The sequence below is a fragment of the Siniperca chuatsi genome, linkage group LG17 (assembly GCF_020085105.1).
Source record: "Siniperca chuatsi isolate FFG_IHB_CAS linkage group LG17, ASM2008510v1, whole genome shotgun sequence".
Taxonomy (NCBI): Eukaryota; Metazoa; Chordata; class Actinopteri; order Centrarchiformes; family Sinipercidae; genus Siniperca; species Siniperca chuatsi.
In genome coordinates this window covers 7,547,361-7,617,418 of record NC_058058.1, presented here as the reverse complement: position 1 = coordinate 7,617,418, position 70,058 = coordinate 7,547,361, and the positions used below count along the sequence as shown (strand labels likewise).

Below are 70,058 nucleotides of genomic sequence, written 5' to 3'. Positions count from 1 at the left end.
ATATGTGCGTCAGCCCACACCGGTGCTTTGAGCTAATGTCCAATTAGAGAAGCAGAAGACACTCAGATCAACCGACCTTCATGAGCGTTATCAAATTATTTGGTAACATATGCACTTTAAGATAAAATAATAAGATGAAACTGTGATAACAGAATACAGTAAAATAAATGATTCAATTGTTTTTGGGCCTCAACTAAACAAAATTAGAGACTGCAGATGCAACGCTCATAGCACATCTGTTTACAGCTATTCATATTAACTGAAAATAAAGGACTTTATACATTGTACAGCAATTGTAAGTGACAGCATTGATAAGAATCCCCCATAATACACATGTGGCCTTGCAGGCAATAAGATAAGGGCATTTAAATCTGCACTTGAAATTACTCAAATGTAGAGCTTACTAATCATTATTTTCATCATCGATTATTCTGCTGTTATTTTCTCATTAGAGACTCGATTTGTCCATGTCAGAAAATTGTGAAAAACGTCCAATATAATTTGCCAGAGCCGAAAGTGGCATCTTTAAATGTCTTGTTCTATCCGACCACCAGCCCAAAACCCAAAGATATTCATTTGACTATCGAATATGACAAAGAAAAGCAGCAAATCTTCACATTTGAGACTCTGGAACCAGAGAATGTTGAAACGATTAATCGATTATTGAAATTGTTGCTGAGTAGTTTACTGTCGATCGACTAACCAATTAATAGTCTGATTGTTTCAGTTCTACTAAAATGTAAATCAAAGTGAAAGAGGTAAAACTTAACATGAGCCCTGCATGAAAAAAACACAGCCTTCTCATTCATTTGAATGAAGCCAGTTCACAAAAAAATGTAACCAGGCTCAACTTTTGCTGCAACACAACGTCATCCAGCAAGGCGCTGCGTTGGCCAATCACATACATGCAAGTGCACATTCCTGGTAGATTACTTTGGAACTCGCAATCGTCGTTTTGTTGTTGTCAGTTAATTTTCAGTCGCTCGATTAATCGACTACTCTCGGTTCAGTCAGCATTAGGGTTGGGCAATATGACGGTATATATACCGTGCGACGGTAGAAATGTGTTAGACCGTTAGAGATTTGGCAATACCGTTTCCACCGCCGGAGCTATCCCTTAGTGTCTCTGCTATATATTTGGGGCAGGCTATGCAGCAAATCAGGGCTGGATTCTCTCGTGATCTCGCGAATCCAGCTGCCTCGCAAGGTAACATGATTTGGGCAGCTGGACTGCCTAGCACATTCTCACGTGACGTGAGAGCGACAGTTGGTGGCGGTAATGCACAACCACCACAGAAGAAGAGAGTGACAAGAAAACATGGAGGAGGAGAGTGAAATTGTAAATACAGAGCAGGAGGAGTTGTTTTTGTTTGTATGGAAATTCCAAATAAAAGAAGAAAATAATAAATTGTGATGAAGTACGGTACGGTATAGTTATTTTAAACTGTATCATGATATGTACTGTTACCGTGATGTAAAATTATATATACCGTGATAGAAGATTTTGGCCTACCCCTAGCATTGAAAGTGATGGCTTCCAGGTCACGTCAAGTCTGTTGAGGACACTGGCTGTTATGACATCAGATCTGTGATGAGCTCCCTGTATATATCAGGACATCTCCTCTCTTCTTATCAGCTGCATGACTTTGTACTGTTCCTTCCTGCAGTAGCATTAACCCAGATACAGACCAGCGTAGTCGCTTCTTATGCAACCCCGTCATCTGAGTGGGGCAGCATCACCCATGCAGAGCCAGAAAGGAATGAAAAGAATGAAAAGACTAAACCACTGGAGGTTACGTAGAAGTAAAAGCCATCACATTCATTGACTGTGGCTCCTCGGGGCAACTGACGGCAGCGTCTGAGGTCGAGTGCTCGGGCAGCCATGCAGCAACTCAGCTGAAAGAAACTAAAGAGCTTTCATCTTTCACAAGGATTTGAGTTTCTCTGCTGCGCCGGCCTGGTGGTTTATGTAAGAGAAAGACCAGCAATCTAGCCGAAAGACGTCAATCGTCTTTGGCAGATGAGTTACTTAAACAGAAGACAGAGGGGCAAATTAAAGAACAAAAAGTAATCAGGAGACTCAGACAAAGTCCGACTTAATAGGTTAAGATGGTTGAACTGTATCATCAATCTGTTTGGTCATGTAACCACTTCCATTTTTAGTATTTTGTTATTATTTCCAACTTGGATTGTTGCTATATTTTGTCTCCACTTCCTAACAAAACATTATATCACAAATAATTGTTTTAGTTTTCCTTTATTTTAGTGTTAAAACAAGTTAATGGTTAAGTTACACTTTTACATATTTCAGTGAGTCAAATCTTGTCGGGACCAGCTGTTCATAGCATCAGCAAATTAAAAAGCCTGTTGTTGTTTGTTTTTTTGCACGTATGGTAAGTTCTTGAACCAAACAGCTTCACAGGGTTATGTAAGCTCTTCCATGACTGTAGCTGAAACTTTACTGAACTCAGCAGCAGCAGCATTTCTTCCACTGAGACAGCGGATTCTCGTTTCCGAGTCCAATCAGCAGAGTTAATTGTAAACACAGAGCAAGTGTGCAGGAGGCATTAAACTAAACTTTGGAAACAAGTTATTTATTAATATGCAAGGAGAAAGGAAATCATAGTAATGCAGATATTTCCAGATAAATCACCCGGCCCTCCAGCCCTTCATGACCAGCCAATGAATTTTAAAAAGTAATCAGTCTTGCTCCCTTTCCCCTCCCACTGCCGCTCCACATTAACATTATTAATCTCTAGTTACATATCTCTGGGTCACATATCTGTCACAGCTGGCTGATCCAGACCTGCTGGGAGAGTGCCCCGCTTGGGCTGCACAATTTGGGTATACCCATTACTTTATACCTCTGCTCCACTACATTTCAGAGGGAGATATAGTGGGCGACTGTGGCTTGGTGGTAGAGCGGGTCAATTGCAATAAATTGTAGACATTTTCACTATTTTCTGACATTATATATACAAAATGCTTAATTGAAAATAAAAAATCATCAGTTGGCGCCCTAGTTTGAACTTAGCACAGAGGGGATGATTGGAGGTGTGATCTTCTTGGCCATCGGGTCCGCCCAGGTGATTGGAGAGAAAAAGGAATGGTGCTTGAGTGAAAATAACTGGAAGATTAATCGATAATGAAAACAATCGGTGCTTGCAAACCTGACAAACAACAACACATCTGTCATTTGATTCAAGTTTACAAATCTACTTTCAAGCATATGCATTTTTCCCCCACTAAACGTCTGTGGCGTTTACAGTGAATCACAGTCCTCTCAACAGTCAGCGTGTCCCACAGCAGCTTGTCCTGTTGTGCTCAGTCATCAAGCGTTGATTAGCAAAATAGTTAACATACCTGCTCACTGAGTGTCAGTTTCACTCAAATACTAGAGCTACACAATGTACTGTGAATACCTCGTGTAAAAGGATTTAAAATCTAAAGTAACCTCTGGTATAAAGGCGGGTCATACCATGTTGAATGCTGATCAGCAGCTTTTGTCAGCTACAAAAGAGGTTGTGCATTCAGGACTTTGATATTCAGGTTTTCAAAGAAACATGAGAACTAACAGAACTACAAAGAGCTCAACCATCTGTGTTTTTTCACTAAAATACAGAGATAAAATGGATTATCCCTCCGGGTTTCATCAAAATTGGCCCAATGGTGTGTCAGAATTGTGCAAAGTGTCAGGTTATTAATGAAAGTTTACTTGAGTCATCAACTAAAAAAGTTATAAGTTATAAGTTTATTATTGTTATATTTTAGTGTTTTGATAATGATATTTATTATTGGGTGAGTTTTTACTCATGTGATTTGGGTTTTAAAGATTTTACGGTTTAATTTTAAGTTGCATATTTTTGTCGGCCTTTGTTTTTAATGTGTTGTGTTCTCACTTCAACATGTTATCCCCTGAATTCAATGCATTTTGTACAAAGAGGCTGAAATTTTGACCTTTACTTATGGTAGCACTGGGATTGCTATACTGGTGTAGCATAATTTTTGTCAGTCTGACTTATTTATAATAGTTATATATAAGAGTTATGGATTGAGATTTTGTCATTTAAATAAAGTGTCACAATTATGCAAATAAGCGTAATTTGTGAAACCATGATACACAGCACCAAATGCATCACTCCTCCAAACTTCATCATAATCAGACAAGTAGTTTAATCACTTTTATGTACACAGTGTTTTATGTGAACTTATGTTGCAGGGTTTAGCAGGTGTTTTATATATTTATATCATATGTCAAATGTATCTTATGTTCAATTTTGTACAGGACAAAAATGTAAAGTAGGTGAAGACTCACATTACCTCTCCTATTCGTATATATTCAAATGAACCATGTCAGCAACCTACAAACAGCTCTGTGTATGTTCCTGCTGCTGAGAATCCACAGCGAGTCACGCTCTGAACTCTGCTGTTTTGCATACCGCGGCTGGTTTACCTGGTTTGTTTATTGATACTACATCCAGCAACTGCAGCCGCGGGTTATTTTAACACTCACGTCACATCTGACTTTTTCCAACCTCATTTCCCTGAAAAGCCACGAATGCTTGGAACTCATTGTATATTTCCTGAAAAGAGTTTTCCCTTTAGGTACTGAGCGTCTTGTGACCCTCTGATAGGCATTTTAAATGAGAAATGTACATTTATTGTGACGTTTCCTGGATGACTTTGCCCAGGAGGCCTTTATATCTTGTCATGGGATTTAAATGATGATAGATGGCAAACAAAAGGCCCATTCTGCCGCCTTGTACACTGTGTTAGCAGCAAGAATATGCAACTCCTCTGCCATCTCAACTGTGGATTAGTAATGTGATTGCACATGTGGTCTTTGTAGCACCACATGAGACGGTTTCACGTGCGCTCAGAAGACGAACTGAGAGTGTTTGTGTTTTTAAGATAGCAGGAAAGGAGGAGGTCAGAGACACTGATACGGTCAGTGTCAGATCTAGGCCGCTGAGCAGTTTTCCCCTCGTGAATAATGAACGACTGCTTCTTCTGGTTTATCTTGAGGGGTTTGTTGTCACACTACGCCAGTTTTCATTTACACACATCCTGTAGTACAAGACTTATTTCCATTGTGATCCTTGATGAAGACAAGAAACATGAACATGAAGATGTGAAGTAGTGTTAGCTTGCCGGCGGAAATGCTTCAGCTACTATTACAAGAGTTTATACAGGAGTATGCAGTACGGTATATGGATGACGACTGTTTTGACCTTATGTGGTCCACACATTTTTTCGTTTGTTCAATTTCCGGTTTTGTCTTTAACCTTCCAGATGCTATTAGCGGCTATAGTAAACTCAAGTTTAAAAGTTGCGGTCCTGATCGGTGGTGGAATGTAACTAAGTACATTTACTAAGTACTGTACTTAAATGCAATTTAGGGGTACTTGTACTTTACTTGAGTGTTTTTATTTTATGCTACTTTTACTCCACTACATTTCAGAGGTAAATGTACTTTTTACTCCACTACATGTATTTAACAGCTTTAGTTATTAGTTACTTTATTAACACTTTAAATTAACAAACTAAATGATAAGCTTATAAAATACAATACATTGTTATACATTAACACAGTGGTTCCTAATCACATTAAAATCATTTCCCCTCTAAACTCTTCAAAGGGTTTAATTTAATTAAATGCCTGACACTCTAAGAGGTAAAACTCTCAAATATTTCACAAAAAAGCAAAGATTTTGGAAAAATCCCCCCAAAATAAAACAAATTTGTGTAGCAGAACTTTTTTTTTTCCTCTTTTCTACCTCGTTAATAATCTCAACAACCCTCAGATTTACCTTGTGACCCTTTGGAGGGGGCCCGACCCCTGGCTTGGGAACCACTGGATGAAACCACCTAATAGTATATAAAGTTATTACAGCTACAGCAGTAAAATTCTGCTCAAGTATTGATGCGTCAATATTAACAATCAAATTTTTTGGATTTTGAATTTGAATGCAGGACTTTTACATTGTTGTATTGGTACTTTTACTTGAGTAACAGATCTTAATACTTCTTTCACCAATGACCATACATTTCTCAAAGCTGGGAACACACGTCCACATTCATGAGGAGGTCATATGACCTGACAATCAGAATCAGAATCAGAAATACTTCTTGTTACACAATAATAAGCACATGTCATGGAAAAGTGTAACTGACCAGATGAGTCTCCTCTGTCACTGATTTGGATGAAATATTGTATTAGTACACATTTTGAACATCCACACTTATGCAACGTCTGTTATGATATCATATTGTTATAAATCAGATAAATCTGAGGGGTCATTAGATGATTAAAGGTTTAATAAAGAGAATACAAATATTTATGTTACAGAAACTTATGTTTTTTGGTCTGACTTTTCTCTCATTTTTGCATTTCTTGTGAAATACTGGATGCTTTTACCTCTTTAGGCCCCTAAAAAGTCCTTCAAATGAAACAATACAAGAAGGAAAAACTGCTCACAACTCATGTCCACACTAAGGCCATAACATGTGACGAGACATGTGACTTCATTTCAAGAAGCAGTGTCTTTGTCTTTGCAGTTTTTCTCTTTTTTCTTTAGTAATTAAAGTTATCCAGTAATTTTAGACTAACCAGTCTTTAATTACAGCACTACATAGCCAGAAAAAGTGGTTCCATCCACTAGGATTTAGCTAAAATCTCCTCAAACAGAGCTAAATTCTCTCAATGCAATGGGTGGCCTTGTTATTTTATGACATAGGTTAGCTTAAGCTAAGTAGCAGTGTGTTTAGCTACCATATAAAACTTAATATTTATTTTTACATTCCATTTTAATGATTTAACAGATGGGATTATGTATTTACTTATATTCAGTTATACAGTTTTTGTCCTGCCTGATAACAACAATTTGTCAGTTTTGGGTCTCCACATTAATCACTTTGATTAAAAAGACACAGGCTCCACTTCACTTGCATGCACTTTAAAAGAACACGATGGAGGTGATTAATTCATAAACTCTCGAAACATCAAAGCAAATGATGCACTTGTTTATGTAACCCTTTAAAAATGTCAAGTACTCTCAAATCTTTGATCAGTTCATGCAGGCTTGACTGCTTTTATGAGAGCGCAGATAATGTAAGACAGAGCAGATTCATAAAGGTAGGGATACTCTGATGGCTGAAATTATTTATTAGTTGAGCGAAACCTTAAAGGAATAGTTTGTCATTTTGGGAAATCCTTATTCGCTTTCTTGCCGAGAGTTAGATGAGAAGATTGATACCACTTTCTGTTTGCTAAATGTGAAGCCACAGCCAGCGGCCGGTTAGCTTAGCTTAGCATGAAGACTGGAAACAGGGGGAAACAGCTAGCCTTTGCTCTGTCCAGAGGTGACAGAATCTGCCTTCCAGCACCTCTAAAGCTCAATAATTAGAACAAGTTGTGGTTATGTGCCAGACTGTTTCCCAAAATGTTGAACTAATCCTTTAATGAGCAGAGCCGTTTTTAAATGATGGATTTTTGACAGATATTATCTGTATTAAACATTACATGAAAGTGAACAAATTGCAGTTTTTCAAATGGGGCAGTGTTTGTTTGAACTGTTGTGTCTTTGTGCCTGTATTTACAATTACATCAGTGCTGACTGGCTTCAGTGAGAACAAACCACTGTAGTCACAACAAACTAATTCCAGTCACTGCTCTCATTATACAACCTTAAATTATCACTCTGGGGGCCATGTGCAGCATAATCATTCAGCTTTTTTGCTGTTTGTGCTGTTAGAACAGTGGCTGAATGACATCTTTTGTTTGAAACTGTTGCTGTAAAGCAGCAGGTGGAGCCTCTCTTTTGTCCTTGATGGTAATTAAAAAAAACAATAGTTTTGAAGCTATTTCCTTTTTTTCATCAAATTTACATTTTAAGGTAAATAAGAGAAACAACTGTGATACAGATTTTTGTCACCACCAAGCCCTAAAGCCATGGTTCCCAACCTGGGGGTTCGTCCTAAGATAAATCTGAGGGGTCATTAGATGATTAAAGGTTTAATAAAGAGAATAGAGAGTAATTTATGTTACAGAAACTTATGTTTTTTGGTCTGACTTTTCTCTCATTTTTGCATTTCTTATGAAATACTGGATGCTTTTACCTCTTTAGGCCCCTAAAAAGTCCTTCAAATGAAACAATACAAGAAGGAAAAACTGCTCACAACTCATGTCCACACTAAGGCCATAACATGTGACGAGACATGTGACTTCATTTCAAGAAGCAGTGTCTTTGTCTTTGCAGTTTTTCTCTTTTTTCTTTAGTAATTAAAGTTATCCAGTAATTTTAGACTAACCAGTCTTTAATTACAGCACTACATAGCCAGAAAAAGTGGTTCCATCCACTAGGATTTAGCTAAAATCTCCTCAAACAGAGCTAAATTCTCTCTGAGCAATGGGTGGCCTTGTTATTTTACTGATTCCTGTTTTCTCCGCTTGTCTTTGCATGCAATGTATGGATTTAACGTGTGTTTGGGTACGGTGCTAAACAGCCAAAAACAGGCGGTCCTCCCACAGCGGCTGCACCTGCAGGTCAGAGCCCATCTCCCCCGCAAGCTTCTTTCTTTGGCGCCTCTCCTCTCTGGATGTTACATAACAAACTCCTCCACTGGACAAGAGAGAAGAGAGCAGTCAAAATACATGAGCTTCAAACCTTTTCCAGAGGAAACCTAAACATTGACTTAGGCTACATCCTCTCACAGGTTTGTGCAGAAATGAAAAGATGTCCTGAATTATGAATTAATTATTAAAGGGAACATAAATAATAAAAAGATAATTTTCATTTTCTGTGATTTTATAGTGAAATTTAATGCAGTATGAATTACAAATGATTATCCCGACTTTAAGCCCCTCCTGCTAAAATCAGCCAATAATGGACTGTACAAACATATTAGTTTGAATTAATTGATAAGTCAATCTGCAGCAGTTAATCGTCATTTTTTTAAGCAAAAATGCCATAAAATTCACTGGTTCCAGCTTCTCAAACATGAATATTTAAATCTTTGGGTTCTTGACTGTTGGTCGCACAAAATGTGACATTTGAACATGTCAGCTTGGGCTTTAGGCAATTGTGATGGCCGTTTTTTGACATTTTAGGGATCAAGCAAATGATTGATCAGTTAATCAGAAATAATCGTTTGATGGAGCCTGAACCTTAAAACATTTTGAGTGCCGACCCAAATGTGTCTGTAGCATTGAGTATTAGTATTGAGTGCTTTGTCAGGTTTTGTTTATATATTCTTTGATCAGATATTTCAGATGTTTATACCATTTTATACTATTTTATTTCCGCCAAGTTCTTGTATGGCTACTTGTGTTAAAACTAGGGCTTCAACTAACGACTATTTTCATCATGGAATAATCTGCCGATTATTTTCACAATTAATCATTTGTTTTGTCTATAAAATGTCAGAAAATAACGAAAAATGCCAGCTTCCCAGAGTCCAACATGACGTTTTCAAATGTCTTGTTTTGCCCTTTAACAGTCTAAAACCCATAGATATTCAGTTTACAATGATATAAAACAGAGAAAAACATCAAAACCTCACATTGCAGAAGCAAGTGTCTTGCTTGAAATGAAATGATCAAATGTTAACAGTTCAAATAAATAAACCCCGGTCTCATCTAATAATAACTCAAAGGACATTCCCCAAAATGCCCAGTGAAAATAGTGAAAGTGAAAATAAAGTAAGCCTCGCCCTGACTGAGGGAAAGATTGCACTTCATTACTTCCTCTAGCTCTGTATTATTGGACATCAGTTTGTAATAAGTGTGTTTGTACCCACAGACACACAGCTACATTATGTAAATGTTCCGGTCATGTTCTTTGGGACATGTGCACTGATTCGTCATCACCACTTCAGGCCTGCACCTGCTCCCTGTTTCTCATCTCCAGAGCTTTTCCAACAAACTCTGTCATGGCAGACAAGCTCATTAATATTAAACTCGCAGCTCCAGGCTGACGTAATCCTCCTCCTCTAAACTCTCACCAGCTCTCTGACGCCCAGCGGCCGTGATGTCATGTAATGCCCAGTGGACATAACTGTACATCTGGATTAAAACGCTCTGCATGTTGACGCAGCACTTCTTTGTTTGACATTCAATACTTATCATCAACCGGTAAATCCACTTTGTACTTTACACTTATTTTAATTTTATACTTATATCCACTTTGTACTTAATTTATCTTGCCTGTATTATAGTGTATTATATTTTTTTGCCTAGTACTTCTCTTCCTGTGTGCACTGACGTGACAGTAAGCTGCTGTAGCGAAAGAGTTTCCCCTCGGGGATCAATAAAGTATTTCTGATTCTGATTCTGATTCATCTCAAGCTGTGAAACAAACATTTCAAGGGCCAACATTGCTTCTTGGCTGCATCGCCGCATTGTTTCTACTTCCTGTTGGCGGGGAGTGTGTGGTGCATCCATCAAATTAAAGGCTGAAGAACTAGTTCACCAGTTCAGCACGGTTATGTAAACACATTAAAGCCTGCAGCCCAGCATTAAAGGTGGGGTATGCGATTCTCCTCACGGTCTGCTAGCTTTCCGTTCAGTGTGTGCACTGAAAAAAAAACTCTGGTGTTTACGCACAGCCCTGGCTCTGTAAATGGGAAATAAACAAAGTGTCTCGGACCGAGCCACACAACACTATTCCAGCCATGATTTGTGTGTCAGGTAACATTCAATTACTTTCAGCTTACTTTCTAGTTTGCCAAGACATGCTGCTGTTGTGATGTTAGCTATAGTAGCAGGAGAGTTGTGAGTATCGCTGTCTGGAGCTGCTGTGCTGCTCTGGGAAACCGTCTCGTCCTCTCTCGCTGTTAGCTTCGCAGCAGCGACTGTAGCGACCTGGCTAAGCTAACCCGCAACCTAGCTAACATTAGTTACATTACTTGCTGTGTCGTTATTCGCTCTATATCATGGTATTTGTCATGTTATTGGATTTCTCCAGAATCGCATACCCCACCTTTAACTTAACAAATGGATCCCTCCTCTGCAGTGCTCATTGGCTTCATTATAGATATTACTGTTATTATTAATTAGAGCTGCAACAATTTGTTGATTTTAACCAGAAAATGAATCTGCAACTATTTTGATAATTGATTGTTTTAGTTATTTTTCAAGCAAAAATGCCACACATTCACTGGTTCCAGCTTCTCAAAAGTGAAGATTTGCTGCTTTTCTTTGTCATATATGACAGGTAACGGCCGAATGAAACAAGTAATTTGAATACATCTCCTTTAACTGTGGGAAGTTATAACATTTTTCACTATTGTCTGACATTTTATAGACAAAACGATTAATCGAGAAAATAAATATGCAATAATATATATGCAAAGAACCAGTTACATGAATAATAGATGTGGGATCTAGAAATAACCCTTTAGTTTTAGCCACATCAAGATCCATTGTGGAATATAGAAAGCATAACCACAACCTATTTCAATTAGTGTAATTTCGGGGGTTGATTCCTGATTTTAGAACCTTGTTATATATTATATATAACATTACTGTATGTTTCACAACCGCTAACGCTGTGTCAGCCACTGCCAGTTACAAGCTAACAAGGTAATAAACAACATAAACAAATGAAAGATGCTAACTACACTTACCATTATCATAGCAGAGTATTTTCATGTACTTAAAAATGTGTCTAGAGGGGAACTTTAAGATCCTTCTGTTATCGATTGACGTTGGGAGCTGAGAGGTAGATATTTAAACTCATCCTGCTCACTGATCTGCAACACTGCACACATGCACACGTACATGCATACTCACAGAGTTATAAATTCATGATTGCACGCAAACACACACATGCAGCCCCTCTTATGCACTTATACAGTAAGCTATCATCAAGGAATTGGCAGATAATGACATTTTTAGCGGAGAGATTATAAGACAGGGTAACAGGAAGCGGTGACATTAATGAGCTGACCTTTTAGTGTGATGTAATGTGTGTCATTACCGCTTTTTCTGACCTGTAAAAAAAAAGCAGGGGACTTCTGAGAATTATATGCAAGTGAGCGGGGATGCGTGGACTATTTTTACACGTTATATTTTCCATCCTGCTCTGTCCTTGGGGGTAGACTGGCCAGATGCCCTACTATAGTCCAAGCAAAGTGCGGTGTCCTCATTACTGACAGAAATGAAGCTGTCATATTTTCAATAGTGCAGCGGGACAGTCGGCCTAAACTTTCCTTCTTCTCGTCCTTCAGTACATTAAGTGTCACTTCATTTAGGGTCCAAAGTGTGTCAGTTTCTTTGCTATAGCCCTGATCTCACTTGTTTAGACTTAGCCTAGTTGTACCTTGTTTTACTGAGGGATTTGTGAATGCACTTATCTTGTCTCTCAACTGGCTGTGAGGGTCTATTTGTGTGTGAAGCAGCTGGAAGTGACATGAGGAGGAAACATAAAGCATCTCATGTCTGCTGGTAAATATACCCACCTCCTTCCACCCTGCTAAATTACCAGCACGCGTCTCTCACATGCATACCAAGTATACAAGTATAGATCGAAAAGAACCACAAAATAGAGTCTGACATACCTACTGGTAATTTTCAGAAAATTCTGTTTGATTTAAATTATTTGGCATCATTTCTTATTTCGTATTTTGTAAATTTAGCGACAGGAAACAACAAAAATTAACACGTAAAGATTCACCAATAGCTTTTAAACATTTGCATCTCCTCTCTGTCGATGCCAAATGTGACTCAACATTTCACATTTAGGATCACACCATTCTTAAGACGACTAAAGTGGCCCAGCCTGTTTCTATTTATATGGCAGCAAGTGATAAGCTCTTGCATGTCTAGATAGCATCCCTTTAAATCCACCCTCACCTAGTGTTTGACCCTCAAACAGAAACTGACATCAGGTTTCTCTTTGACATCCCTGAAAGTGTACAAATTCTGTTTTCTAAGGCTCTTCATACAGCTCTACAGAAAGACAGTTCTCGCATTAGATTCAATTTTTATGGGAACCAGCGTCCTTGACTTTTACAGTGAAAGAGCTGAGCCAACACACACACCTGACAGATCTTTCTCCGACATGACCTGCTGCTAATCAGGTTAAAGATAGCAACTGGTGAGCCGGCCCTGTTCCCAGAGTGACCTACTGTACAGACAGAGTGATCTCAATCCCTTGCCTCCCTCTGGCCTCCTCGCAGGTTATTTGTCCCATCCACTGGGTTGACTTAGCGCCCGTGAATTGGCTGAACGATGCTGAAGCAGGAAAGTGGTGGACAAACACAGGTGCAGATTTGTAGGAGACAGCAGGATGGGATGAGCACAGGCTTTTTCGACAAGAAGATCGATACCACTCTCATATCTATCCATTAAATATGAGGCTACAGCTAGCAGCCAGTTACCTTAGCATAAAGACTGGAAAAAAGGAGAAACAGCTAGCTTTGTCCAAAGGTAACAAAATCCGTCTACCAACACCATCAAAGCTCACTAATAGAGCCCAGTCGATGAATGAGCCAGGACAATATCAGCTCATTGTAGATATATCAGTATAAGAAACTGAAGCACCAGTTTCCAGTCTTCATGCAGTCTGCCGGCTTCAGCTTCATATTTAAGAGATAGACATGAAAGTGGTATCAATCTTCTCATCTAACTCTCAGCAAGAAAGCAAATAAGTTCCATTTCCCCAAATGTCGAACTATTCATTTAATCAACTAATGGTGATGGCATTATTCCAAATTATTAAGTCATTTTCTTTCTCTTTCTCTTTCTCGTGCAGAGAAATGTACAGGTGTACAGGTGTACAGGTTGCTTAAATCTTACCTATAGCAGCCAACTTTTATTCACATAGTCCATCACAGTTAACTTGGGTGAAGTTAAGGTGAGTCAAACAATAAGAAAAATGTGCTTTTAGTGTTTAGTGTGTCCGACAGGAAAAGTCCAGTAAACAAGAAAGACAGGAAACGGTTGATTCCCTCATTTCTGTGTCAACTTAACTCCTCAACAATGAAGCCAAAGATTGTCAATGACAAACAATCACATCTTAATCAACTTATCTGCCTGTTTCTGCTTCACTTCATTCTACACTAACTCATATCCGTTGTACACTTCCGTGCTCACATTCTGCTTTAATTTAAATCACATGCAAATCTGTCCAGTCAAAGTGGTTTGTCACATATTATTCCTGTGCTTTGGCCTCATCATGAAACACTCGGGCTGTATTTCTATTTTTAAAAAAACATCCCTGCAGTCTTTACTCAAGTTACATGGTATCAATCTGTATTTATTTTCACTTTCCCTGTGAACTATGTCGTGCAGTGTTTTTCAAGGTGATGAGCAGACTGAAAAAATATGTTTGTTGGCAGAGTTGCTTCATTTCAACACAGGGCTGGAGATATAAGATGACTCAGTGATAAAAGTTTTAAAGAAGAAGCCTAGTTCTCAGTTAATTTAAATTAGTACATCTATAAACTCTCCTTGACCTCTTGAGGTTTTGAAATTTAAATAATGCTTGTTAGTCGGCAGTGGGAGAAGTTTCTGTCTTCTGTGAAGTTGGAGTTAAGCAGCAGGGCAGAGATCTGTGCGTCAGAGTCTTTTGATTCAATATCAATAAAGGCAGAATGAACGGGCTGTAAAATGTCTCACATTGTAAATATGCATGTTGTCTCTTCAGTGATAACTTAGAGAACCGTCTTTTATCAGCAATGCAGATATGTTTTCACACAAAATATCATCATCTGTGAGAACTTTATGTCAGAGTCAGGATAGTAAATTGAGGCTGAACAGTGCTGTTTATCACTGCATATATTCTTATTTGCAAGTCTTTTGGGACATGAGTCGAGTCTCATGTTATTGAGGGTGTGTCCAAGTCAATTTGCATGTTTTGTAGCATTGAACATGCTCTAAGACATTTTGTTTGGGAAGAATGCACTTACAATTTCATTTAACTCATTTTTTTCTATGGAGGCTGAATGCCCTTTGGAAAAAAAGAGCTGCCAAATGAACAGAATGTGAAAAATGTCTTCATAGGCAAACTGCAATTCAAGTTGAAAGTCTTCCAGGTGTCTGAATGCTGACCATAAATAAAATGGCATTTTCCTTTCAAAATCATGTTAAAAGTGTTTTTTACATAACTAAAACCAAGTCCCTTTAATGCATGGGCCTAATGTTCATGGTTTGTGGCCATGCAAGGCCTGCCTGTTGCTGTCGTTTTTGTTGTTGTTGTTTTTATTGTTGCAGGATTTTACCAGCTCAATATTTAAGATTTGAATGTTTTTGATATCAAGTCCCAAGTCAAGTCAAGTCTTTAGGGAGTCAAGTAGGCCTGACTTGACTCTACCCCTATTTGTATCTGGATAGCTTGCCTGGATAATAACGCATGTTAGTGCCAGGTGCAAATGCACGCATTGTGATCAGCCAGGTGTAAATACAATCTGCACAGTGTGACCACATTCTTAAAATAAAAATCTGCCCAGCGAGTTTCTACTAGCTCAAGCAAGTTTGTTGACATGTCTGCCAGCCTTGCCTAACTAATCAACATATTGAAATCCTATCACAATGCAGGCAGAATCAAGAATCCTTATTAAAACCAGGTGTTAAAGCAAAAGCCAATGGATTGAATGTCTTTATCCAGATAATGTATCCAGATATAGATCACATGTTAATAAGTCTCAGGTCTACAGCTGTGGTGCGAACTGATATCAACCTTTAAAGGGTAACCACAGCTCTCCTTCCCTCTCCCAAAGGGCTTTGTAGAGGCAGGTGACCAACTAAAGCAGATACCTAAATGAATGAGTGAAACAACAACTAGAGAAGCAAAGTGTTGTTTTCTGCGAGGTAAAATTACTGTTTTTCTCAATGGAGTCTGGGGGGCTGTAGCTACCATTTGTTATGGTCTGAGATGCTGGTTCTTTAGTGCGACATTTAGTGGCAGTGAATGTCGCTTACAGCAGTGGTTCCCAACCTTTTTTGTCAAACATACCCCCTACAGCCCTATCAGATGGGCCAACATACCCCTTTGATAGATGGGATGACTTTATGATACTGTTCAATGGTATTTTTCAGTAGTTTTGGCCAAGTTTGCAATTGTACTACTGCCATTTGGAGTGATAGAAACTAGTTGTTTCAACCATTTATAGTACTTTTTACTTTTTAACTAGTCTTTCTGCAGTCTTAATCAACTTACAATTGACTCAGGTTGAGGCATGTCTTGTGCAGACTACTATAGTTGGTAAGTTATTGTGACAATAACTACAAAGATCACCATCACACAAATCTGTAATCTTACCTGTGTGCTGATTTTTCTCCTAAACAAAAATATATGGATATATATAATCAAATTAGCTGAGCTGCACAATTTTTCTGCAGAAGTACCCCTTGGGGGAATCACTGGCTTACAGGACTAAAGGTAGGAAATAGCTGAATCATAGCATAAATGTCATTCAATTTAAAATTATATAAAATCATTTAATTAACAGTTTGATATTTGAATGGTTTCTGTAGCTAAATGGATGCAGGAGTAGCAGAAATGGAGTTTATTGAAGAGAGAGAGACAGATAGAAGGACAGAGAGACAGAAAGAGGTAGGTGCGTGTGTGTGTGTGTGTGTGTGTGTGTGTGTTTGTGTGTGTCAAACTGCACTAATTAGCTCATGTCAATCAGCTGTGACTACCCTGAGATCCAAGGTTGCCATGGTGATGCTGACTGCTGTGTGTGACTTCTGGCTGAATTAGTTCATTTCATAGATATTTTAGCTGAGGCGCACCTCTTATTTTACTGCTTCTAGCTCAAAGACCGTAACTCCTGTCGCCAAAGTTAAAATACCGTAAGAGAGAGGAGAACTTGCTGCAGAGGCTGTGTGATATTTGTGTGTGTAGTGTGAAAAATGTGGGAATGAAAGCAGGTTAGAAATGTCCCTTTTTCTGCCTCCATCCAAAAAATTCTGGTCTCAGTTAATATGCAAGTTTGTACGGCAGTTGGCTGGCACTGCTGTCACTTTGAAGCTGACTGTGGCAAATGAGTGAGTTTGTTTGACTCCATAGTTACATGTTTGCAGCCAGCACAATTTTTCCTAGGTTTTGATGTATAAATTATGCATGAAGAGTGAAAATTGTGGGAATGACAGCAAGTTGAAGGGAAGAGTTTTTAAAACTTTTACAGATCCTCTGCCCTCTGACAGTTGGGTCCCTCACTCCGCCCCATACACACTCATTGTAAACTCAGAAAAGGACTGAAAATTTCATGAACTTTGAACTGTGATTGTGTAAAAAGTATGAAAGATATGAAAAAGATCAATTAATGTGAGAAAGTCCCAAGGATTGTGAACGTTTTAAAGTGTGAATGGAGTTTCTACGTGAATGTATGTATTTGTGGGAAGAGCTTGAAGATGAGTTTGAAGGCTGTTATCACTAACTGCCATTGTAACTTTACTTCAAATAAAGTTGAATATCTTTATAAGTTTTAATAGGATTTGAAAAGTTGAATAATACCCAGAATGTACAGAAGATGTGGAACATTTTGATGTTTGAATGGAGTTTCTAGCTGAAAGTATGAATGAGTGGATAAGTATTGAAAAAGCTTGAAAAAGTGTGAAAATGTGGACATTTTGAACATCCCATCTGAATGGGGAAAATTTCCTGGAAAACCTTGAATATTTTGGAAAGTTATCAAAAATCTGAATAAAAGCTCACCATTCCTAATTGAGCTGAATATTTGAATGAATGTGTTATGATGTTGAAAAATAGGAGTTAAGTGTTAAAAAATGCGTCGGAAAAATAATAACAACAATAATAATAAATATTTTTTGTAGAAGAACATAGCCAATAAAACAGAAGTGGTTTAATGATTATGAAAATGCCAGCTGAACACCTATGGCAGATTTTGGATCGACATGATAGACAGTGGTCTCCACCGTCAAGGAGCATTGATTTCAAGGAGCACTGAAGCAGTTCTGGAGGGTCGTGGTGGAACAACATCTTACTAAGATACTTAATATTGATTTTTCCTTTAATTTCTCACCCATCTGTATGTACTACTGCATTGTACTTTACACTTTGCCCGTATAAGTTGTATAACCTTCTGTGCTGCTGAAGGTTCGCCTTGAAACAGAGCCTGAATTAAACTTAACAGGATTAATTTGTCAAATTCAAGGTAAAAAACTATTTCTAACAGCTGAATCGGTGCAAACAAAGACATCTTTAATACAGTGACTAACCGGATAACTTTACCCCCTTAACTCCTCAGAGACAGTAAATGAAGGAGGTAGAGGAGGCTGATGTGCAGTGAACACATCACTTGTGCAATAGTGGCCAATTAAAAGCAGATTTAAGAACCTCTGTCTGTTTTCTGTATTCCTCAGGTGGTTCACGTATCATAGAGACTGGTTTCCCCACTGGCAGGACTCCCACGCTCACGGGAGCTGTAACCAAACACCTGCTTTTGTTTAGTTTGATGCTCTCCAGGTAGATAAAAGAACAGATGAGGGTGGAGGTGGTAGGGTGGAGGTGGTGGGGTGGGGTGGGGGGGTGGGGGTTGTATAGAGGAGGAGAAGCAGGTGCGTCACAGATCTCTGGTTTCAGCTATTTGTTCTCAGCGCAGGCAGGGCGATAAGAGGAAGAAACGACAGAGGGAAGTGCAGCGGGGAAAGTTATTTGCCAGTGAATTGAAGAGTTTTCCGACCAGAGCTGCAGTGAGAACCATTGAAAAGAAGACGGAGAAGGAGAGGGAGGCATATTTACAGGAGGACTACATCTTTCTCATGCACTCAGTCACCTGGACGCTCTGCAGCAGACAAACGTTCATTCATCAGAGACCCAGTGCCTGATAGCAAACATAATCAAACACTTCAGAGGACATGAAGAGCGGCAAGAAATCCTTCATAGGTAGGTGCTCCTTTAATTCACTGTGTTATGAGATTGTCTGGGGGAATAATGTGCAGCCTCTCAGCAGCACAGCAGAGGAGGATGCACCTTGAGATGCGCAACATATCCTCTTTTGTGGGTTAACATTTTTGTCTAGATCCAAAACCTCAATCATCTAAATATTGTCCCTTTTATTGCCTTTTTATGACTATTTATTAACTATTCGATCCCCTCCTCCTTTTTGCATTCCCTCTGCTTGCTTTGACGTCATTGCCACTGCTTAGACTGCTTTTTGGCTCCACAAACAACCAGATGCCAAATTCAAAGGCATCATCTAGCACTCCTCTGTCTGTTCTTGCAATATCTGGTTAATTTTGTAATGTCCAATGCAGTGACTCTCACCTCCTCCCTGCAGCTCCCTTGCTTGTCATCTCATTAGTCACCTGAGAGGATAAAAGCTACTGCCGGACCGGCACAGATGAGGATGGAAAGGCAATGAAAAAATTGAAAAGCACATTTGCCCTTTTCTAATAGCTCCTAAACCTTAAAGGAATTGTTTGACATATTGGGAAATATGCTTATTTGGTTTCTTGCCAAGAGTTAGATGAGAAGATCGATACCACTCATGTCTGTACGGTCAATATGAAGCTAGAGCTAGCGGGCGGTTAGCTTAGCATAGCATAAAGACTGAAAACAGGGAAACAGCTAGCCTCGCTCTGTCCAAAGGTAACAAAACACCAGCACCTCTAAAGCTCACTAGTGAACAGGTTATATCTCATTTGTTTAATCCGTTCAAAAACTGACGTATAAAAACGGCAAGTTGTGGTCATGATGACAAGACTCCAGGAAGAAATAGTTTAGCACATCCCCCCCCCCTAAAACCGAACCTTCTTGTTTTTACACTTTGGTTTTTTACACGGATTAAACAAACATGATATATTGTGTTAATTAGTGAGCTTTAGAGGTGCTGGTAGGCGGATTGTGTTACCTTTTGTGCTAACTGGCTGCTGGCGAGAGTGGTATCGATCTTCTCATCTAACTCTCAGCAAGAAAGCAAATAAGTATATTTCCCAAAATATCAAACTATTCCTTTAAGACTGTCACTAAAGCTGGATGTCTCCTTTGTATTTTTGTTGGTGTTTCAGGATGTTAGCCATAGTCAAATGTACATATTTGGCCTCCACTCTGTAGCCCTGCAAAGCCATCCCATAAACTTAACTTCACTCATTGAAGTTTGGAAAAGCAGGTATTTGTTTGGATGAGGGGCATCCAGGCATGATTGGATAAGACTTTAACCAACTGACAGATTACTGGAAACTGCTCTCCCTTACATTTTCCTGCACCTGACTGAATAAATGCACCACTCACTAAGCTTTCATTGCTTGATTCAAATTGGAAAAACAGGCTGGCTGATCTCATGAGGTTTACGCTGGATTTGCGATGCTATCAACACTCAGCAGACCACAAACTGGATCAAAATAATAACTTAGTGGTGGCTGTGCAAGTGTGTTCACTTTATTTATGCCACTCTGTGTGCTTTAGGGCAATATTGATGGTCAGCAAGCAGGGTCACGCCATAGACTAGAGTTTAAATGTTTTTTCCACGTGTCCAGCCACTTGTCGCTTCATATTTCATATTATCACAATGAACAGAGAAACAGGAACTGCATTCAATAACGGAAATCACCTCTGTCCACTGATTCATGATGTTTGGCCTACACATTAGTTAGTGAATGAGAGTCTGGTGCTCTGAATGAAAATGGCTTTTTTTGTCTGATTCCTCTCTACTGAACTCTTTTAGTTTCAGTAATGCAGAGGAAACCTGCTGTATAGAGACACATACAGCACCAGATATAACAGAAATATGATGTTAGACTGGAGGAAATTCCAGAGTGCATCGGAGCAATGCTCAGCTTGCCATCATGATAGTAATTATAGCAGTAATAGCAGTCACATTAATATAATTAATAGAGGCTTTGCGGCTCCAAATAGGCAGGATCATCCCACTTGCTTGGCAGCAAATGAAAGTAATGCATCATTTGTAATAATTTGGCAGCAGTGTGTGTCTGAGTCATCACATGAGAGAGCAAACATTTCTTTCCTCCTTTTTTATCTGATGAAGCAGCGAATGAGCAGCCATCTAATCCCCATGGAGAATGGGAAAAATAAAAAAACACATCTCATCTCCTGCCTGGGAAATCAGGAGGGAAACAAAGATGGTTGTAATTCTAACTCTGGTTTCATGAGCCAAAATCTGCCCCCCCCCCTGAGGCTGCACTGCGACGTGGGCGGACTGGACCGTCACCTCCGGTCTGCAACTCTGTGGTTCTCCGTATGAGTGCCGAGAGTGTGTGAGAGAATGATGCAGATTGCAAGTTCAAACAGAAAAGAGGTGAAAGATGTGATTTTTTAGCACAGATCTGTTCTCAAGTGAGAGCAGAGGCTGATGAAGTTGGCACGACTGTGTGGGTGTGAAACTCAAAAGGCCGTTATCGCTCCTGAGAGCTGGTCAACAAGACCCACATTGTAATTAGAGATCCTCCATCCTCATTAGCCAGCAGCCTTCCTGCCAGCCCTACGGTTGGTCACTGAGGACCTGTTTGTCTGTATGACTCATTCATACACCTTCTGCTGCCTCCTACCCAATACACTGGCAGCAAGCAGCAAGGCAGGTAGAAGTCTAGTTTCTCATATATTACCATTACATTCGAGTCACAGAGTTAAGCATCCGATTTTCTGACAAATAAATACCCGGCAGTCTTTGAAAAACCCACAACTGTCCTGAAGGTATTTCCAGAATCCTTAAAGACTTCTGGGTCCGCTGTGCAAGTTGCACCTCTTTTTCTTAATACAAACAAAGATGGTAGCTAGAAATGACATATCTCCATGCTCAAGTTGCACACAAACCATAATTTAAATAATGTATTATCAGTTGTATTTATATATACAACACGGCCATACTTTGTTTTACAAAAAGAGCAAGGACATTTCCTGCTACCTGGATTAATGAAATACAGTCGCAACTTGAGAAGCGGGTTAAAAATATTTTAATCATGCAACAGAAGAATTTTTATAATAACAATGTATCAAATGACAATGTGAAAACAATGTGAAAAGAGTTGCTCATAGTGATGAACCTACAGAGAGTTGTCACCTGTATCTGCAGCTCCTCTCTGCTTTACGGAGCTTTAAAGTGAGTTTCAGCTCTGTTTTGTTTCACTCTCATAGTGTCGTTTTCGGCCACAGCAGGCAGCTGTTTTCAGCTAAAAGCTCTAAAAACCAACTGTTCACTACCTGCTCAGCACCAAACAGCAGACAGACATACTTAGCGACTAGCTGGTGAACATAGTGGAGCATTTAGCAGCTAAAGATCCCAGATATTTCTCTCAGGAGTTGGTGGAGACCAAAAAGAAAAAGGCTAAAAGAAAAATGAATATTGGACTTTTATTCTCTAAGTGGACAGAAACGCGACTCTAAATTAATGATAATGTTGCTCTGTATCTGCTGGATGTGTAAATAAGCAACTGTTTGCTAACATATTAACTTAAAAGGTGATGATGTGTTTTGGCTGCCCTGAAGTGGCAAAAAAAAACCCACTATTATTGCAGGTTTAAGGATCCCGGAAGTACTTTAAGAACAGCAGTAAGTGTTGTTAAACAACCTTCTGTGTTTTTCAAAGATTGCCAGGTATTTATTTTTCAGAAAATCGGAAGCTTAGTTCTGTGTATCAAATGTAACATGAGAGGCACAAACAGGGGTTAATTTTCAATGCAGCTCACGCACCAACCAGCAGCCGCAGAAAGAGCCTATAGTCATGTGGCACCACACTGAGTTTGGGGACTCATGATCGATGGCACACCGTGAGAGTTGAAAGGGCTTTTACCGGATCTGCTGGCAGGTGACTCACACGACTGCTTGTCAGCGAGCGGAAGTGATGCATGTCTGCTCAACATCAATCACAAGATTGGACAGAGCTACGGAAAGCGGGGCAGCTTTTGAGAAGGTGCTAAATAAAACCTGATTAATCTGGCACTGGAGGGACATTTACAGAGAGTGAAAGTGAAAGAGATACCATATCTGATGCATGTTCAATTCATTTGTAGTGATGCGTCTGAAACCTTCTACAGGACAGACAATCTTTATCTATCACAACAGGAAACGCTTTGATCAGACTGACGTGAATGTGAGATTCCTTTTCACACTTTGTGATCTATGTGTCAGTTTTCTTACGTAGAAAAAACTCATTTAGAAAAAGGGGAAATACCACTTCAACCAGCTGCGCTTTGCTCTACAGCACTTGACTTTTTGTTCTATCACAACAGAGACAATGCAAATCAAAGACAGAAGTGTCAGAGGAATAACACTGTTATGGGAACTGCCCGAGTCATGTTTATCTTTCTACATGTTACCAGAGATGATAATACGATACACTTGAATAATTAGAGAAAGGCTACATGGGGTGAGGGAAAAGCCTCACACAAAGCCTGGGAGAGGTGTCGCTGTCACGCAATCGGATCTGGTGTGTTTCTGTGTGTAAACAGAGCTGAAGCAGAGCTGCGAGTGTTTGCTCATGTAGCCTTCCAGGGTACGACCTGATACGCTGCTGGCTGGCTCTGCACCAGCTAGTTTCTGTTTGGGCCTACGCCACAGATGAGGCACTTAACTTCCTCTTTCGCCTGTGAAGTCTCACTTCCATTAAAATGTGCATGACTGTCACATGTCAAACTCCTGGGTGTTCTCCACTGACTCAGAGCTCGGCTGAATGAATCTCTAAGGACTGAAGCAGATGTTTTTAACAACAGTGGTGGAACAATACTCAGATCCTTCACTTCAGTAAAAGTAGTTGAGCTGCAGCGATCAGTCCATTAACTGAAAATTAATCAGAAACTTTTGATGATCGAATAATCCTTTTAGTCATTTTTTTTTTTAAACATTTAACATTTGCTGGTTCCAGCTTCTCAAATGTGAGGATTTGATGGTTTTCTTTGTCATATGTGATGATAAATTACATATCTTTGGGTTTTGGACTGTTGGTTCGGGCACAACATGACATTTGAATGTGACTCAACATTTCAACATGACTTGGGCCGTGGGAAACTATAAAGGGAATTTACCCCTATTTTCTGACAATTTATAGACAAAACGGCACAATACTCGGCAGATTAATCTGGAATGAAAATAATCGTTAGTTGCAGCCCCACAAGCTGCAATACCACAGTGTGAAAATACTCCATTGCAAGCAAAAGTCCTGATTTGAAATTAATTAAGCAAACGTATTTAAGTATTATCAGCAATCAAGTAAAAGTACTCATAATGCAGAAAACAACCCCTGTGAGTGTTTATAGGTTATATTTTATATGTGATCAAACGACACTTTAGTCAACAGACACCAAATAACCTTAAAAATCACTAACGCTCAGTGGAAAATTCGCTATGCGGCTCCACTCTCGTCCTCAGGCAGTATAGCTATCTGCATTATGGCACAGTTATGCAACTTAGAGGGTTAGTGGACCACATCTGTGACAGATGGACTGATCACTGCTTCGGCTAAAACGATCATGATGTCATGTGTAATTTCTCTGAATTTATATAATTCTGATGTGCCAAGTCACCTTTATAACCTTGATCTCTTTAGCCATGTAAATCCGCTCATTATTCACACATGGAGATTTCTGGAAACTGCATGGATTTAAAGAGCGGATTGTCTATGCAGAATTGTTATTCTTCTTTTTTTACTATTGTGCATTTTATAGCCTTTATGTGGATTGCCAGGGGCATGAACTGCAGCTGTTGCAGGCAGAAGCTGAAATGCAGCAATTGTGACATACATTTCTCCACATCCTTTCAAAATAAAAGGACTGCAGGAAGGCTAGAGAGAAGCCAAATTCAGCCCCATTTTTTTTTTTGGGGGGGGGGGGTATCAGCTCTGTTCCTGTGATTGTTTTTCCCTCTCTTAATAACTGACTTTAATCCCTTTTGATTACAGTCAGTTGGAGCTTTTCCATTGAGAGAAAATGATGAAGAGGAGGGGGAGGACTCACCTCCTCCTCCGCCTCCTCCTCTGCGGTGAGCGCTCCTCGTCATCCCCCGCCTCCTGCAGGCAGAATATGGCTGCAGCGGAATCCCGTGACGTCAACCAGCAGTTGCCGTGGTTACGCGGGTGACGGAAAAATGGGTGTGGCCTCCCGAGGAACCACGTGCTCCCCACATATATATGAGCCGGGCTGGCTCGCGCAGTGGGAAACTGCAGTTCAGAGCGCGATCGGCTGAGCTCTGCGCGCTTTAAACGGGACACGACGCGGCGATAACTGGCTGTTAGAGGAGCACAGAGGAACTATTACTGTGTTTTTTTTTCCTTCGTGTTTGCATTGGATATTTATTTAGCCGCTCAACATGGCTGTGACTGAAGCTGGATGTGATCTAACTTACTGCAAAATGAGGGGGATTGTTGCCGTTCTCACCGGTGAGCGACAAAACCCAAACAATCATCATAATTCATAGGCTATTCATCACTAAAGCTGCGTATGTATTGATTAGTGAAGCAAACTAAACGTCGTTGTTGATAAGTAAGCCAAACAGTCGTCAAGAGATGAATTAAACCTAACCGCAAAGTGCTTTTTTTCGTTCTACTTTTATAGACATTTTGTAGAAATATCACATAAATCGCTTGGAATTAAGTGTTGCTGACAAGAAATCCGCCTAAAAACTGGTTATTTGCGGTGTAGTAAGAATAATGTAAAATGCTTTGCTGGCCACCACTGTTGGCATCTGAAAGAGTGACCCAAGTGGTTGCATAACCTATAAGCCCGCAGCATTAGAGGTCTATACAACACGCAAATCTACCCTACAACAGGATATGTGGAACTCAGAAACAGCGGATTACAGCTCTAAAACGCAGATATTTTCTTCTCTAATGTGCATCATGTGTGGAGGATGATACTGTAGGTGTGATGCTTTCTCAAACACCGACATCAATTCTTTCCCTCTCTTTCTCTCTCCATTCGCAGCTTTCATCAAGGAGAGAAAAATGGGGCTGAATGACTTCATCCAGAAGCTGGTGTCTACCCCACATATCTGCCAACAGTGAGTATTTCCATTAAAAAGATATTCCACAAGGGGAAAAATGCTAGATTTGGATGGAAACTTTAAAATGGAGGCACAAGGAGCATCTCTGGGCATCCGTTACTTCCTGGCTCTATAGTGTTTATTTCTGGTCATTAGCCCTTTCATGATCAGCGTGCATTGGTCAATCCAATCGGCCACCTGAGTTTGGCAGGACAATCTGTGAAAAGCATAATCTGCCTCCAAGAGGCCAGGGTATGAATAGTCCTTTCATGACAAGCCGGTTAACAACCTCTCCACTGCCTAATCACCTTTCCAGCAAATCCCCTCTGTCCCCTAGACGAGGATAAACCCGGTAATTCAGTTATTGCATGATACATGGCTCGGCCCTTCACGGCGTCCTGAACACCCAGGCCAGCCCTTCAGGTCGGGATCTGGTGCTGTCAGGGAAAAAAAAAAAAAAAAAAAACTGCGCGCTGCATCTGTCCCCTCCAGATGCTCCACCTGAGCTGGACCGCTGAGTCCTGCAGAGCCGTCTGAACCCTCTTGTTGTGGGTCAGCGGCTTAAGCTTTTTCTCAGACAGGTCGGGCTGTTACACGCCGATGACCGTGTCCTAAACTTGACCTGTCTGGATGTTTCAGATGGTCATTCACACCCCAGCAGGGAGCGTTCATTCAGCTTTTCAAACTGCTTTAGATCCTGTGATTTCAACGCAATTCAGTTGTAGTCATTCATATTGAATCATTAAATCTTAAAAAAACAAAACATAAACACTAAGACGTATTGTAAAATGGTAATATCTGATATCAAAATCCATCTTATAACCAGCTCTGTTTTTTTTCTTTTGTTTTTCCCCAGTGTCGAAGTTAACAACTTCCTGAAGATTGATGAAAATCAAAACGAGGAGGTTGAAAATGATGAACTTCCTGAAAGTCCGGTAAGTAACTGTTTACTGACTATGACTCATCTTCTGTCCAAAACAAGACAATGCATTTATAATTTCCACGTTCCTTATCTTTCAGATGTGCCTACATTCCCGAAGTTCACTGGCTGAGGACACTCAGTACGTAGCCTTATAAAATCTCTTTATTTTAAATGTAGACCGCAACAACTGTGTAAAATACACACCTCACCTTGTGTCAATAAAAATCCTAATCGTCTGTTTGTTTGTCTACAGGATCAAACCCTGTGATTTTGACTACCTCAGAATCATCGGCAAAGGCAGCTTTGGAAAGGTGTGTCTGTCTAACTTTTCTTTTATATAACTCGCTTCTCTTATCTGCTCGTGTCTGTCGCCGCTCATATCTACTGACATCACTGACGCAAATGTTTGCTCTATTACAGGTTCTGCTGGCGCGACACAAGGAGTCCACCAAATATTACGCTGTCAAAGTGCTACAGAAGAAAATCATCATGAAGAAGAAAGAGGTAAACCCCTTAGATATGTTTTCAAACTGAAACCCTCAGAGATTAAGATTAATCACCAGGCATAAAGCTAAATCCACGTTCCTTCTGTTTCATAATGTAAAATGTCATGGTGATGAATACAGCATTATATTAACTTCTATATATTCCTTCCAGCAAAAGCATATCATGGCTGAGCGCAGTGTGCTGATGAAGAACATCAAGCATCCCTTCCTGGTGGGGCTGCACTACTCCTTCCAGACTACTGACAAGCTGTACTTTGTTCTTGACTATGTAAACGGCGGAGAGGTAAGTTCAACTCTGACAACGCCCAGAATCAAGTCAGAATATCAAAGTATGTTTCAGGTTGATGTTGACAGATGTTTGTCTGTTTTCTCTCCAGCTGTTCTACCATCTCCAGAGAGAGAGGATCTTCCTGGAGCCCAGGGCCAGGTTCTACGCTGCTGAAATTGCAAGTGCACTTGGCTACCTCCACTCCCTGCACATTGTGTACAGGTAATGAGCGATCCTACAGTGCCCCCTAGTGGACATTTGTGAACATGATCTGTGCTGAAATGAGGTGAAGGAAGAAGTTTATTTCATTTTTGTAAAAGCTTTCTTCTTCTTCTTCTTCTTCTTCTTTACAGGGACCTGAAGCCTGAGAACATCCTGTTAGACTCTCAGGGCCACATCGTCCTCACAGACTTTGGCCTCTGCAAAGAAGGTCTTGAGGCCAATGGTACTACAACAACCTTCTGCGGGACGCCTGAGGTACAAAACAAATCTCTAGACTTTCACACATCCTCATTATTAATACAGAAACTCCAAAAAGTACAAATCATAATTGTCGGACATGAGGTGACTCCTTCTTGTTGCTTTCCTCACAGTACTTGGCCCCCGAGGTTCTCCAGAAGCAGGCGTACGACCGCACAGTTGACTGGTGGTGTCTGGGATCGGTGCTCTACGAGATGCTCTATGGACTTGTAAGTGAAATCTGTGACTTTATGCCTCCTTAGTGCAACTGTACTGTTTGTTCACATATTAAATAAACTTGTTTTTCTTTTGCTTTACAGCCCCCGTTCTACAGTCGCAACACAGCTGAGATGTACAACAACATCCTGCACAAGGCTCCTGTGCTCAAGCCCAATGTGTCAAACTCAGGCAGGGAACTGCTTGAGGGGCTCCTGCAGAAGGACCGCACCAAGAGGCTGGGAGTGAAGGATGACTTTGTAAGTGTGCACAACTGACCCTTAAGCACACGTAACATAGAGAACTGTAAGAGATCTGTAAAACTTGTTTGCTAGCAATCTTCTGATCGAGAGTTTCTTTTTCCCTCCAGCTTGAACTCAAGTACCATTCCTTCTTCTCTCCAATCAACTGGGAGGACCTGATGTCCAAGAAGATCACACCTCCATTCATCCCCTCAGTGGTAAGTTCAAACTAGGGCTGCAACTGATGATTTTTCATTATCGATTAATCATTTTGTCTATATTATATCAGAAAATAGTGAAAAATGTCTACAATTTCCCGGAGCCCTATGTGACGTCTACAACTCGTCAGTCGAACCAACTGTCCAAAAACAAAAAATATTAAATTTACAATGATATACGGCTGCAAGTAACTTTATTTTGATTATCAATTGATCTATCAATTAGTCTCACAATTAATCAATTAATTTTTTGGTCCATAAAATGTCAGCTAATGGTGAAAAATGCCCAAAGCCCATTGTGATGTCTTCAAATGTCGTGTTTTGTCTGACAAACAATATTCAGTTTCGCCTCATAGGAGAAAATATGTACATTTAAGAAGCTAGAACCAATAAATTATTGCCATTTTTGGTTAAAAATGCCTGTCGCTGAGTAGTGTTCTGTCAGTTGACTAATCAATTAATCACCTAACTGTTTCAGGTCCACAATCATATAAAACACACGCAAATCTTCACATTTAAGAAGCTGAATATTTGGTATTCTTGCACGATCAGTAACTTAAACAATCAATCACTTACCGAAATACAGTGGTATAATGCATTATAATAATCATCTATTAGTGTGTTGACATTTTTCCTTTGATCACATGTCTAATTCCTGTCCTTCCTGCTTGGTTTCACAGAGCGGTCCCACAGACCTCCGACACTTCGACCCCGAGTTCACCCACCTGCCCGTGTCCTCCTCTCTGTGCACTGACACCCTGACTGTCACCAGCAGCGTCAAGGAAGCAGCCGGAGCGTTTCCAGGCTTCTCTTACGGGCCTCCAGCAGACCACTCCTTTATGTGAACGCCAGCATCTCTGCCCTTCTGTCCAGGGAGCTGACAGGAAACGGGATAAAAGCTCAGGATTGAGAGTCTTATTTTGACTGAGGGACCACACCGGAGCAGCCTGTTGGGGGGACGTTACGCAGCCTGATAAGAGGATCTAACTGACAAGATGGACATGAACACCAGGGGGTGCAGATCTTGAGGGATCTTGTGCATGAAAAGTATACAGATGGGGACTCTCATGTTACAACACCAGTGGCCCTACTCTTCTGCCTCAACCACCTAAAACTTTAATATATGTGTGCCAAGTATGGATGCACTCTGGGGTCATAAAACATCACTCTCTGGTGGCTCTAGACCTCACAGCTACTGGTGAAGTGACATGAAGAGAAGTGCCTGAGGTTCGAAAGGCAGTTTGGACGGCAGCAACAGCGTTGGCAAGAGCCAGCTTTATCAAAAACCACAAAACCATTTTACTTGTATGGACGTTTGAGCAGGGCGCTAGCCGTTAAGGGTGAGGCCTTCATTACATGTCTACATATGTTAAAACTAATTTTGTTTCAAAGTTCATAATGCATTGTTATTTTCATGTGAATGCTCAATTGCACTTGAGGTAACAAGGGTCAAAAAAAGTGAAACATTCTGCTTTAAGCATCAACAACTTTCGATTAGACAGCTGCATCTTTCCACCGTCCACTATTTTCATATCTCTGCTTTGTGCAAAGAAATAATGGCATTTCAATGTTGTACACTAATAGTGACACTTGGACCAAACAGTTAACGAAGGTATGCTGTAACACAAACACTTTTTTTGACCGGTTTGTCCTCATAAACTGAAGATCAAAGTTTTACTGTACTGTGTAGAAGAAAAAAGTTACATATATTTTATTGCAGAACCAAAAAGTTTTCCATGTTTTAATAACAAAACATTCACTCTTTACTTCTAAGAAAGTTCTGCATATATTATATATGAGTTATAAATGTTTCCTAGTGTGTGTGTGTGAGTGTGTGAGTGTGTGTGTATATATATATATATATAAAAAAAATGAATATATGGAATGAAAATTATATTTCCTGTATGGTAATATATTTTATTTTTGGTTTTTCCAACTAATTTTCATTCACAACCAGTGACTGTGTTATCTATATCTTCTGTTTGCAAACTTTATGAAAGACTTATTGATCAGGAGAGCGTGAAACAGAGTTCAACCAGCAATAACAGGCTCACATCAATGATAGCACATTCTGTATATCAATCTACTTTCAAATTCAAGTGATTGCTGTTTTATTGCAAACACTCCAGACAAACTATAGAAATGTTTTTGTATTTATGCATTATGTAGAGAAGAACTGTGAATGTCTTGTGCCTGTCCAAGGCGGCCTCATCCAGATATACTGTATGTACATATCTCTTTTTCCTAAAGCTCTTGGTCCCTTTTCTAGAAAATAATCTGTATAAGAAAGTGCTTGATTAACGTTGAAGAAGAACCACTAGGTGGAGTCGGCGCTGGCTTTCCCCTGGCCGTGTTTAGCCACTGGCCTACTGCATAATATGGTTCTGGAAAGTGCAATAAAATCGTGTTAACGCTGAAAGAATAATTATCATTTTATCTCTTTTAGCAGAAGTGTAAGTTGTAATTCATGATCTGATATTCATTAAGTTATTAAGAGAAGATCTAAACTCAAACAGAGATTGTTCATGACTTTGTTTTGCCCCATTGATTCTCCATATTTTAGACGTTTGCAGAGTGCTTTTTCAAGCCTGCTGAAAATAAAAGAAATAAGGCAACACACAGTTCTATATAATTTTCTTCCATATTTGGAAGCATTACTTTTCTGTTTTATATTTTTTATGTATATTTATTTTCATGCTACTGTATAAAGAATATAATTTACAAGATCAGCTGAAATATTGAACTGTAATCTGTGTCAGAAATGGCAAATAAATTCTCTAAATTCGAGGCAAGTGTTCTGTTTTTGTTTGTAATGCTATTGATGCTACTTTTACATAATTACTTACTACTTCACATAGTAATTGAATAATACTTTATAGTAGGGCAACTAACAATTATTTTTGTTGACAATCATTTAATCGATTAATCACTTGGTCTATAAAATGACATAACATAGTGAAAAATGCTCATCAGCAATTACTAAAGCTGAAGGTGGCATCTTCATATGTCCAAACCCCAAAGATATTCAGTTTATTATCACGTAAGACAAAGAAAAACTTCACAACTGATAAGCTGGAACCAGAGAATTATTCAATTATCAAAACAGTTGCTGATTAATTTTCATTTTCCAACCAATTGATCAACTCATTGTTTCGACTCTAATTGTATTTTTAGGAGTTGATCTACTATTTAGGATTAACCTTCTTACTAACATTTACAAGCTTTATCTTTCAACTCTTTTGATGCACCAATGCATTTTATATGGTTTATGTTTTTGTCTTGATATTGACTTGTATGTTGTTGTTCATTGTTGTGTCATTTTATATATATATATATATATATATAAAATAAGATAAGGACCCAACAGATGACGTGCTCAGTGAATGTCTCAAGCAATGGGGAACAGAGGAAGAGGTGCTGGAGGAGGGTCCATCATGGGAGGCCAAGCACCAGAGCGATAGAGGCCCAGATCTACCACACCAGACAAGACCCAAGGTGTAGGCTGTGCAAAGAGGCCCCTGAGACAATCCAGCACATAACTGCAGGGTGTAAGATGCTGGCAGGGAAAGCATACATGGAGCGCCATAACCAAGTAGCTGGCATAGTGTATGGACTGGACTGTGGTTGATGTGGCGATACCAAGTGATGGCAACATCAGGAAAAAGGAACATGAGAAACTAGAGAAGTACCAAGGGCTCAGAGAAGAGCTGGAGAAGGCCTGGAAGGTGAAGGCGACAGTGGTGCCTGTGGTCATCAGAGCACTCGGGGCAGTGACCCCCAAACTGGAGGAGTGGCTACAGCAGATCCCTGGAAGAACACCAGACATCTCGGTCCAGAAGAGTGCAGTACTGGGAACAGCAAAGATACTGCGCAGAACCCTCAAGCTCCCAGGCCTCTGGTAGAGGACCCGAGCTCGAAGGATGAGACCACCCGCGGAGGGTGAAGGACGAAGTTTTATTTATATATATTTATGTTTTTCACGTACTTGTATGTACATAAAAGTTAAATGTTTGTTCAGCTTTGTTGTCCTTGTTTTTAGCTGTATATCTATTTCTGTGTATGTACACTGAGAGCAACAACAAAACGGAGTCAAATTCCTTGTATGTGCACACATACTTGGTCAATAAAGCTGCTTCTGATCTTGATATTTGATCTGATATTTTGTCAGTTTTATATCTTTTATATATTTTATCTGGTCCGGAAGAAAAAAAAATTAACAGTAAACTGTATTTTTTCCAATTGAAAATGACAAATTAGTCTAAACTTAAAATTAGCCAAACTCATTTAATTTAATTACCAAACTATTTTTACAAGTTGTCTGACATCAACATGAATTTATTAGAAGTAACACACCCTGACAACATTTATCAAGAAGTTTCTTCTGTTCAAATGTTGGCAGCCTCTCACCTGTGTTGACGTACCGCCACACCTGTCGTCTCCCGTCGCGCCAAAGAAAGGGCTTCTCGTGAATGAGCAATGTGCACATGAGCAGTAGGCCCAGCAAAGATAACTTCCTGCAAAATAGTGCTCCCTAACAACAGACAAAGCTTGACAGTGAGGATTCAATTATAGACGCTTTAATAAAAGCGTTTCTCGGTCACTCAATGGTAAGACTGCTTTTGACCATTTTGGTATGACAGGGATGTTTATTTTGCGATTAGCTTTGCAGTCCGGTGCAGCGGGAGTGAGATGCTTTCACACGATGCCATTTCAATACCCACTACAATGGCTGCTGGTCCAGTCTAATTTCTGGAGCGTAAAACTTTAATGCCCGGGCCAAACTAAGTAACTCACAGCCAGCTTAGTTATTTAACCACCATTAAACCTAGACAAGTTAGCTAGCATGCATGCAAAATCGACAGCGGATGACGCAGGCCTTTCTATTAGTATTGATGGTTAAGCGTTTAAATGTATCGACTCTGTATGCTAACGTTGAGAAGCTAACGTTCCTGTTGGAAAGCTTGCACGGCTGCGTCTAACTGCTGGGGTGGTACGCTATATGAATGTCTGTTTATAGTTGATCATAGTATTCGTATCAGTTCGTTTTAGTTGCCTATATCTTGCTTCGTGTGTTGACTGTGCATATTTCAACCTCTCTGTGGTTAAATGAAAGATTAACGAGCTACTGTTTTCCAGGAAATAGTCTAATGTCATACATCACCTTCATAGCAAACTGTCATCGGCTGGGTTATTTGCTGGATTCAGCTAACGTAATGGTAGTCGGCTAACACTTCTAGATTACATGGATGGGAACTTAACCTTGAGTTGATGCTGTGCTGTGCCTGGGTTTCTGCCAAACGGTATTACTGTGCAGTGTGCAGGACAAACATTACTAGAGACATGGGTATCAGATCAAACAGAGGTGTTGAAAGTATTTAATGATCACCAATCACTGGTCTGGCACAGTTTTGCCAATCTACAACATAAAGTTAACGGTTGCATAGCTAGAAAATGCAGGCAGAGAACTTCATCTACGTTATTTGTAATCTGCTAAAAATGAGTTGTCATTGTTGTTCTCACTAGAAAGTTAATGGAACCAAAATAACAATCCTCCTTTTAGATTTATATTTAACTAAAGTACACCAGTCATATGAAAACCTTGTGGAAATGCTTTATTTTACAGGTCCTATATTTTCCAAATAATTTCCTAGAGATGAACACATATGACACTGTGAATGCTTAGGAAGGTTTCTGGAAAATTTAGAGGAGAAATGGATGCAGTGATCAGTTGCTAGCATGACCGAGAGAGTATTTCAGTCATTGTACTTCAGGTCAGCAAAAAATGTTAAATAATTTAAGATTTCTTTGCAGGCAAGCAACCAATTCGACAAATATGAAGTTAAATTAATATTTACCTTGGTTGAAATGGATCTCTGAAAGTATTTCTAGTCATTAAGATCAGAACAGAGGAAGTACCTCTGAAAATCAGCTGTCTCAGGATATTGTCTATTTCAGTAAGTACAAATTACATTGGCTATTTCTATCCAGGAAACCTTATAGGAAATTACACAACCTGTAAGATAAGATGTTCCTGACTTTTTTGTCAAATAAATAAGTCTATTCCAAGTCAAGTTAAGTCCAACACACGATATTAGATGTTTAGACTAGCACCCAACGCCACTGCTTAACTGATTTTCCCTGTTCTGTGGTGTCCCCTAGACTTCTCCCTCTTGAAACAGAGACTCCCGAAGCGTCCTGTATCAGGGCGATGTTGTTCCTAAGGTAGCGCAATTCAACCCGAGTGTTGTTGCGATGCTGGCAGAGGGGACGTGACTGTTACCAGTGGCAACAGCTGGGGGGACCGTGGCTTTGATGGATTCAAGTCTGTCAAATCAGCCAGAGATAAGCAGCAGCAGCAGTGTGTATAAACTGGGAGTCTGGTTTGATGAATTAGCAATGAATATTATTAAAAAGCAGCTGCTTGAGAGCGTAAGATGTTTTGGGGTCAGTGCAGCTGAGAAAGTGCAGATTATCTTACTCTTTCTGACTTTATCATCTTTAAAGTTTGGGATCTTACAGCTTATGCAGTCGAAATATCCTAAATATAAGTATGCAGGTTAATTTATCATCAGTACATCATCCAAAGTGGTCTTATTTTCATTCAAATGAAATACTTTTTTTTACTTTACTTTTTACTTTAAATCTTGCATAAGCTGACATGCTTCGATGGCCCTAGCCAGTTCGGGTGGTACGCTTTTGATTCAGAACGTGCGCCGTTAACAACTGCCTGACACATTTGTGCGGCTTTGAATTTTCCATCTGACCCATTTTCTCTTTCTGTGTCTACGTTATGTCAGTTATATAAATGTCGCTCCAGCCGTGGGGGAAAGGCCGGATGAGCAAGCGGTGGACAAAATGAGGTTAGATCTTATCCCTTCTGGACATCTATTGATACGACAGCTTGCACCTGAGAACCTAATGCTTCTGGAGAATATGTTTTCGTTGAATGAAGGTTAGGTCACATGTAAACTGGCACGCTTCCTTAATCCCACAGTAAACACAAGCGTGGTGGGGACATTAAGCAACGTCAGTGCCACACGTGCCTCACCTGCGGGTCTCGTGCTAGAGATTAGACCAGGGTGCCCCACTCCCTCCATCGCCGCCACCTCCCTGCTGATCACCCCCACGATAATGGCAGGAGAGGGATGCATCGAAGAGCGCTTATGAGTCAAGGGGAGGGGAGAGTCATGCATCGGAAAACTACATAAGTCAAAACCCACAGCCATTTATTCTGTGCCTATGTGTTTTTGCTCCTGCGGTTGTGTAAAGCAGGGTCCGGACACGCTTTCCAGCTACAGAGAGTAGGCTGTGCGTGCAGACATGTCGGGTCGCTCTGCTGCAGAGATGGATGACTCGCAGGAGCTGCCTGAGCTGCCGGTGAGTCTACCCACAATGACGCCAACACAGACCGGGGGGGTGGTGGTGAATGAAATATTTGATCAACATTTAATATCTCATGCTTCTCAGTTCTCACATTGTTGTTGCAGGTTTTAATTGTAGTAAATTTTCTTTTTTACCCAACCAAAGTTGATGGCGGATTTCAGTGAATTTTAGAGTGAAGGATGGACTCAAATTAAGAAATTACGAGCATAGTTGAATATGAGGTTCACTGTACTGCTGAAATGAGTAGCTGACTGATTGATGGAAAGATAATCAATGACAATTCTGGTCATTGTTGTCATTTAACATTTTTCTCTTTTGCACTCCATCATAAATTGATTACCCTTGTGTTTTTTGACTGTTGTTCAGACAAAATAAACACTTTTAAACATTGTTATTGGTTCTCGTAATTTGTGAAATGCATTTCTCATATTTTCTAGACTGCACAAGTTGTTAATAAAATAAAACAATATATTATTATAGATTAAAAATCATTAAATTGATATTGATTGTTACTAATCTGTAATTTGAACAATAAAGCAGTTAAGGGTGCAAAGATCATTTCACAGTAGTTTTGTATCACAACTACAGTATTTGTGCAAACCTGTGTACATCCTTTTTCACAGCAGAGTATATTGTAGTATCGTGACACTGTGTGGATCCCACTATTTTGTTGATGTACTGATGTCAAGTATTTCTATTTAATGCTACGCAGCAAATAAGCTTTTTGCATCGTGAAATAATACTCCATGAAAGAAAACTTGATGCTCTGAAGGACCTGTGTTTGAAAGTAGTATTTAACTTCACCTTTCAGTCAGTATTTATTTTATTTTCATCTGGTTTTATTGGTTACAATATTGAGGGGAAAAAGATGCATATCACAATCCTGAAAATACTTATGGTGATAACGTTTTTTTTATGTGTGTGCAGACAAAGAAGTCCAAGCTTGAAATAGACGGTGGACTGGAGAAAGAGCCAAAGTTGGTCTTGATTTTAGATATGTTTCTGATCTTTTAAATTGCTGCTTACACATTCTGATGGAAAACCACTAAGAGCAAACGTTTAATTTTGAATAAACTGAATTTATTCTATACTTATTCTATACTATTTATTAAAGAAAGACATTTTCCACTGTGGCTTGTTTTTTCATGTGATTGTTGTCTCAGCCTTTTTTGCCAGATTTAACTTATTATTTTTTTATATGGCTGTTTGCCCACAGCAGAAATCTTATAATTATAATGGATTCTTTATGCTCTTCCAGTAATTTAGGTGACGATGGGAGCCCAGCTGCTGTGTTAGGTTCATCAGAGCAGGGAAGCTCTTACTCTGCCCTGTCCACAGCCCAACTTGATCCAGGTTGGTAGAAAATGCGACAGCACTCAGAAATGTTCCTGGAAAAATATTGACAATTTGTGTTTGATTGCAGATGATCAAGAGCAGTCGGACGCAGACAGGGGGGCAGCACCTCAAGAGTGCGGTGACTCCATGAACTCGTATGCACATCCTGGTACGAACAGAAACACTGCCTCAGTTCTAAACAATGCACAGTCAAGGTCTGAAAAGACGAAAGCTGCTCTTGTATGTTAAACTGAAGACGTGTTGTCTTTTTGACAGCCACAGACACAACAGCCACATCTGAATACACCCAACAGGTTTATCAAGGAAGCAAGTGAGTACACTGCATGAAACTAGGCTTGGGCAGTATCTATTTTTTCATACCTTTCTGACATTTTACCGTGGTATACGGTATAAAAGCTGAGCTGCTGGTGATAGAAGTCATTGTAGCATGCCGGAGTGTTTCAGTGTTTTTAACCGGTGCAGCTTTTCTAGCCTTTACAGCACTAGTTTAGCAACCCAGAGTCATCTCATGTGACGCTGCTCAGTCAATCAAATCTGTGCATTGCGACTCGCCTGTGTGACAGCGGAGACGAGATGAGGGACAGTCGGAGAAATAAGCAAGTCAGAGAAGTAATTTCTCATGGCAAGTAGACAGCAAAACTTTGAGCTTTTAATCAAGAATGGACGGACTCTTACATGTTCAATCGTCCCACAGACAGTTCAAAACCAGTATGTCCAAGACCAGTATGTTCCGAGACTGTGGCGATTTATTAAAAGCGGCAATGCGAGGCGCCACTAACGTTACGAGACAAAGCACAGAGCATCTTTTGAGCAAACATACTCACTCAAATCTGAACGGGGCGCACAGAAAATAAACGATCTAAGAGCCAGTATGGTCGATCCACCAGAACGGGGAGCGTCTGCGTTTTTGACAGTAAAATCATACCTTCAGGATTTCTAAATACCCTGGTATACCGTAATACCTTGATACTGCCCAAGACTATATGGAAGAAATGTGAATATCTTATCATGTTTGAATGTTACCCATATTTAAGTACATGAAATGTGACATTTAGTGCAGCCATTTGACTCACATGCAAGTAAAATCCCGCCAAGTGACACTAAGAATTTTTAGTGGTTGCACCAGTTCAGCTATAATCTAGTTTTCCTGCTCTACTGTGCGTGCACTTATAATTGTCTTTGTTGGAGATGATGTCCACACAGAAACAACATTTTCCACTTTAAAATTTAGACTACACTCAGTGCTCTGTAGGCAGCCAAGTTGTGGATAAACACACCCCAAGTATGCTGCTGAAGACTGACAGTAGCAGACAACAGCAGGGGCACACAGAGACTAGTATGCCTCGTCCCTTGGGTGATAAACCTTTTTTACATTGTCCTTAGCACTGGTTTTGTTCCTGAGAGCCCTTTTGTATAAATTTCAACTTTGGTGTCACAAAATACCCTATTATGTTCTTCTAACAGAACTCCTCAGAAGGTCTTAGGCTGGCTTTCCCATGTATTAGTCCAATGTTCCTCAGTTACCTCCAGGCCCACCTTTACATGTGCTATTACCTCTCCCCAATATTAGGCGCTGCTTTAGCTCGGAACAACCCTGAATATGAAGTGCGTTTAAAGTGGGGGTTTTTTTGTTTTTGCAACGTATTCCTGCTTAAGCAGGTATAACTGTGTGACTAAATAGCTGTTACTGTGAGGAAAAATAGGGTTAAATACCATTTTTGTGTTCAGGAAATGCTTGGGTGTCAACCAAATTTTATGCACAGATACTCTTAAAAACATAGTCTCTAGTTTTACTTGCAGGTATGCTCTGATTTGATGTAGGTACTGATTCTTTTGCTCTTTCTGTCTTTCAGCCCAGCTGTGACATCTTACACCAGCCAGGTGGCCTTTCCTCCTCTGGCCCAGTCCACTGTGTACTCAGCCTTCCCCCAGACAGGCCAGACCTACGGCCTCCCGCCCTTTGGTTAGTCCCCACTCCTACTCTAACAGCCTATTTTAACACTGTCTGCTCACTAAAAACCCAGAATCACACCTTTTGTTACTTTGCTTTGGCGCTGTGGAATCGATTTGCTTTTGATCTCTGCTTAAACACAAAGTCCACATCTTGACTGAAGGACCTGGTTTTTTAACTTTGCCCCGTCTTCAGTGACCCACTCCTCTCGCTGCCTCTTTCATTCTCTGCTTCCATTGCTCTCTTTCATCTTCAGGTGCTATGTGGCCAGGTATTAAAACAGAGACAGGGCTGCCTGAGGCACCCTCTGGTGGCCAGCCTGGGTTTCTCAGCTTCAGCACCGCATATACCTCAACCCAGCCAGGCCATCTGCACTACTCATACCCCAGCCAAGGCAAGCTGCAATCTCACTCTGTCTCACAAGATAGCGCTGTCACACTGTCCGCAGATATGAGAAGCACTCAAAAATAAAGGAGAACTTGCAGTGGCACAGCTCTGTTTTCCTCTCTTGTTGTTAGTCACTTAAAATACTATGTAAAAATACTTTTATTTTCCTCTGACATTGTTTTAGCTGAGCTTTTTCTGTCTTCAGGCTCAAGCTTCACAACATCCAGTGTGTATTCTAGCATCCCTTCAGCTACGGCTGCCACCACAACCTCCACCACAGTGGCCAACCAGGTAAGAAGTATGTTAAGTGCAAAACTCTGTCTCTGTGTGAAAACCTGAATTCTGGGGGGGAAACTTGCATCCTATATAATATTTCTGCCATTTCTCTTTACATATCTGCCAACATACACGTTGATTGATTTGCTGATATATCAGTCGGGCTCTACCTTTTAAGGCTTGTGATATATTCGCTTTTTATCAGCATGCATGTGACGCAAGCGGCATTGTTCACATGTATTCTCTTGATCAGTGCAAGAAGAAAAGATGTAGATTTTTTTTGTCTTTTTTTTTGTTTAATTATCAGCACACATGAAACCCCAAAGACTTGTAAGCGTATTCCATCTTTAAAATTATGTATCTTAAATAAAACTAAACATAGAATTGTCAAAATTGTCATTATCAGTTTTAACTATTTTTGATTTGATAATATTATGTTATATCTGCAGGTGGTCTGCAGATTTACAGATTAATATTTAACTTAAAATAAACAATGAATACAATTAAATACGCTAGTATGTTAAATGTATTTCTTTCATTTTCTGTAAAAATTAAAATTAGCTTATAGGTAAGGTGTACAGGGACAAAGAAACTAAACCAAAGAAAAGTTGCAGGCACTTTTAATGGGACATGTGAGCCTGCTGTTGATGTTGGGAGAGAGCACAACCACTGACAGGCGGTTTCTCATCTTGTTTTGATGTATATCAGGGATGAGAGAGCCACGTCAGACATGTGATGTTGGGAACACGCAGTACCACAGTGAAGGGATATCCATCTTCCACAAGCAGCCAAAACCTGTCCGTTAAGCCATTAGCAGAGTAGTGTCCAGCCTGATTTTAGTTTTGTTGGGCGACACAGATTCAGTCGTCTCAGAGTGTGCTGAGGACTGAGCCGGAAAGTGTGTTGTGTTACTATGACAACCGTCAACAGTGAGTTGTCATGTCATTAGCTGCAGCAATAAAATCTAGTGCTCCTCAACTTGCTCATTGACATGTGTGTCAAACCGCCCATGTGTCTCTTTTTCCACCTCCCTCCTTCTATTGATCAAAACTGTTTTCTTTTATTCCTCCAGGAATTTAGCAGCTACAACTCTCTGGGACAGAGTCAGTTCTCTCAGTACTACGCTCTGCCTCCCAGCTACGTGCCTGCCGGGCTGCCCAGCAGCGATGACCACGGTGTGGGAGTGGCCGGATATTCAGCTGTGAAGTCGGAGCAGGCCGCTTCAGCTGGACTTCCTCCCAGAGGTAATTTCAGTACTTTGATTTATATTATCTCTAAAGGGAGATTACATTATGATGGCTATTTCAAAAGGACCATGTTATCACATTGAGTATTTCTATCTGTTTATTTTAACTACTTGTCAGCACTGTTCTGCTATACAGTATAGGATTTTTAATCGTTGTACAAGTTTGAGACATAACATTCTCTTTTGCATATTTACTATTGCTCTTTAATAAATCAAAAGTATTTCTTATCCCATTAATCGATGGAATAATCGGTAGAATACTTGATTGCTAAAATAATTCATAGCTGCAGCCATAGTTCAGCTACTAATTTCTTACTTTCTTACTAAGATGCGTCCCCACCAGAGAACCTCCCTGCAGGTGCAGCCCTTCCTACCAGTGTGGCTCTCCCCGCTGGAGCCAGAGATCAGGACGAGGTTGGACGCAGGAACTCTGTTGGCAAAGCCAAAGGGAAGGGCAAGAAGTCTGATAACTCCCCACCTACTGAGAGTGACCTGGAGGTAAGCAAGTCAGCAGCTGACTTATCATTGCACACACAAACAAACTACTAAGCAGCATTCTAGCAGTTAAGACAGAGCTAGACCTGTGTAGTCTGGAACAAATCACATGGTCTCTCTAACCGGGAGGCTACTGATGTAAGGACTAACCAGATGAAAAAGGTTAATAGCATTTGGTTGTAAATATTTTTCTCATGTCAATTGTAAAACATAAAAAATAGATAACATTACTTTTAGAATGCAAAGTGTAATCTTATTCTTCCCTGCTGTTTTTAGCGCATTTTTCTGTGGGATCTGGATGAGACCATTATTATATTCCACTCACTGCTCACTGGCTCCTACGCGCAGAAGTTTGGCAAGGTTTGTTTCTGTAAATAAGCAAAACATTTGAGCCTACAACATAAAATAAAAAGGTCTTACTCAGTTTATTGTTTATTTGTTTTAGGACCCAGCAACAGTGCTGAACCTGGGTTTGCAGATGGAGGAGCTGATCTTTGAGCTAGCAGACACTCACCTTTTCTTCAATGACCTGGAGGTACAGTGAGATACATTCAGACTGGTGTAGCCATGGCAGGAAAGATTTTATTTTATTTATTTTTTAATTTCTTTATTTCTTATTTTTACTTTTTTAAACTCAGTCACAGCAGCTGGTACTAACCCATGATTAAAGAGAAACCTTTCATATTTTCCCATATCTATTTTTTGACCATCGTAACTAAATTGTATAATGAATTACCTTTTCTCTTATCAAGCTCCCTGAGTTCTCGAGAAATTCATGCACAGAAGTGAATTAGTTAGAAAAGGGTGGAGACACAAAGGACTGTTAATCAAAACCAGTAAAACTACATGAATAGAAAACTTATTTGCATTCAAGAAAAACTAACTAGAGGTGCTCCTTCCAGTCATGGGTATTGTAAAACTCATAGTCAATTAAATGGCAGCTTAGGAGGCTGTTGCAAAGGTCCATCATCTCAAGCTTGTTGATGAGATTTTCTCATCTCAAATACGTGATTATACAATTTGTAAAAAAGAAAACTTTTTTAAATTTTCTTTTAAGGAATGTGATCAAGTCCATGTTGAGGATGTTGCCTCTGATGACAATGGACAAGAACTGAGGTGTGTTATATTCTGTCCTGTAACTAACGCACACTATGCAGTACAATGACCCTTATCTCACACACATTGGCCTCATTAAACACTTCAACATCATGACTGGGAAGCAGATTTAAGTGTTTCTCCCTTCTTTAGTAACTACAACTTCTTGACGGATGGCTTTAATGGTCCCAGTGGTGGAGGGGCATCAGGAACCACCACGGGAGTCCAGGGAGGGGTGGAGTGGATGCGGAAACTGGCCTTTCGCTACCGCCGGCTAAAAGAGATCTACAATAGCTATAAGGGGAATGTTGGAGGTGAGTTTGCATCAATAAATCTGTCTTGCACACCTGGAGTTTGAAATGAGAATACAACAGTATCGCTTGGAAACCTTCTTTAGTTAAAGTAAAAAGACTTCAAGCCAGTAGACGGTGTTCGTGGTTGTGAATCATGCTCAGAATGGCCTGTTTTTGGTGCGTTTGTTTTCCTAAGACAAAACCTTGGAGCACTTCCAGCAATTCAAAACATGTTTGATAACAGTAAAAATTTGTTCCACAGTCCAATATCCAAAAGGCAAAATGAAGCAACAACAAACCAGGTAATGTTTCAGCCCAGTGGCCAAAATAAACAAAACTGTTTGTGTTGAAGACCTGTGTGTTTGTGTGTTTCTGCTACCTTTTGCCTTTTTAAATATGAGACTGTGGAATTATGGTTTTGGGTGGTGATTCACTTCAGACATTTAGAAACAGTAAAATGGGAATCCTGATATGCTGATAGTGGTATCTAAATCTTGTAGTATTGAGGTTGTATACTTACTGCACATCCAAAACAGAGTTTCTGCATGTTGTGGTCTCTTTCAGGCCTGTTGAGTCCTATGAAGAGGGAGCTGCTTCTACAGCTTCAGTCTGAGATCGAGAACGTTACAGACGCATGGCTCAGCACAGCACTCAAGTCTCTGCTGCTCATCCAGTCCAGGTCTGAGCAGAGGACGCTTATTATTTTCACAAATCTTTAAGATCATACTCTGTAGCAGCATGAGTAAAGTGGGCTACTGTGCACCTCACTGGCTGTCTTTTGTTACATGCCGTTCTCCAGTCATTGTATAATATAATATAATAATTAGTTTAAGGTGACAGCTTTATTTACCATTTCACTATCAGTTAGTATTAGTATCAGTTTTTGCTTAGTAACCCAAATATTTATATTTCAAATTTAAGGGGGATCCTCAGGAACAAAAACTTGAAGATGAACAGACTTTTAAACAAAAAATAAATACCTAAATAATAGTAATGATGATAAATTAAACAATCCAACGACACAAAACAATCAACATAACGTCAACAAGAACATACACATAACGGCTCTCCCACAATCTCAAACCACACACATCTGTTACAAGTGTCATCTGCTCAAAATGAACGAGAAATAAAATAAATTAACACTGCCAGACAAAATAACATTATGTCAAAGTACAAAGTCTACATATAAACTAAAAAGAAGGTAATTGTATTTATTGTATCAAATTTATGTGAGTTGAGTTTTAAAAGACAATGTTTCTTCAGAAGATGGACACTGGACACTGTTTAAAAGGATAGAAGTATAAGCTTGGCTGTGATGAATTTGTTTGGAAGAATCTCAGAATTCAATTAGTTTCAACTGTAAATGTGTATCATATATTTTCTACAGTTTCTATGTTCTACCTGGCTGAAACTGGCCCAACATCAATGCAAGATAAACAGCTCAAAATATTGGCAGGGTAAACAAGTCTGTGCTCTGATGAAGCTTTTTGTTTTTATCTTTGAGCCCATATTTATGCATGTATGTGTGTGTGTGTGTGTGTGTGTGTGTGTGTGTGTGTGTGTGTGTGTGTGTGATATTCCACCAACAGGGGGAAGTGTATGAATGTGTTGGTCACCACCACTCAGCTGGTTCCAGCTCTGGCAAAAGTGCTGCTCTACGGCCTGGGAGACGTCTTCCCCATCGAGAACATCTACAGTGCCACAAAAATAGGTACAAATGAAAAGTACAATTAATTCTTCTCTGCTGTGACGGAGGAGGAAGCTATGTTAAGATGCTGCTTCGAGGGTTCTGTAGGTAATGTATTATTTTCCCTGTGGTCTCCTTCCTTGCAGGGAAAGAGAGTTGCTTTGAGAGGATCGTCTCCCGCTTTGGGAAGAAAGTGACTTATGTGGTGATAGGTGATGGCCGAGATGAGGAGTTTGCAGCAAAACAGGTAAACTTTAAAGTTTTTTTTATATCTCCTCCTTGCCCCTGCCCTCTTTTGTGTGTAGGTCTTTAGGCAGTTTACTCAAACAAACTTGCATGTGGCGTGTCCTCAGAATTTTGTCAAATACTGCACTGCAGACAAATACAGTCACTGCGACTCAAGCTTTGTTTGTTTAAAAGTCGTCCACATCAGACGAAGGAGCTTACAAGACGAGATGTGAGTGTCCACGACTCAAAAGTTTATTAAATTATATAATAAGCACTAAAACAAGTTGAGCTTTAAGGAGAAAAAAGTGACATTCTGGAGCTGGAGCCTGATACTTAAAGTTACAACAAGTTTTAGCTTACCAGCATGTGTGTACTGCAGCGATCCAAGTCCAGTGTGGTGCTTCTCTTTGGCTGTAAAACTACCATTCTGCATGTGTTTTACTGGCCTGGTTCTAGTCTTGTGAATCACCGCCTTCATCTTAGATTTATTCATTCAAATAAGTGAAATGAAATGGAAATCCAGTCTGATTATCAAGCTAGCGTTTTACCAATTTGTTTCCGCACCTTCAGTTTGAGTACATTAGGAGCATACCGTTCAGTGTTTTGTTTCTGTCACACTGTTATGTTTCTGAAACAGCTTTGCTCGTGTCTGTCTCTCTGTGTAGCACAACATGCCTTTCTGGCGGATCTCCACCCACGGCGACCTTGTGTCCCTGCACCAAGCGCTGGAACTGGACTTCTTGTAAAGGAGGTGGCATTGAATGTCGCACACTAAAGGGAAACTGTAGTCGTTGTGCTGATGGTTGTGGAGTGACATTGTGCAAGAAAATCCTCCACAACCCCAACGATACACACTCTCATATTAGAAATACCTACCCGCCCTCACTGAAGACTAATGACTCACCGTGTGATGTGTGATGGTAATGTACTGAGGCGGACTTTGGGTCGGAGCTGACTGTGAGAAACAGACTGGATGCATCATTCGGCTGAATTAAGGTTCCTCGCGCCCAGCACTCCTCCTCTACGGCAGCTAACCTCACCATGGCTGAAACTGGCACTGATTCGGACACAGAAGGGAAGACATCCATTTTTTCCTCCTCTTTAGTCTTTGGCCTTTATCTCATTTTCTTAGTATCAAAGTCTCCTGCAGTGAAAACAGTCCCTCTACTTTTTCTTTCTCTTTCTGGATTTAAACAACCAAAGGGCCATTGTTGTGTATTGGCATTCTCTTCTGGAGTTGTTGTAGCTTTTTATTTAGGCTTTGTATAATTGAAAAAATTATATCAAAGCTAATTTTCTGGGTTGTTTTGCACTCATTCAAAGACTTTAAAGCATCATTTTGCAGTCTTGTTTGCAAATCACCAAGTTGCTGACAGTCATCAAGTATCAAATAATCCCATTCTTATTTTTTATTTGCCTCCCATGTAGCCATTCAACTATTTAACATAAGGTACTAAGGTTGTCCCAATACCAGAATTTTAAACTTTGAGACAATACTAGCATAAAAAAACAATACTCGATACCTCTTTCGATACCACGGCAAAAAGAGGAAAAAAAATAAACGGAGATCGTATCGTTTTAAACACATGGTATTGAAAAAGTTCTGATACTTTTGACAACCTTATAAGGTACTGTATGCGGTAAAAATGTAAATTGGTCATGACCTCCCCTCCTGACCTGACCAAAACACACCATCAATCAGCTGTCGTGACCTCTCCACTGTGTTGCAACAGCAGATGCGTGGTCCTTTTTACTGTGTGTGTCCTCTGTGGTCAGTAAGCATGTGCTGAGAATCAGAGGCTCCGGTCAAACTTCTGACAAACCTGAAATGGTCTGAGTCTGAATGACTCAGTAATATGAAAGGCAGTAAGCAGAGCAGGGTGCACTGAACATAAACCAAATACGGATCAATTTCAGCAATGACTCGAGAGTTGCACTTCACTTTCCTGCCCCGGTAGTAGACTAGAATTAGTAAGGCAGTGCACAGGCTCTCGAGCATAACAATGAAAACATTAGCTGTGTTCCAAATCTATACTACATACTAATTCTATACAGTATGTACTACATATTACTCGTCATAGTATACTATTTTAACAGTTAGTATTCAAAAAAATCAACATACTCAACTGCTTTATACTAACAGGAAATGACAAAATACATGCGAGGACGTGTGAATGTCACTGCAAGTTACACTTCACAAATGGAAAACACAAATAAGTATTCAATTTTGCTTTCTAAGATGTTTCGGGAGCTGTTTCGCCACCCACAACTTATTTTTAAAAAAATTCCAGCTGTGAGTCAGCTCCTTCATTTTCTTTGTGTATTGCATTGTGGGAGAATAGTGTCAACTCAAAAAATTACCGTATTTAGTCTTCATACTATCTGGTTTGAGTATACTTCACTTTTATAGTGTGAACACTATACACTTAAAAACCTGCTTAGAGTTAGTATGTAGTATTGATTTGGGACACGCCGCTCGTATATCCAAATTTGGTGAATTATGAAGGAAGGATTAATGGTTCCTTTTTATGAGTTGAGAAAATGCTCCATAAACCATTTAAAAACCAGCTGATTACCTGAAAAATGCTTTGACACAAAGCTAAAAACAGGGCTGTTTAGCGCCACCAGCTGTTTATCTCGATGCGCTCAACTCCTAATTTTCACAAAACAGTAGTGGATGTAAATGCACATTAATGCTCATTTTCATTTGCTGATTTTTCTGGAAATTTAGTTAAAATTTGCGCTACGTTGTCTCATAATCCGTCCATGCTCGCACCTCTCAGCCTCTGACTCAGCTAGTACATATGTAAGGAGGATCATAATCACTTAAGAGATTTAATTTAAAAGTTTCCTGTTCTCTTAGTGAACTGCTAGACAGTTGTGGCATCTCATCACAATGCTCAGTTTTAGTCTGCAGGACTGTTGAATCGTGGGAGGAGATCAATATACATAAAGCAGTTGTACAATTTGATTTAAAAACAAGGGCAAAGAAAATAGTGTGTTAGCCAGTAGAATTACATTTTATTACTCTTACATGTTGTCATGTTGTAGCTACAAAATCAGAATTGCTTTTTTAATCCGACTGAATGTCAAAATGGTCATTTACCAAAAAGGAAATTTCATCATTTTGTTTCCAAAGACATTACATGTTTTCTCAGTTGCTTCAATTTTTCAAGTTAAATTTGATTTAGCTGACAGTTGTTGTATTAGTTAAAACTGAAACAATTAATTAATTAGTCGATCAAAAGAAATGTAATCAGCATTTATTTTGTTAATCGTTTGAAAGGATTTGCTGTTTTTCTTTGGCTTATATGATAGTAAACTGAATATCTTTTTGTTTCGGACTGTTGGTTGGTCAAAACAAGCTTTTTGAAGACTTCACTTTGGGGTCTAGGAAATTGTGAGGATCTTTTTTATTTATTTATTTATTAATTTTACATTTTTATAGACCAGGTGATTGAGAAAATAATCTGCAGATTAATCAGTGATGAAAACAGTTGTTAGTTGCAGCCCTTAATGTCAGAAAATAGCTAAAAATGCCATCACAATTACCCAGATCCCACTGTGACGTCTATAAATTTCTTATGTCAGAACAAGAGTCCAAAAAATATTAAATTTACTATCACAGAGGAAAAAGAAAACCAGCAAATATTCATGTCAAAACAAGTGACTTTTTGGCACTTTTGCTTTAAAAAATCTAACGATTAATCGATTGTCAAAATAGTTGCTGTCTCATCGGTTAATTAACTAATTGTGTCAGCTCTAGTTAAAACTTTGAGATTATTTGTTGTGTCAAACAACTGCAACCTCAGAATTACTTGTACAGCTTTGGATGTTCATCACTCAGCCACATGACAACCCACAACCTTTCGAAGGCGCATCGGAGGGGAGCACAACACACAGGACGATGACTGTGCAATACATTTCTACTTTGCTCATTAACTGTATTTCAAAGGGAATTTTCATTTGTAGACAGTGAGAAAAGCAGGAGGGGGTCGACTTTCCCTGGTCTGTATGAGATTACGACTGAACAATACTGAGCCTGAAGAAGATTTCGTATTTACACACATGCAGCTTGACCGTTAAGAATGTGTATTTCTGTGTAATTTGTGTGTCTTGCGTGACTGTGCATATTTATATTGTGCCTTTAACCATCATCTGTATGCATAATCTCAAAGGGAAATATGTTAGATTTTTGTTTGATACATTTATCACTGCATTGTTATATTATCCAAAGTGTTATCTTACTTTTTTTAACTCAATACTTTTTTTAAGTGCTGTTGAGACTTTTTGTTTTGTTTTGTTACTAGACTTTTTTTGATTTGATTGTCCTGTCTGCACTGTATTTGAAAAGTCTCCTAGAAAACTATATATCCATTTTTGGGAGAAAATGTTCATGTGGAAAAAAAATTTTAATGAAGGGCTTAAGATGGCTGACAGTTACTTTGCGGATAAGTTTTTCAAGAATAGATATCTCAATTTGGAGTGTCAATACATTCATGTTCATTAATTTACTTGGGAAAATCTAATTTTCAACAATAATGTCTGCCTTGTGTTAAATTTTTGCTTCCTTTTGAAAAGGAGATTGCGTTTATATTGTTGCTGTGAAACGCTTAGCATCACTTAGACAATCACAATCTATAACACAATGAATGCAGATCTGATTACTCAAAGGCAGGTTTAACAAGGTGTGCTTTTGATTGTTCAGTGTTGTACTGTCTAAGTGAGTTCAAGAGAATTGGGCATATCTTATCAGTCCTGACACACATCTGAGAAAATTGAGACCTTATACAATCTTGGCATTTTTTTCTGCTTATTGAATGTGTTTTCTGTTTATTTCTTTACCTTGTCTGCATGTCATGTCTGTTTTGAATATACCATGGCTGTCAAAAAAATGACCATGTAATGATTAAGGGGCTATATTCTTCTGTGTCCTCTTTCTTTCCAAAATGCTGTTTTGCTTTTCTGTATTTTATCTCCGACAGGCATAAGCTGGTTTACCCTGACGTTCTTACCCAAACCAATGTCACTCCTCATGCCTAAACCTAACCAACGAAGGCAACGCGTACTAGCCAATCAGAGGCAGAGTAGGGCAGGGCAGGGCATGACTTTCACGTCACAATTTATTTTTCAACATATTTTATTGACTGCTGTTTTATACCGCTCCTCTGCAGTCTCGCAGACTACGCGACACACACCCTGAGATAACTTCCTGGATTAACGTACTTATTTTAACCCAAACCAAAAACTACATGATGCGCCCTCAAAAAGGTCGCATCATGTGGTAGGCGTGTCCTGCAGTACTGTTCACCCGCAGATAGACCTTGTTGTGTTTGTTTGACCCATCCATCTGATCTATCCACCCTGACCTCTTCCAACCACGGATGTATTACTATTATTATACATCCATGCATCCAATGCGGATTTTGACTGACATTCACGCGTAAAATGACACACCGTCTCTGCACAATATGTCAGTACAGACTCAAATGGCGTGAAATGAAAAAGCAAAAAGGGCGCTGTGATAACACGCAAATTGGGGTGTTAATATGCCATTTGGTGATACCAGGCCTGGCGGAGATCTGCACTCTGAGTGCACTCTTATAAAATTGATTAAAAATGTATTTCATCTCGTTTTCAAGGACCTGTGAGGCCACATTAGGTCATGTAGAGAGCCTGAATGTGATCCTGTGAACTTAATGCTAATTTAATTACAATATTCACTATTTTCCCCTCAATAGCTGTTTGGGACCTCACACAGTCCTGTAAGGTTTTCCTGTGTATCCAAGACACTCAATACAGTGTAAATAAATGGGGGAAAAAGTTTCAGACTCAAGTTTTTGTTTACTTATTAATGTACAAAGATAGATTAAAAAATAGTTATATAACAATGTAAACATATGTTATAAATATAATCTTTAAAACCTTTCCAGTAAAGTCAGGTTCTTGACAAGGAATGTTGCTATACTGGAAGAACCATCAGGGCACCTGTTAAAGGAAAGGTTTATCCAATGCAATACTTGTCCATATGTACATGGAAAGAGTTATTGGTCGCTAAAAAAATCATTCCTCCTGTCCATACAGGCCAAAGACATCCTTATCTATTGCTATTCAAATGTAAGCATGAATTCCAAAGTTTATCTGAAGCTTCAAAAGGACAGAATAGTAATGTGACCGTACCTTAACTCCTGTGACTGTAAAAGGGGAAGTAGCAGTAGATGTTGGGTTTGCATTAGCAGTAAAGCAGCTCTGACAGTGTAAAGAGAGCGAACAGTAAACAGTGAGGCTGTCCAGTAGCGGACTCCACCACTACCAATAAAAACAACAGTATAGAGAGATATTACATTGAATGGCTATTGGAGACAAAATGCAGACTGTAAATAGTATCAAAAATGGGATTTGATATGAAAATCTTAAGGGTTTAAACTTTAAATGGTAAGCCATTTTAAATACTTTTGAGATAGTGGGGAGTGCACAGAAAGAGGACTGTTGGTTTTGTACCCCATTTCTTACATTGGAAAAGCTTTAAGAATGGATGTCTTCACAGCCAGTATGAGCAGGAGGAACAATTACAGCGACCAAAAACTATTTACTGTACATACGGGCACAAAAGCATTGTATTAAGACAGACTTGAACAAATGTGAACCTATCCTTTAAAAGGAAAACAAATTAAATAATGATTGGCACTTTATGTGCGTTGGTACACAGCAGCAGCACCAGTTAATACATTGAAGAAAGTGCTCCTATGAGGTTGTATCTGCAGATAATCGGCGAGCAGGTCATAGTCCTCTATCCCACACAACCACGTGATTAAATAGGCTGCATGACTCAGTCCCTCGCTAACCTCCATGTCTGGTGGGTGTCAAGTGATGCAGGTCAGGAGTAGAAGTTCTCGGCCAGCTTCCTCATTCTTTTATTGCAGCGTTTGATGTCGGGTGCTGGCGGACTGGGGAGGCTGCGATCTGTAACATCTGTGTCTGTGTCGTCATTAGTGAGTAGGGACTGAGGAATGTTGTCGACAACGTCCCCGGATAAGGACATAGCAAAGACTGTCACATCTCCAGAAAACATTTGACTCCTAGTTGGTCCCTGTCCAGTTAGGAACATTTCAGTGCTGTCCCCTTTCAACTCCCCTTTGGAAAGTTTTGGATGGTAGCACATATAATATATCATTTTCAATAAGAGACCAAGGAGGTAAACTGCAACAACACTGGCGGCAATGAATATAGCATGACATTGTTGAATTTCTGTGCTCATCTTCCAGCACCACAAACTGCAGAGGAAGGAAATATCAGCCAGTATGTACCCATGATAGAGCAGAGTCCTGTACCTCGTCCTCCCGTCGCCCACATTAAACCAGTCGAAATACCAAATGAGGCCTACAGTGGCTCGGTAAAGCCATTCTCCGGATGGGCTGTCCATGAATTCAGTCTTTGATCGCCAGACGAAGAAGAATAAAACCATCCAAGAGCAAAAGAAGTGGGTGAAGATGTAGCAGGGCAGCACGGAGGCGAAAAGGGCGAGGGCGGTGAGGCGAGACAAGATGACAAACAGGTTCCAGAAAAAATAGACCACCGATGAGCTCATCTGCTGCTTCTCCTTGTTGGGCAGGAAGGAGCGCAGGGAGCGGTGGTACGTGGTCACGCTAAAGGCGATGGCTGAGGCTGACCCAACGGCCTTCAACACTGAGGAGGAGGAGACGAAGAAGATATCATTAGAGAAGCTTCAACTAAAAATGAATGAATGAATGAGGTTCAGAACTAACTGTAAATCAGCCTGAGAGGTATTGTAAAAGTAACTACATATACTCTCATTCATGGAGTAGCCTTTTTATGCATTTGCAGCACTGTTTCTGAGTGCATTAAAACTCAGAAAATACACTTTCACATTTTTGATGAAATATTGTGCTCACAGCTTAAAGAAAAGGCACAGATTACAGCGTAACCTACAATTGTGCTGTAATGGAACAATGAAGAGGATACTGCAAAAAGTTTGCTTTGAACTTTGGGAAATCAGGGTCAGTTCAATGTGACATAATAATCAGGTCACTTTCTTATTTATTTCTGTTATTATTGACCCATTTGAGAAGCCTTTTCCCACTTTTTTTGTGAATTATCCAGAATACACAAGATATTGTTTGTGCAAAGAAACATAGCTTCTTCCTTTTTTTACAGAAACTAAATTCCATCCACCTCATTGTACTGTGTTGGAGGCAGAAAAACACATACAGTATAAACCAAACCTATCTGCATTGTATGGTTCCACTATGGGTAAGGAAGAAAACAGTAACAATCCCATTCTGTAAAAATACTACAGTACAATACATTACAGGTAAAAGTATTATCAGCAAAACGTACTTAAAGTATCAAATGTAAAAGTACTCATGCAGACTGAATTGCCCCTTTAGAGTGTTATATTATTGTATTAGTATATTATTGTTATATTTTTATATTAGTATATTGCATTTATTATTACTGATGAATTAATGTGTAGGCAGCATTTTAATGTTGTAGTTGGTGGAGCTAAGTGTAACTATTTGACCTACTGTTGGGTAATTTAATCTATAACAATGCATCATATTTTGTAAGTGGATCACATGTTTTGTATGTAAAATATTAATCTGAAAAGTAACTATAGCTGTATAGTAACAATTTGAAGATTTCTCTCTGAAATGTAGCCGAGTAGAAGTGGAAAGTAGCACAGAATGGAAATACTCAAATAAAGTAATCAATTAAGTACATGTAACTGACCCTTTAAAGAAAGGATTGTTATCAGTTTGGAGAGCATCTCTGAACTGTACTCTATTATTCAGTCATTCTTGAACCCTATACTCACTCATGACTGAATTTGTTATGCATTGGTGACTCACAATTCTGCCTAAAATCTACACAACGTAACTCGGAGACATGAGTAACACACTGCACCTGTCACAGGGTCGAGCTGGCCCCGCTGCAGGATGATCGTGAGCATGAGGACGAGCTGAGGGGTGCTCTCTGAAAACGTCTCTATGAGCCGCAGCATGCTGAGATCATGGCTCAGGTACACTGCGAAGTCCTCGGGGGTTTGGTGCTCTGAGAAGAAGCTGCATACGGAGATCTCCACAACACCTGCGTGCCTGAGAAACAAAAAAGTTGTGGGATAGAGAACACAGATAAAACTATTGTAATGACCATATATTAAACATAATAATAACCAGTTATACCAATTGAGTTATCATGTAAAAGACATTAACTTTGATTTCTTTGGCAGTGTTGTCACACAAAGTATTAATGCATGGAAAGGAGCCACTTTGATTTCAACAAAACCAGTTTAACAAAGTGCTCCATAATCTAACCAGATTATCTACTGTAAGCACAGAAACTGTGGCAACTGTTACAACTAAATATCATGTACCGAGTTAAGAAGAAATTAAATAGCAGTCTCCCCAGAATTCCTAGGCATGATGGTGCTATCACTTACAAAAACTGACTGTGTCTGAATGCTAAAATTACACATTATGCACAGCACTCTAGTTTGGGAGTGGCCTGACAGTGCAACAGTGCAGCACAATAGTTGCTTTCAGATTATTTATTTGGCATTTCCCGTAAATGGAAATATATTTGAACAGGCGAGCGAAAATCAGGGTGGGGCTCTCGGAAAAAAAGAAACTAAACAAAACGGCCTGAGGCACTGAACACACCAAGATTATTATAGTATACGAGGCTTACACAACCTGAAGTAGATTCCCAGCTGCAGTACATGGAGAAGCTTGAGCTGGCTCAGGCTCAGGCATTTCTCAACCTTTGTCTCCCTGTTGAAGTTCTCGTAGCTATACCACAGCCAGCTGAAGGCCTGCACAAGCACAGATGAGCCTACAAGAAACAGCACCAGGATAAAGAGGCACACGTAGGCCTTTTCCTGGTAGAAAGACACAGCGGCAAATATATCCAGCACTATGTCAAGCAGTAAGAACACCAGACCCACGCAAGTGAAGAGGAAGTCCACCGGGGAGTACTTGAACACACCCATCGTGCCTGTCAATTTAAAGTTAACACATATCCTCTTTAACTGCCTACATACTTTCAGAAAGAGCTGTTTACACGTCACTAACTTCAGAGAAGACAACTGAAAGTACTAAACTAAAGTTCAGTGTTTAAATACTGTGTAACCCCTCCTACAAACTTACCCTCCTTTGGGGTTACATAACATTTAAAGGCATACTGTAGTAATATGATCACTACCAGTTTACATACATATAACTCATATTTACACAACCTCTATGTTGTAGTTTTGGTATTGTCACTTCCTGGTTTATTTTGTAGTATTCTCTTTCCCTTGTGTGTCTTGTGTTTTTCTCCTCCAGTTTTGATTGTTGGTCCTCCCTTGATTGTTGGCACCTGTGTCTTGTTATCTCACCTCCCCTAGGGTATTTAGTCTTGGTCTTTTCTTTGTTCAGTGTTGAATCATCGTTGTACACATGGTGTTGTTGCTGCCAAGCATATCTTGTGAGTTTATCTTGGATTCTTTGTTCTCCTGTGGACCATTTTTGGATTCTTGGAATTTTGGCTTTTGTCTGCTCATTACCTGTCTGCTCACCTCTGCCTGTTCTTGCTTGCATTCCACCCAACAATAAACACGGTAGTCATCCGGCTACTTCACCCTGAGACCGCTTCCTTGTCATCTGCTTTTGGGTCCACATACCTCCATACAGCACCCCTCGCCTTACGACACTCTATAGTATTTCCATTTTTTTGAGTCCAGTTACTTTACTGTAGAAAAAAAACCCCTAGAAAACCCCCCCGGCAAAACTGAGCTGTTAAATCATTATGCAAATCAGATACTGTTTGAAGTCTGCATCTGTGCAACAGAAAGACACAAGCTAAAACAGATAATACACCATCGTTACCATTTTAATGATTGCACATGGCAAATGAGGTAAAAGATTAACAAACAGCAATGACCTTGACTTTTGGTTTCAGCAGAGTATGTGGCAAAGAAGTATAACTACAAAGAAACAAACAATGAACCGAAAGAGGTTTAACATGTGAAAAGAGCACATAAAACAAAACACCGACTTTAAATAACTTCCAGGACACCCGGAAAGATTTAAATAAAACATGCTCTGTCTAGAATAATGCAGATTGCTTAAGTGTAGCACAGTTTTACTCACCACAGAAAAGTGTGCTTTGATCATTGTCATGTCTGAATTAATATTAAGTAAACAAGAGACGTCTGGCACATGTGACATTTAAACAAACTAAACAAACAGTGGATGAGTGAGTGAAAGTAACACTAAGGTTTGTTGTTAAATATGTAGTAACAATTCTTGGTTGACATGTAAAGAATTAGCACTTGACTTTAACTTATTTTACACCATCAATATCATCTTTATAAAAACTAACACCCTGTCAAACAGCTGTTTCGCACAGTAACAGGACATAGAAATTATAAAAGGAGAGCTTATGGTCAAATCTACATTCAAAGTCCTTCAATAGGTTCCAGTAGCAGCAGCTGTAACACGACCCGAAAACACAACACACATATTTAGATACCCCTTGTTGTCATGTAAAAACCTAATTTTGGTGAATTAATTTAAAAGGTCCAGTGTGTAGGATTTAGTGGCATCTAGTGGTGAAATTGCAGTTTGCAACCATTTGAATACCGCTCACCTCACCCTCCCCTTCCAAGCGTGTAGGAGAAACTACAGTGGCCGCAAAACTCGCAAAAAACGCAGTCTAGAGCCAGTGATTGGTTTGTCCGTTCTGGGCTACTGTAGAAACATGGCGGTGCAACATGGTGACCTCTGTGGAAAGGGACCCACTCCATATGTAGATTAAAAACGGCTTATTCTAAGGTAATGAAAACACGATTCTTATTTTCAGATGATTATACACTAATGAAAACATACTTCTAAATATTATATTCCATTTCTGCCAATAGCTCCTCCTAAATGTTGCACACTGGACCTTTAAAATTTTGAAATTAACTACATAAATTGAGAAAACTGTCAGACCTCTTGGGCTTATTATGGATAAAGTATTTTTTTTATATATTAATTATTTATTATTTACCTTGTTGTCAAAACAACAAGGTTATAAGTTTGTATTTTGGAAATACAAGGTGTTCACACAACAACAACAAACCCATATGGTAACCCCCCCCCCCATGTGTAAAGACAACAAAATAAAAATTTCTTTGTAGAAAATGCATCAAATAAAACTAACACTTCACTTTGTTAGTTTAGAAATTGGCTTAACAAATTACCCCCGTTTCGAGTAGAGTTGACAAATATGACAAATATACTGTGAGATGATATAAATCTGTAAAAAGTGAGAGATGTTTCCATACTGTTTACTGTTACTGTGGCAGATGTCCCTGTAATATCTATGGTGGTATTAGTGCCATTGTGGCAAGGTGGCAAATCAACGAGCAGCTGCTTTATTTTTATGTATTTGCATCAATGTGATGAAGAGTTTGGATTTGTCAGACATTTCATTTGTTAGATTAGTCAAAATCAATTATTATCTGATTTTCCAGGAATTTACTATATCGCAAAATATGTACTGATGAAAAGGATTTTAACCATGTTGCCCACTTTTAGTTCAAAGCACCGTTTTTGAGTTTGTATTTTGGCTAGCATACTGAGCATCTGGTGAAATTGCAGCACAACAGGAGACAGTCTAGAGAGAGATTGTTGCATTCTGTCACTAGCAAAGAAGGTAACGTTTATCGGTAGTAATCAGACATCACAGATGTGTTAACGCTCTATTTGTGCTATCAATGTTTCCAATGACTCCTCGCTCTGAGTAAAAATGAGTAGCATGGCCGGCCATCCGTTTGTTGAGAAGCTGGGAGGACAGGGTGCCGTCCTGGATGGAAAAGTCTCTAAAGGACACTTCTGCATCAGGCAGATCATCAGGCAGTCCTGGGTCCCTCATAGGGGGCCTCCACAGCTTGGGGTGGAAGCAGCAGTAGTAGAGGGCTTTAAAGAGCAGCCCGAGGAGGTAGGTGAAAGGTAGAGTGATGAGCATAGCGAGGGCGTATGACTCAGTCTGGACTGGGTCCCTGTAACACCACCAAGTCGCCAGCAGGATTCCTCCATCAGTGGTGATGAAGGAATGGTAGATGATGCTCCGGCCTCTGGTCTGACCCTCTGCTACGTTAAACCAGCTGAAGTACCAAATGAGCCCTACAGTGGCCCGGTAGAGCCACTCCCCGCTGACGCTGTCCATGAAGTCTGTCCTCTGTCGCCAGACCCATAGCACAAAGACAAACCACAGCATCAGAAAGTGGGCAGCGATGTACCTGGGCAGGACAGAGGCGAAGAGGGCGAGGGCCGCCACACGTGGGGCGATTAGCAGCAGGTTCCACAGGAAGTAGATTAAGGAGGAACACCAGCCCTGCTTGGCCTTATCTGGGAGAAAGGAGCGCAGGGAGCGGTGGTAATCCACCACCATCCAGGCTATGGAAGTGGTTGATGCAGCGATGCTCACAACTACAAAAACAGAAGTTAGAAGTTACCATTAGTGCAGCAACCAAGAGGAAGTGAACACACATTTGTGGTGTTTGTTGACTTACTACAACCCAAATAATGTGATTTTACAACATAAAACACTATCCTCAATTGTAGACGTTTGCTTTTCTTGTGGGGTGAAAGTAAATCGAACTCACACTGAACCGTCCTGGCCTTGTTTGTGCGCAGCATGACATAAATCATCAGGGTGAGCTGAGGAGCACTCTCGCAGAAAGTCTCGATAAGCCGGAGCATGCTGAGGTCATGGGTCAGGTAAACTGCGTACTCTGACCCTTCCTGTTTCCTCCACCAAACCCTGAAGCCTTGCCGTATGGCAGAGATGTGCCTACATGGATGAATATGTCAAGAGAAGGGCTGTTACATGACACACACATTGTGCGACAATGGCAGCAACGATCACATACCAAATCCATGCAGGTAAACATACTATTTTAACGGTGAACAAAAGCAATCTGTCATGATGCATTAAGTGTTATTTGGATCTGTTTCATACCTCATTATTTGCGCATTAGTTCTCTTCTGAGACACTGGATTTACTAGTTGCCACGCCTGAAATTTACATTCATGGTCACAGCTCCTGTCAGATGTTATTACCTACCTGAACTACTCTGAAGAAATATCCAGTTTTTTATAAATAGGTACAGAGAGAAACACTCCTGCAGTGAATGTGCTTGAGCCTGTATCTCTGTAGGAGCATTATTTTCAGTTTTGTCAAGACTAAAGTGTGTTTGCATCACACTTTGATTTGTGAAACACTTTGCACAAACCAGCATCAGTCAGACTAACATTTACAGTCCCACTTAAATATGTCTAGGCTGTTTGATCATCATAGCTCAAGAATATGAATTTAAACAGTTTTACTATGAGGTTTAACCAAGTGATTAGCTGCATTATTTTAACGGGTTTACTAACATTTACACAGTGTTTGGGTTACCTGCAGAGGAAACCCAGCTGCAGCACATGTAACAGGCAGGAGAGCTTCACTTGGTCCCCGAAGAGCACGGTTCCTCCTCCGGTCTGCGCACTGAACCACGGCAGCTCTCGGTCATACTTAAGCCAGAACCAGCTGAACATCTGGACCACGACAGATGACAGGACCATGAGGCCGACCAGCACCCCGAACCAGAAAAAGTCCCCTCGGCAGTAAAACTCGGTGGCCACCCACACGTCCGACCCCCAGTCCACCAAGAAGGTACACACTCCGATCACAGAGAAGACGAAATCGATCCAGGAATATTTCGAAAAGGTCGCGCGCTCCATCACCGTTTTACCGGAGTCAGTTAACTTAGTTAGCAACCAACCTGTTGCTGGTAAGCTAACACTCGGCTAACGCTGCGTACCGTTATTTCCCTCCCAAAGCGACTTCACACTCTTCAACCCATTAAAGACAAAAAAAAGTTTCCTACACTTTCACATTTGAGCAACAGTGCGGACTCGCTCCAAGTAGGAATGTTAAAACAGGCATGTTTTTTTGGGGGGCGGTGGGAAGTGTTAGCCTCAACGGTAGAAATAACCGCCAGCTAGAAGAGCAGCTGGTGTGTTTGTAATGATCCCTGTCGGTGTAGTTGTTAACCCCGCCCACCGCGGATAATACGTGCACGACAGGTCGCAAAATCCGGGAAGTCAAGGCTTTAACTTTTAAAGACCGCACCGCATGTTCGAAAGTCGAGCTGAAACGATTAGTCGATGAATTGTTTCGTTCATCGTCCTCTTTCCAGCTTCTTAACCAGGACCAAGAAGTACGACCACATCACATCTGTTTTAGCCTCTTTACATCGGCTCCCTGTTTGTTTTAGGATTGATTTTAAGATCTTGTTGATTACTTTTAAGGCTCTTCATGGCCTGGCTCCAGACTATATTTTAGACCTTGTAATCCCTTATGAACCTTCACGTAGTTTGAGATCTTCGGGCAGGGGTCTCCTGTCTGTTCCTGAGTCCAGGATGAAAACAAAGGGGGACAGAGCTTTTGCCATCAGGGCCCCGAGGCTCTGGAACAACTTGCTCGAAGAAATTAGGTTTTCTGAGTCAGTGTCTTCGTTTAAGTCTCGTCTCAAAACACATTTTTATCGGAAAGCGTATCCTGATCTTACCTGAACCGTTGTTTATTTTACTGTTTATTTTATTGCTTTTGTGTATTTTATGTATTTTATTTCTTTATATTTCGTCATTCACTGTTTTATTTCTCTTGTTGTGAAACACTTTGTACTTTGTACTTTGATAAGTGCTCTAGAAATAAAGTTTTATTATTATTATTAAATGTGAACATTTGCAGCTGTTCAATGTTTTATATGATTATGGACCTAAAACGATTAGTCGATCAGTCTGTTTGTGAAACAAGATATGCAATATAGAGTACCGAAGAAAGGAAAAGATTGGGAAATGATAGTAATTGAAGTTTGGGCAAAAGATGGTACTATTAAAATAGTAAGTTTTTACAATCCTTGCAAAAAGCTGTTATAAGAAGTACTGGAGGAATTAGCTGTAAATCTAGAAGGAAAAGGTATTTGTTGTGGAGATTTTAATGCTCATAGTACATTACGGGGAAGCTATAATGATGGAAATGGAGAGGTGATTGAAGAGAAATAATAATACTAATATGCCTCAATGATGGAAATGGTACCATAATCAGCCATAGATCTTACTTTAGTGTCAGAAACAGTGGCGGGTATTTGCACGTGGGAAATTGTAAGAGAAACAACAGTAGGAAGTGACCACTATCCTATCTTAACAAAATAGGGCTGAGTGCAGAAGAATATGGTATTAGAGGAGTAGATCGATGGGTTTTCAGCAGTGCTGATTGGGAAAAATTTAAGAAGATTAGTGATAAAGAAATGCAAAAAGTTGACATTAATCAAGATGTTGATGAACTAAATATTTCTGTTTGTGAAGCCATTCTAGGGGCAGCAAAGCAAACGATTCAAAGGAAATGAGGTAAGCATAAAAGGAAAATCGTACCATGGTGGAAAAAGGAATGTGAAAATGCAATAAAATCTCGAAATAAAGCGTTTAAAATGGTAAAAAGAACTCGCAATTTTCAGAATCTTATTGAAAGTAAAAGGTGGCAAGCTAAGGTAAGGAAAACAATTAAAAATGCAAAGAAGTAGTTTTGGAGGAAGTTTTGTAACTCAGTGGGAAGAGAAGCAGAATGAATGGGGTTAAAAGAGAGTATGGGTATCCAGTCTTAGTGGACAGAAAGCAGAGATGTTGGCACAAACTTGTGTTAAAATTCACAGTTCTAATAATAATGGTGAAGAGGGGCGAAGAGAAAGGGAAACTTCAACAGCTGAGAATAAGGAACTATTACAGCAAAATGAACCAATGAGTTAACAAACATACCAGGAAAACCAAAATGTCAAAGATGTTGGGGAAAGATCAGATATGTTACAATTTGATAAATCACCTTAGTGAATCATCTAAGGACATTTTACTGGAACTATATTATAAGTCTGGAAAGAAGCTGTTGTAGTTCCGATACGCAAGCCAGGAAAAGATTGCACAAACCCAGGGAACTATTGCTTTAACCTCCATTGTGCAAAATAATGGAGAGAATGATAAATGTAAGATTGACGTATTATATGGAAAGCAAAGGCTATGTATCAAAATATCAGAGTGGATTCAGAAGAGGTAGAAATACCATGGACCCTGCTTTATGTCTAGAATATGAAATAAGGAAAGCGCAGATTCATAGGAAAAGCGTAGTGGCCATCTTTTCTGATATAGAGAAGGCCTGTGATATGATGTGGAAGGAAGGATTATTAATTAAACTAAGTAAATTAGGGGTTAAAGGCCTGATGTGGTGGATCAAAGACTTTTTATATGGAAGATCGATTCAAGTAAGAAGTAATTGATTTTTCTCAGTTTATTTTCTTTTATTTAAGCATTAGTGAATGTGTGGAGGTCCGATCCACACTCCATGCCAGTTGGTGGCGGTAATGCACCGTAACGTTGGTTGCCAACCGCCATAATACTTTACGAAGAAGAAGAAGACGTCTCTTTGCAGCCTCGCGCCTCCTCTGTGTGCTCGTTCACCAGTGGTCGGATCCCGCATTTCAGTAGCACACGCAAGCTAGCAAGATGTCGAGGGTGTATATTGGCAGGTTGAGCTACAGAGCCCGAGAAAAGGACGTGGAGAGGTTTTTCAAAGGCTACGGGAAGATACTCGAAGTCGATCTGAAAAATGGGTAACGTTGAAGCTTCTTTTCCCGATATCCGTTGTTGTTGAAGCTAATGTCTGCACGGGCCGCACCGTGTCTGGGCCTTTGTGATTGTAACGGGTGCGGCCTGCTAATGCTAACTAGCTAGCAACGTTATGTTTAAAATTTACCAACGGAAACTGTCGAGAATGTGATCTACAGCGAGTAGTTAGTAGTTAGTTTTGTTTGTGCTTGTCTTCTCGTTACAATACTAAAGTGAAAGTTGGTGTTTGTGAGCTTCGGTTCGACCTCGGTTAACTAGCTAGCTAATGTTAGACGTGGCAATGTCACAGGCGGCTACAAGCAAACCGTTAGCTAGTGCAAGTTCACCACCATAAACGTGCATGCCTTGTTGGTAAGGGCGTTGCAAAACAGTTTCAGTTACATGCATGGCCTTCCTGTTAAATCTGTCTTGCGGTTATCTTTTACTTTTAGATGTGTATGAGGGGTTACTAAGTTAATTGCCCAATGCTAGAGCTAGTCTCTAACTATTGTGTAGTTCCTCTATTAGTAGCTAGAGCTGCAAACAATGATTGTTTTCATTGTCGATTAATCTGACGATTATTTTCTCGATTAATCGTTTGGTCTATAAAATGTCACATCATTGTTACTCCACAAAGCCTAAAGTGGACATATTAAACCAGCTTGTTTTTAAAATATTCAGTTTACAATAATGGGAGACAAAGAAAGATAGCATTTATTCACATTTGAGAAGAAGAAGACTCAGCTTTTGTAGCATTTTATTTATTCCACAAAATTAATCAGATTGGAAGATGTAATGTTTCATCTTCTAATCAGTTTCACTTGTGAACGAGATCTATAGATTAATATAGTATAATATCATTTTTATATATATATAAATAAATAAATAAAAGTAAGTATCAGCTGTCCATAGCACTGAATCGGGGACCCGCTGCTTAAGGACACCTTTCTGTAAATGTGACGTGGTCGGGGTCAGTGTTTTATGTCGGGGTGTGTTTGGCCATTGACCAAAATCCTTTTGTTGTAACCCTGTGTTAACATGTTGTCTTTTTTTATAAAGGTATGGGTTTGTTGAATTTGATGACCCCCGTGATGCAGACGATGCTGTGTATGACTTGAACGGCAAGGAGTTGTGTGGGGAAAGGGTCATTGTGGAGCACACCAAGGGACCTCGTCGTGATGGCGGTTATGGTGGAAGAAGTAAGTGTTAAATAGAGCATTGTATTTATTTCACATGAATAATGTCATTGATAAGGGATTTTATTCATTACAGGAAACCATTAATCTAAATTTCAAAGGGGCAAAATTTTAAGCATGTCCTTGGTGGCTGATGTGCATTCAATTTATATCCTAGTATTCGTAATGGAAACTGTAAGGGTGACACTGATAAAGCTGGACTGACTGTGCCGGATACTTCTCAGGAACATTTGTTGCTGTAGATGGCACCTTGGGCTGGATAATGTGGTGATTATAGGACAAAATACTGATTTTGTAATTGTAATACTGTGATATAGCAAAAACATTCTTTTCCTGGTCACAAAAGCTGCATTTTAAAAAGATAATTGAATATTGACCAGTCTGATATTTTAATTACAGACCCCCAAAAAAGGCCAATCCAATATACCACTCATGTTAGCTTTTTGATCGATATTTAATTATTGTAGGAATTTCGGCATCTCTTTGTACGTCAGCCAACTTTTAAATATCAGTATCGGCTAAATTGCTGAAAAACATGATTCTTATTAATAAGTAAAATTTAATTTTGGTCAGTATGGCGCAGCTCTACTGGTACATTATCTCCATTCCAGATGACTGAACAGAGTTTATCCCCTTTTTTTGGCAGTTAACTTGCACATCCTCAAATGAAAGTTGTTTGTTTGTCTTTGAGTCGCACGCACCCATCCAACCCCCCATCTTACTTTCACCAGGTTTTGCTATTGTTCTGGTCTCAATGTGTCCTCCAGGTTTTCAATGGCCTGTTTTAACATACGGGCATGTTTCAGTTTTGGATAGGGCTCTCCAGAGCTGCAATTTAGTTTTATATTGTCTTGCAAATAAGTTAGCAGACAGTGTACGAGCGCCACTCACTATAGCACTTGAGTTTTTTCACCAACTGAACAATAGGCGTGGGAGGAGATTATCAGTACATATCATGATTAAATTTGTGTGCACCAGAGCCACCAATGACTTGGAAAAAATATCTTGGATTTCTATATCATGGATTGAAAATGCAGTTACATGTGAATATGTGATGGGGAAATGGCTTACTGATGGAAAGGATATAAATGTCTTAATTTGAATATTGTAAAATAACTATTTGATTGTCAAATATCTTGTAATCTATTGATGTCTTATTCCATTTTTTTTATTTTATTTAAAATGATTGTCAATTTAAAGGTAAAGATTTAACAAAGAACCTCAATGTTTTAATTGAAAGAGTCCTTTGCTGACTGCCTGCCCCTATTGCTGGCCATGGTGTCCCCCTTTCCAAGAGTGTGGTTTGACCATTCTGGGCCCCTGGGCAGACCAAAAAAGGGAGCCATTGTGAATGAAGACCGCTTTTCCCATTAGGCCCAGGCCGGGTGGTGAGGATGCCATGGGGTTAGGAACAGATGTGGGTTCAGCTCTTATAGGTGCCTGAAAAAAGAACATGTTTTGTAACAGTGAAATGTTTTTAGATAGGATAGCTTAGAAACTTGCTTTAGTTCACCGTAAGTACTTCCTCGATCAGTTATGTTTTTTGAATTTGATTTTTTTTTTTCTTAATTTAGAAAATAGGCATATTGAGATTTTACCAAAAATTGAATAAGCTACAATTGTGTTGTATAGGTTTAGGCTTTTAAATACAGATTTTAAAAGATTTACAAGATTTTGTAGAAAGAAATAAGTAGGTTTTTTTTTTTTTTGGTTTTTTTTAATTTGGTTAGGATTTTAGGAAGTCTTTTTTTCACCTTTTGCTTTTCCCCTTCTTTGTTTCCTTTTCCCAAGTGAATATTGACATATTTTGTAGTATGTAGCTTGGAGCTTAGTATAAATGCACCATCTCTGTTTCTTTTTGGTCCTCATTTTTCCTTTCCTTTCCTTGTACCTTTAAAAGGTGGATATGGGCGCTGGGGAAGAGACAGATATGGTCCACCGATAAGGACAGATTATCGGCTCATTGTTGAGAATCTTTCCAGCCGCTGCAGCTGGCAGGACTTGAAGGTATGTATTGTTTATTTGTTATCTTACATAACATGTAAGTTTTTTTGTTTTTCACATGCTAAGGAAGTAATGTCCAAAGCCAATAAGTAGCACACCAAGAGTTGTCTGTTGTCTAGTTCTTAAGAAATTTAAATTTAGGAATACAATGCATTAGAACTGTCAAACCAGTTTCACAAGATTGATAGATGTTGCATTTCCAAAACAGTTACAAAGAATAGTAAAATATATAATTTGTGTGCACGCTGCCAAAGTGCTAGTGGCTTTTCCTCTTTGAGATTGTCACCATGTCTTAAATTTTCCTTAAGCATATCAATTAAGTCATCACTTTACCTCTGATTGTTGTGTGTGTTTCCATTTCTCTAAAGGACTACATGAGGCAGGCAGGGGAGGTGACTTACGCTGACACCCACAAGGGCCGGAGGAATGAGGGGGTGATAGAGTTCAGGCTTTACTCTGACATGAAGAGGGCTCTGGAGAAGCTCGATGGCACAGAAGTGAACGGTAGAAAGATCCGGCTCATTGAGGACCGGCCTGGAGCCAAGCGCAGACGCTCTTATTCTCGCAGTCGCAGCCGCTCCAGGTGAGACATCGCTGTAATTATACATGGCTTCCTGATGCATATTGATGTTTCGTTTCTAAATATAGCAATGCATTGGGGTTTTTAAACAGGGTTTCATATGCAGTGCTTAAAATTGTTTTGGAGAAAGGAGCATACAGTTGTAGATCTAAGAGAAGCTGGCCTAGTAACCGATAAAGCTTCATAACAATCCCCACTGCGGTTGGTCCACAGGCAGTGTGACTATTGCTAATTGTTAATGTGTTTTCTCAGGTCCCGCTCCAGGAGCCGCAGGTCTCGCAAGAGCCACAGCCGCAGTGAGAGCAGCAGTCGCAGCCGCTCCCACTCCAGGTAAGAAATTGAAAGAGGGGTAATTATGCAAATTACATGGCATTTCTGTAGTGAATCAAGCGGTCAGTAGACAGTAAGAGTAAACTAACTTGTAGAAGCTGTTGAACAAGCAACTGAACAAGGTGGATGTGCATGTTTGCACACCAATTCCCAAGTCCAAACGGTGCAATCTATCTCCCAAACGCCACTGCATGCTGCGTGGATCACCTTATTGTTTAAGCCTCTCAGCAGCCGCCTATATTATTATAAATAAATAAACACACACCTTGAGATATTGGCACTTCGTAACCAGTTAGCAGTAAGATGAGCGCACATGCTTCTATAAATAGGTGTTGACAAGTCCAGGAAAGTGCATATGTAGCCTATAGCCAGTGACGGCAAGTAGTAGGTTAACATTTAGAGCTGCTATTTTGTATTTTATGGCCGTAGACTAGATTAATCTAAGCGGGCCAAGGCTACATAGCCTTTTGGTTTCTCTTTGTGCACTGACAGTTCATCTACTCGTCACAAAACGCATAGTTGATGTCAGAATGTCCCTTTTTTTTATTTGAAGAACTGTTATAAATTTGTGTTCTGACAAATGTAAATACTTTGAATGTGTTTTGCCAGCAAATTTTTTGGCATTGTGTCTTTAGTTATGCGCTCTGTGTAAAAGCGCATTTAGCCTGATAGGTTGTGGTGGAAATAATCCCCAAGTCCTGTGTGGACGGGTTATTATTATTTTATTTTTTTCAAAATGAGAAAGTTGGGCACAGCAAGGAATCAAATACTTAAGTTCTGGTTTCTGATTTTGTCCTCAGAGCGGCTTCCCGCTCCCGCAGCCGATCTCGTAGCAAGAAGAATAAGGCCAAGAGCAAGAAGGAGGAAGAAGAGCGCAGCAACGGCGCTCAGAAGAACAAGGACCGCAGCAGGAGTCGCAGCCCCAAGAGCAAAAAGAGCAAGAAAGACGGGAAGAAGAGCAAGAAGGACGATTCCAGGTCCAGGTCTCGCTCTTTGTCCAGGTCTCGTTCTAGATCAGGAATTAAGGATCGCTCTAGGAAATCTGGCTCAAAGGGCCGTGAGCCGCCCAAGAGTGACGACGAGGGAGGCGAGCCTGAGAGGGGCTCTCGCTCCCGTTCACACTCGCCTGCTGAATCCAAATCCAGAGCCAGGTCTAAATCGAAGTCCAAATCCAAATCCCGTTCCCCCTCACCTGCCAAAGCCCGCTCCCACTCCCGATCCGCCTCCCGCTCAGAGTCCCGCTCCAAATCCCGCTCCCAGTCTCGTTCTCGCTCCCGTTCCCGCTCTTAGTTCAGATTTTGGACTGTTTGTCATGAGCCCTTATCCCAGTGTCGCCCCCTGTCCTCCATTCCCCGACCCCCACAACACTATCCCCGCCTCCTGTTTTTTGATAAATAGCTGTAGAATACCAGGCACTCGTGCTCGATGTCTTTTATGCACACGCTACTCCATTTCATTTGACTTTTACTCTACATATTTTTTCATTAGAGCTGTCTTGTATGGAGGTGTCTGTAAAATAACAGGGTGCAATCTCAGTTTTATAAGTTTAAATGATGGTATGGTATGTGTCTTAGCCTTTTTTTAATCAAAAATAGAAGCATACTGTTGTCAAAATGCTGGGTGGGAATATGTTCTAACATCTTCTCACCTTTTGTGAAATCCTTGTATCATTTTATTTCAAATAAAAAAAAAATGCCTGTAATGCATTTGTCAATGGATTTATGTATTTTTGTTATCAGTGACAGATTCAAAGTCAGTGAGGTAGGTATTGATAAAGATTTGGCATGATATGAGTACTTCTGTAGTTGGAGCAAATTTCTCAGGGCTGTTTGATTTCCTTTTGTCTATAAACACATTTCTTTGAAACCAGTGTTATTATAGACAAACTGGAATAGTGCGTGGCAAACCAGTTATGGTTCAAGGTTTCCATTTGTAGATGGTTATAACATTGATAGACTTATTGAACTAATAAATGAAATTACTGTGGTTTTATATGGTCAACAGGCTAAAGTTACCCTTCTCAATTGTAAGGGAGATAGTTAAGGATAAAGGCAAGTGATGTTATATAGTTTTGTTGTCAACAAATCTGATGAAAAGACCAAAACAATGAACGGAGTATTGCCTGTGTTTCGAGAGCCTGATGGAGCAAACTCCTGTGCCATAAAGCTCCAGTGTTGCCCAAAAAGAAACTACCAAAAAGATCAGTGAGCCACACCATTGCATCGGGTTATAGTACCATGAACATGAGCAGTTTTTATTTTGGGTCACTCTCACATGCACCGTCCTGCTGCCATAATTACCTGTTAGAGCACCAAATGTGTATTAATCCACTGCTGAAAATAGTCCCAAATACACCATTTACTCCTGTTCACTAAAAACTGCAGAGCCCAGCTCCTTAAGAACCGGGTCCCTGCGGATCCTTAAAGTCTTAAAACGTCTTTAGTTTTTGAAATTCAAGGTCTTAAAATGTCTGGAGTTGGAGGGAAGGCCTTAAATTTGAACTGGTGCAAAATGAATGAGCGTTGGAGGTTTATTCCTTCAGTTTTTATGTTTTACCGGTATTTTATATATAAAAATGGCCATTTCCGCACCGTCTGATAGGCAGCGTAGCCTCCGGCTGGTAGGTTGCGGTAGTACGCCTTGTCACAGGCTGTGATCCGCAATTTAACCCAGAAGAAGATCGTGTGTGTGTGTGTGTGTGTGTGTGTGTGTGTGCACAGCTTCTGATTTGAGGGCTGCAGGGGTGGAAAGGAAAACACCGAGAACACGACGCTGCGAGCAGTGCAGGCGCAGCCACGGGGCAATGCAAATTCAATAACAAGTTACAGAGGCGCGATGTGAAACACTGTCGCTAAACATTGAAACTTGGAACAATAGTAAGCACGGATTCTCACATGACATCTCAAAAGCACAAGCGCCATTAATCGAGTCGTCCGCTGCTGCTGGTTTGGCTGTAAAGTCACGTACTAGAGATGATTTGTCTACTGGTCCGCTCTGCAGTGGTGAAAAGTAACTAAGTACATTTACTCGAGTACTGTACTTAAGTACATATTAGAGGCACTTGTACTTGAGTCTTTTCTTTTCATGCTGATTTCTACTCCGCTACATCTCAGAGACAAATATTGTACT

General features: G+C 39.9%; 5 protein-coding genes across 12 annotated transcripts; 3 read left to right on the top strand and 2 right to left on the bottom strand.

Annotated features, from left to right (window-relative positions):
* Window positions 1–18,586: 18,586 nt before the first annotated feature.
* Window positions 18,587–31,516, top strand: si:ch211-195b13.1 (STKc_SGK domain-containing protein). Of its 2 annotated transcripts, none has more exons than XM_044172904.1 (13): window positions 18,587–18,854; window positions 25,841–25,916; window positions 26,755–26,833; window positions 26,919–26,959; window positions 27,074–27,131; window positions 27,241–27,324; window positions 27,478–27,609; window positions 27,704–27,816; window positions 27,948–28,071; window positions 28,188–28,283; window positions 28,374–28,529; window positions 28,640–28,729; window positions 29,410–31,516. In XM_044172904.1, the coding sequence occupies exons 1-13, from the start codon at window positions 18,827–18,829 to the stop codon at window positions 29,572–29,574; spliced, it is 1,242 nt and encodes a 413-aa protein (XP_044028839.1). In that variant the 5' UTR covers window positions 18,587–18,826; the 3' UTR covers window positions 29,575–31,516. The 2 variants fall into 2 exon arrangements, with proteins under 2 accessions (XP_044028839.1, XP_044028838.1); XM_044172903.1 differs by lacking the exon at window positions 18,587–18,854 and adding an exon at window positions 24,550–25,296.
* Window positions 31,517–33,187: 1,671 nt separating this feature from the next.
* Window positions 33,188–50,047, top strand: eya3 (EYA transcriptional coactivator and phosphatase 3). Of its 4 annotated transcripts, XM_044172897.1 has the most exons (20): window positions 33,188–33,336; window positions 35,527–35,589; window positions 36,002–36,106; window positions 37,040–37,089; window positions 37,371–37,465; window positions 37,536–37,616; window positions 37,724–37,778; window positions 39,322–39,431; window positions 39,676–39,813; window positions 40,012–40,097; window positions 41,155–41,326; window positions 41,657–41,826; window positions 42,100–42,183; window positions 42,269–42,358; window positions 42,881–42,939; window positions 43,072–43,232; window positions 43,776–43,890; window positions 44,804–44,925; window positions 45,048–45,148; window positions 45,795–50,047. In XM_044172897.1, exons 3-20 carry the CDS (start codon window positions 36,050–36,052, stop codon window positions 45,873–45,875), a joined length of 1,827 nt encoding a protein of 608 aa, XP_044028832.1. In that variant the 5' UTR covers window positions 33,188–33,336; window positions 35,527–35,589; window positions 36,002–36,049; the 3' UTR covers window positions 45,876–50,047. The 4 variants fall into 4 exon arrangements, with proteins under 4 accessions (XP_044028832.1, XP_044028835.1, XP_044028831.1 ...); XM_044172896.1 differs by lacking the exon at window positions 35,527–35,589 and having other exon boundaries at window positions 33,189–33,336; XM_044172899.1 differs by lacking the exon at window positions 35,527–35,589 and having other exon boundaries at window positions 33,199–33,336; window positions 35,999–36,106.
* Window positions 50,048–50,953: 906 nt separating this feature from the next.
* LOC122865009 (XK-related protein 8-like) lies at window positions 50,954–55,413 on the bottom strand. 2 transcript variants are annotated; one of them, XM_044172901.1, is made up of 3 exons: window positions 54,843–55,413; window positions 54,055–54,245; window positions 50,954–52,815 (listed from the first exon to the last, which is right to left on the bottom strand). In XM_044172901.1, exons 1-3 carry the CDS (start codon window positions 55,136–55,138, stop codon window positions 52,007–52,009), a joined length of 1,296 nt encoding a protein of 431 aa, XP_044028836.1. In that variant the 5' UTR covers window positions 55,139–55,413; the 3' UTR covers window positions 50,954–52,006. The 2 variants fall into 2 exon arrangements, with proteins under 2 accessions (XP_044028836.1, XP_044028837.1); XM_044172902.1 differs by having other exon boundaries at window positions 54,838–55,136.
* Window positions 55,414–55,998: 585 nt separating this feature from the next.
* xkr8.3 (XK related 8, tandem duplicate 3) lies at window positions 55,999–60,380 on the bottom strand. The gene is made up of 3 exons (XM_044172895.1): window positions 59,578–60,380; window positions 58,781–58,968; window positions 55,999–58,604 (listed from the first exon to the last, which is right to left on the bottom strand). Exons 1-3 carry the CDS (start codon window positions 59,901–59,903, stop codon window positions 57,856–57,858), a joined length of 1,263 nt encoding a protein of 420 aa, XP_044028830.1. The 5' UTR covers window positions 59,904–60,380; the 3' UTR covers window positions 55,999–57,855.
* A 2,256-nt stretch (window positions 60,381–62,636) lies between these two features.
* srsf4 (serine and arginine rich splicing factor 4) lies at window positions 62,637–68,631 on the top strand. Of its 3 annotated transcripts, none has more exons than XM_044172888.1 (6): window positions 62,637–62,824; window positions 63,879–64,018; window positions 65,916–66,022; window positions 66,388–66,602; window positions 66,852–66,929; window positions 67,730–68,631. In XM_044172888.1, exons 1-6 carry the CDS (start codon window positions 62,718–62,720, stop codon window positions 68,217–68,219), a joined length of 1,137 nt encoding a protein of 378 aa, XP_044028823.1. In that variant the 5' UTR covers window positions 62,637–62,717; the 3' UTR covers window positions 68,220–68,631. The 3 variants fall into 3 exon arrangements, with proteins under 3 accessions (XP_044028823.1, XP_044028826.1, XP_044028825.1); XM_044172891.1 differs by lacking the exon at window positions 62,637–62,824 and adding an exon at window positions 65,256–65,403 and having other exon boundaries at window positions 63,880–64,018; XM_044172890.1 differs by lacking the exon at window positions 62,637–62,824 and adding an exon at window positions 65,256–65,451 and having other exon boundaries at window positions 63,880–64,018.
* Window positions 68,632–70,058: the final 1,427 nt, after the last annotated feature.

Bases quoted from the DNA above. Each gene is read 5' to 3' on its own strand.
- si:ch211-195b13.1 (XM_044172903.1), top strand. From the start codon at position 25,227: ATGGCTGTGACTGAAGCTGGATGTGATCTAACTTACTGCAAAATGAGG. The intron at 26,960-27,073 runs GTACGTAGCCTT...GTTTGTCTACAG, and splicing joins TCACTGGCTGAGGACACTCA to GATCAAACCCTGTGATTTTG. The intron at 28,284-28,373 runs GTAAGTGAAATC...TTTGCTTTACAG, and splicing joins ACGAGATGCTCTATGGACTT to CCCCCGTTCTACAGTCGCAA.
- eya3 (XM_044172897.1), top strand. From the start codon at position 36,050: ATGTCGGGTCGCTCTGCTGCAGAGATGGATGACTCGCAGGAGCTGCCT. The intron at 37,090-37,370 runs GTTGGTCTTGAT...ATGCTCTTCCAG, and splicing joins GGACTGGAGAAAGAGCCAAA to TAATTTAGGTGACGATGGGA. The intron at 41,827-42,099 runs GTAAGCAAGTCA...TGCTGTTTTTAG, and splicing joins CTACTGAGAGTGACCTGGAG to CGCATTTTTCTGTGGGATCT.
- LOC122865009 (XM_044172901.1), bottom strand. From the start codon at position 55,138: ATGGGTGTGTTCAAGTACTCCCCGGTGGACTTCCTCTTCACTTGCGTG. The intron at 54,246-54,842 runs GTTGTGTAAGCC...TTTGTTTCTCAG, and splicing joins CAGCTGGGAATCTACTTCAG to GCACGCAGGTGTTGTGGAGA. The intron at 52,816-54,054 runs GTGCAGTGTGTT...CCTCCTCCTCAG, and splicing joins CCAGCTCGACCCTGTGACAG to TGTTGAAGGCCGTTGGGTCA.
- xkr8.3 (XM_044172895.1), bottom strand. From the start codon at position 59,903: ATGGAGCGCGCGACCTTTTCGAAATATTCCTGGATCGATTTCGTCTTC. The intron at 58,969-59,577 runs GTAACCCAAACA...TCATCCATGTAG, and splicing joins CAGCTGGGTTTCCTCTGCAG to GCACATCTCTGCCATACGGC. The intron at 58,605-58,780 runs GTGAGTTCGATT...CTGTTTTTGTAG, and splicing joins CAAGGCCAGGACGGTTCAGT to TTGTGAGCATCGCTGCATCA.
- srsf4 (XM_044172888.1), top strand. From the start codon at position 62,718: ATGTCGAGGGTGTATATTGGCAGGTTGAGCTACAGAGCCCGAGAAAAG. The intron at 64,019-65,915 runs GTAAGTGTTAAA...TACCTTTAAAAG, and splicing joins TGGCGGTTATGGTGGAAGAA to GTGGATATGGGCGCTGGGGA. The intron at 66,930-67,729 runs GTAAGAAATTGA...TTTTGTCCTCAG, and splicing joins CGCAGCCGCTCCCACTCCAG to AGCGGCTTCCCGCTCCCGCA.